This window comes from Leopardus geoffroyi, chromosome A3, assembly GCF_018350155.1.
Source record: "Leopardus geoffroyi isolate Oge1 chromosome A3, O.geoffroyi_Oge1_pat1.0, whole genome shotgun sequence".
NCBI lineage: Eukaryota > Metazoa > Chordata > Mammalia > Carnivora > Felidae > Leopardus > Leopardus geoffroyi.
Genome location: NC_059336.1, coordinates 82,120,416 through 82,191,944, shown reverse-complemented (window position 1 = coordinate 82,191,944; position 71,529 = coordinate 82,120,416). Strand labels below are relative to the sequence as shown.

Sequence of the window (71,529 nt, the reverse complement as noted above, 5' to 3'; positions counted from 1 at the left end):
GGGGCTGATTTTTTCCGCTCTTTGAGAGAAAGCAGTCTTTCAAAAAAATTTTTAAGACTTATTTTGAGAGACAGAGCACCAGCAGGAGAAGGACAGAGGGAGACACAGAATCGAAAGCAGGCTCCAGGCTCTGTGCTTTTGGCACAGAGCCCGACGCAGGGCTCAAACTTGCAAACCGTGAGATGGAGACTTGAGCTACAATTGGACGCTCAACAGACTGAGCCATCCAGGCACCCCGAGAAAGAGTTGTGTCTTAAAAGCACAACCATGATCCAATGCTTCTGATGATACTAACAAAGATACTAATGATAGTAAAGATGCTATTCTTTTCTTTTTCTCCTCCCCCCCCCCCCCCCCCCCCCGCTGCCCTTTTAGAAAATCAACACTTGTGAATCTTTGGGGAGAGGGAGCCAAAGCATTCTCCTCGTGCCAGCCTGCCAAAAAGACCCTAGCGCTTATTTGAAAAGACATCCATGCCATATAGACGCCGTTTCCTGTCTTGCCGCAAACTAGGAGTCTGGAGGTGTCGCTTAGACAGCAAGAGAGCGGACAGCTAGAAGTAGATACGAGAGAGACCAACATCCTGGAGGAGACAAGGAAAGCAAACAGGCCTCTTGTCTCCGTATTTATTGAGCTCACAAGATATTACCCACGTGGTGAACGTGAAGAAAACAAGATCTTACACACGTGAACGTGGAGAAAACACTCAGACGGTAATTATTAACTTGTGTGTGTAAGCAAAGTGTCGGGGGGGGGCAGGGGCAAGTGGAGCTTGTGATATTGGCATCAGATGGAAAGTAATTTCCTGCAGGTGATATAACAAGTTACTTGTGATCCTATTACAATATCTCGCTATTTAACCTCGGGCGCTTTTGCCCCATGGCGGCGGCTTTCTGCCCGAAGTTTTTTTTTTTAACCCATTTATGCAAGCAGAACCTATTTCCCCACACTGTCTTTCTAGTGACTTCCAATGATGACTGACAAGTAGTTTTAGCTGCTGGAGATTGATAAAAACGAGACCAAGTCCTGGTGTGATTTTTTTCACAGCTGGGCCCTTGTGTTTGTCTTGGAGCGAGCGGTAGGCAGGACCAGTGTGATCAGAGAGGAGAAAGCTGGCTGCAACATCACCCCAGAGGAGAGGAGAGGTGGATAAGGTGGGGTGCCACGTAGCCTGTGCTTGGGCCCAGGGCTCCCAGATACCCAGCAAGGCCTGGGAGAGGTAGACCACCATGAGAGGCTGTGTACTGTGTGCAGCCCTGAAAACCAGAGCAGTTAGGTCTGGGGAACCCCGGATGGTCACTTTTACTGGTCTCCCTTTTCCTCTCCTGTAATTTGGGAGGCATGGGGGGAAGATTCCCTATACACGATGGCCTCAGGCAAACTACACGTCCTTGCAAACTCACTGTTCCTATTTCTTAAGGGAAGGATAGTTGTAGGTACCTCTGAAATGTGGTTCTGAGGCTGATTGGAGGCAGACAGGGCCAAGTCTCATGAAGCCAAGCTACCAGGCAGGGCTCCTAGAGGTGGCCATGCCAGTGGTCCTCGAATTTGAGAGTTCATCAGAATCCCCTGGATGGACTGCTGGCCCCAGTCTCTGAGTTGCCTTTCAGTAAGACTGGAGTGGGGCCTCAGAATTTACATTTCTAACAAGGTCCCAGATGCTGCTGCTGGCGCTAGGCTGGGGGTGGCAAGTTGAAAAGCACTGCTCTAGACACCCCCCCGCCCCCGGCCACCCAGGGCAGGAAACCCTCTGAGATGAAGATCAACCGGGCCAGGCACAGCACACACCAGCGCCCCCCCCCCCCACTTCCCCCATCTTCCCAGGGTTTCAGCCTTGAGGACGCTTGCCTTTCCCTCCCACCTGTAGGGGGCAGCCTGGTTCTGCCTCAGCCTACAGGAAGGACCCGGATAACCTCCAAGTTAACTGTTGATAAAATACTCCTATTTCCTAAAAGTCCCAGACAGATGCTATCTATCTGGGCCCTTGGCTGGGGACCCCCTTCAGTCTGAGCGTTCTCAACGTGGGCTGGCTAGGGTTTTAGTACAGAAACAGGGCTGCTAACAAAGCACTGGCTCAGCGTCAGGGCCTAATAAATGTTCCACAAAGGAACAAATTAAGACCCTGAATATTTGTGCAAGAGCCAGTGAAAGAGAAAGGCAGAAAGGGATGGGATGAGTTTTAAACATGGTCCGTCTACCAGGGACACCAACCGCTGTTTGTGAAAGCGAGAGTGTCTTCTGTCGCTGGGTGACTCCTTCTCCCCTGCGAGGAGAGACACAGGACTTCACCAAGGCTAACGCGTTCAGGCAGAGGGCTGCAGGAGCAAAACTAGCCAGCAGGGGGAACCTCTACATTTGCTCCCTAAGCTCTTAGCCCCATGCAAGGTATCCCCCCAGTCCTTCTGTTCTTATTTGGGGAAAAAAAAAATCTATTATATTGCAAGGTGCCTCAAACCTTTATTTAAAACCAGGTGAGAATAAATAAGCAATCCACAAAGAATTCCCAAGCTGAACGACAGTATTCTGTTCATACTGCAAACAAATAGCCTATCAAATCCAGAGGTAGGCTGCTCACACAGATAACAATCCCACTCAGGAAGCTGCTGACCAGTAGACTTGCCCAGTGTGGAAACAGAAGGCATTCTGGGGACATGGAAGGAGCAATCAAGGTTCTGAGGTGGAAAGAAGGTGTTTGGGGCAAAAGAGAGAAAACTAGACTAATTTGAAAAGACTCTTCTCTCCTGTCCATCCCTCAGGCTAGGAGGTCATATTTGGGTGGAGACTCAAGGGAGGGCTTGAGAAAAATCACAACAGTCACATTATCTACCCTCCTGTACTCGTTCTTGCACTACAGGCAGATTTCTGTCCGGTCTCCAAACACTTACCTGTGGTACCACGTGGGGCCCACTCAGTAGGAGAGGATTTCTGGCTGGGTCTGTGAGGGCAGCCCTAGGCTTGTACTACCATTCCATTCCCACACTCCCTCAAAGTTCCTCTGGTGACCATAGTGATCACTCCGTGGGACACAATCAGTATGTAAGACAAGCCTGCAGTTGTAGGACAGAGTAGCTCCAGTGAGGCAGCTGGAGATCAACCCACAACAGACCACTGGAACAATGCCTGACCCTCATTAACAACATTATCTGTCTCCTATACCAGTAAGGGAGACATCATCTTGTGGCACTTTTCACTAAAGCGGTTCCTTGAGCTTTTCATCACCCCTTCTCCAAAGCTGGTCCTCCACCTGTGTGGTCAAACTGCTTTAGTGCTGTCGTCATTCACAAAGTCATCTAAACAAGAAACTGTCTAGTTCTCTCTCTCTGCTACCCACCCACATTGATCCAGCAAAGAAATCCTGATTATTCTACCTCTTAAATAATCTCTATCCTCTCCCCTCCACAGCCACCAGTAAGGACTCATGTGGATGGCTACTAGCGTTTGTCTTCTCTAATTCCATTCTCGACATGGATTCCAGATGATCTAAAAGCCATATTTGATGATGGAGTTCCCTTGTTTAAAGACCATTGTTTGCTCCCCAGTGCCTACAGAGGATGAGGTGGCATAGCTTTCAGGAACCAGGCAGGGCATGAACAAATGAATGAGTGAATGAATAGAAACAGATGGGGAAGAGGAATTGGGGGTAAGACACTTTTACTGTACTCCTGTTGTGGGACAGGAGACTACCCACTGCAATCCTGTAAGCCCTACCGTGTCCTAAAGTTAAGTTCCCATTAATGAAGGGGAATAAAAATTGTAATAAGTATCTTTTACTCCATTATTTATGGCACCCCAGCCAGACATGCTTCTCATTTCCTCCCCTACTCTCCTTAGATTCCAAAAGCACTTTTTACTACTTCTAAGATTTGCACTAGTGAGAAATAAGGTGTCACCTGGTCAAACCCACGTAGCATAAGCAGACTGTCATCCAGAGGGCCTTTCTGTATGCAGTTGGGTGGGTACTTCGAACAAAATTTCCCTCCTAGCCCTCTCCAGCCTCTAGTTGGAGAAAAGAATATGGTCTCACAAGTAGGGAAATGGGGACACCTGGGTGGCTCAGTCAGTTGAGTGCCTGACTCTTGATTTCAGCTCAGGGCGTGATCTCATGGGTTCGTGGGATCGAGCCCAGCGGGATCTGCACGCTGTCAGTGCAGAGCCTGCTTGGGATTCTCTGTCGCTCTCTCTACCTGCTCCTCCCCCATGTGCACAAGAGCACATGTATGCTCTCTCTCAAAATAAACTTAAAAAAAATAGACAAATGTTTGCTTTTTTTTTTTTTTCAACGTTTATTTATTTTTGGGACAGAGAGAGACAGAGCATGAACGGGGGAGGGGCAGAGAGAGAGGGAGACACAGAATCGGAAACAGGCTCCAGGCTCTGAGCCATCAGCCCAGAGCCCGACGCGGGGCTCGAACTCACGGACCGCGAGATCGTGACCTGGCTGAAGTCGGACGCTTAACCGACTGCGCCACCCAGGCGCCCCAAATGTTTGCTTTTTTAACACAGACCCTTGTCTTATACTCACCTTAGAAAAATATTACACACACACACACGCACATAGTATTTAGCTTTTTGATAAAAACTACTATTACTGCGTTTTTGTCCTTAATATCTGCATTTTGGGGGTAGTTAGCCTTTGTTGCTGCGCTTGACAAGAGCTGACAAGTAACCGCTTGTGGGTGTCACCGATGCTGTGACTGGAGTGTCTCAGGGATGAGGCGATGGGACGCTGGTTCTGTGTTTATGCATCCGGGCAACCGTCGTGTTTCCTCACTGTCTCTTTGGTCTGCTTCCAAACCAGCAGCACCGCACCCGTTAACACTGGGCTCCACACTGGTTACCGATGGGCTGGCCTCCTAGTTGTACGGAATTGTGACTTTTAACTTGAGCAATTGGTGGTTTCATTTGAGAAGCACTTTTACAAACACGCATCAGAGTTTCGCCTGACAAAAACCCTTCATGCCCAATGAGGCGGTGAAACCAGAAGGTGTGGCCACGAGCCAATCAGCCTGTTTGTCCCTCTTCTTGAGAGGCTCATTGTGTCTATCACTCCATTTGGATTTGTTGAGCTCCTACTGTGTGTTTGGCATCGATCTAGGCTTCAGGAACCCAAAGATAGCTAAGATATCATCTGCCAGGAGTGATACATATGTGAGCAGGGAAATGAACCTACGAAATACCATCATTGTTCCAGTTTCTGAATGCCCTAAGCTTTCCTTCTGAGACTTTCCCTTCCAGTTCTGTCTTCCTCCCTGCCTGGAGTGTCCTTTTTTTCTTCAGGCCTCTTCTTCTTTTCCCATTCTCCACGCTTTTGTAAGAGCCAGCAGGAAAGAGAGAGGAACAGGGAAGATAAATATGTTAAGAAACTAGCAATAATGAGGGCCTACTATGTGTCAAGCACTTTTCAGGCCTTTTCCATGATTGATCTGATTTAGTCATTCCCCCCAAACCCTGTTATTGTTGTTGTTAGTTCTCTTCTACAGATGAGAGAATTGAAGACTGGCGACCCGACAGGACTTACTCCAGATCACTTATGGGGGTAAGCGGCAGTGCTGGGACACGAGCAAAGCATGTTCACCCCACGCAGCATGCTGCCTCCTGGCATGCATGGAATTTTTTTTTAATGTTTATTTATTTTTGAGACAGAGAGAGACAGAGAATGAGCAGGGAAGGGGCAGAGAGAGAGGGAGGCACAGAAGCTGAAGCAGGCTCCAGGCTCTGAGCTGTCAGCACAGAGCCCAATGCGGGGCTCGAACTCACGAACAGTGAGATCATGACCCGAGCCGAAGTCGGATGCTTAACCGACTGAGCCACCCAGGCGCCCCTGCATGGAATTGTTCTTATCCAGTGACAGGTCCACTTGTTCCTGCTGATGGGGCTCGGGGCTGACTCCAACATCCGGCCTTCGCTCCGAGAGGGCTGACCAGTTTAATTGGACAGCTTTCACAGAATTACTCTGTCCTTTTCTTTCTGTGCCAACAGGTAAATTTCTAATCAGCCTTGCTGCCAGGTGAACACATTCCCCTGGGAGGGAATCCCATCTTCCCTCTCCAAGTCAAATTGTTTCTGTGTTAAATCAAAGCCTGAGCATGCCAGGGAGGGCACAGTGCCACCTGCTCCCACAGGGGCCTCTGACAGCCCTTGTTTACTGGGGACACAGGCCCACCCTGGCAGGAAAGGTGAACCAGGAATTTCAGGGCCCGGAGAGGATGTCCCAGGTCTCCACACCACGAAGTGGGAAACCTCAGCCTTGGCTTCTCCTTCCACACCAGACGGAGACAGGTGATAGAGTGGAGCGGTCCTGTTTGCAGACATAACTCTGATTCCATCACGGAGACGGCACCAGGAAGCCCCAGCAGCCGAGCAAGAGAAACCCACAACAGCAGCTAGACCATAAGCCTGGTTTCAGAGGCAGAGAAAAATAATTCCTCTGAAATGCTTTTCTATGCTGTATGAGTCATGGCTGAACTGCCAAGGGAAGCATTTTTAGAACACCACAGAGGGGGACAGTCATAGGTCTAAACCTTTAAAGGACTACATTTTTGAAAAGTCAACTGCTTTTTTCCCTGGAGGGGGTGCTCCTAATAGGGACTATAGAGACGGATAATTAATAATTGTGATGTTGGGAGAGTGACCGGGAAAAGGAAAAAATTACTTGGAACCAGCTCCTCCCACCTCCCTGCATTGCTCTGACCTAGAGATGCAGCGAAGCTCTCTCTCGGCTGGGGTTTCCAGACTGTGGCTCTCACTAACAGACTTGCAATTGTGTTGCATATCCAGTTCATAGAGCCGGGAATTACTGTTCAGCAGAGGCTGCTACCGCACAAATGCACCGAGAATTCCTTTTCCTCCATTTGTATTTTCAATATTCTGTGTTAATTGCTGTAACTGTTTCTTCATGATGAACGTGTGGTGTATTTGTTACATGCCAATATTAAGCACATACCTGGTGTGTACTCGTAGCCAAATTAAAAAAAAAAGTGGAGGAAGGAATTGGACATATGAGGTTTGAAGGCTGAACTGACTTCCCATTTCTGCCTGGGACAAGCCACTCATTTTCAATTTCTAGCCTCCCTGTTAAGGATTTCTCTGTGCCTCGTCTTCAATCCCCACGGCCCCTGAATTCAAGCTTTGTTTTCCTGCTCCTTGGGCTGTTCTGCTCCCTCCTATCAGATTCTCCAAGGCTCCCTCTCTGTTGGGACTCTGACCTGCTGAGTTCACACCCTCCCCATGCTGTAGCTGGCCCTGGAATGGATTAGCTACTTTTTTGCCTACTTCCTGCAGCTGAGGTTGTTCTGGAAGGCTCCAACGATCTCTGAGAATTGTTAATAATGAGCACCCTTCCTGAGCACTCTGTATATGCCAGGCTTGTGCTAAGCTCTTTATGTGTTTGTTCTCATTAATCCTCACAAGAAGCTTGCTCTCCTTGTCACCTGCTCTACAAATGAGGACGCTGATGGACAGAGAGGCTGAATAACACGCACAGAATTACAAACCTAGTAGGGGTCCCGGAATTTGAATTCCATGACCTTGGCTCCAGAGTTTGTGTTCTTCACCATGATGCCATTATTGGCTCGTTCCAGATCTTAGCCCATTTCCTGCAGGGTCCTCGTTATTGGCAGGCTAGGTGCAGCTACATCATGAGAGTAAGACAGGTATTCAATAAATTCTATTCAAAGATCATGTATCGGGTGCAAAGCACTAGTAAGTCGCAAACCTTCGGTGTAACTTTTGGTGTGGAGATGAACCACGCTCATCTTTCACTGAATGATTGGGAAGAGAATCCTTTTGCTTGTAAGGATAGCAGCTCTAACTTTAGGCAAAATTGTGAGGTTTCTGTGTCCCGTTGGGTGACGCTTCTTGCACCCTGTTCTGTTCTTTCTTCACCTTTAGGAAGCTTCTCCTCCGCCTCTGCCAGGATCTGCGCTCTGTGCCTCTCTACCCAGCATTGCACCCAGAAATAGGTCGTACGCACTTCAGCGCACTGTTGATGTGAGTTTTATCTCCTGATTATCCAGGAGTGCACTTCAACACATTTATTTGTTTGCTGGGCTCTGGAGAGGGCATGACAAGTCATGGTGTCCCCAGCCTCACTGAGCTTATACTTTGGTAGGTAAAGGCAGACAGGAGTCCCTATATGAAGGGTAGAGTGAAATAAGAACTCTAACCGGGACTATGTAAAGTGAGGACTAATTGTTGGCTAATAAAGAGCATTATTTCTTTTCGGGGGTGACGGAAATGTTACAATTCTCGATTGGAGTTTTGGTTGCATAGGGAATATATTTTTCAAACCTCACCAAATTGTGCACCAAAGACCTGACATTTCGCTCTGTGTAAAGTTGGCCTAAATAAAATCTTTTTCTGTCTAAAAAAATAAAAAAGGCATAGATCTAAAGAAACACTAGGAAGTAGACACAGAGTCATCCCAAGTGTCCTATGAGTAAATGTCTATCTAAGAGCCATTCATTCAACAAATATTTATTGAGCACCTAATGTGTACCGGGCTGTTCTAGGATCCATCCATGAAGGGCCCTGTGTTCATGGAGCTTACATTCTAGCAGGACCTTTTAGGGGGCGAAGGAAGGGGAGATGTCAGCAGGAGGTGGGGCAGATTTCAGGCTATTGAGATGGCCTGGATGATCCACAAAAGGGGAGATTAGTGAAAAAGCCCTAGAAAGCAGAAAGCCAAAGGTCCTTAGATACTTTGCAGACTATAGCAGCTCTTTCAGGCGGGGCCTTTAAATCTTTAAATCTTCCAGCCCCAACCCCACCCAGCTTGGGAGGGCAGGGTCCACACCACCTCCCCACCAGCAACTCCAGAGGATGAGAGGACAGTGCCTCCGCCAGAGGACCCAGCCTCCCTTCCGGCACTCCTGCAAACAAGGGAACGGGGCTTGGGCTCTGGCCAAAGCCAGCAAGCCAGGAGGTTGGAAACTTATTTTCTGAGTGCTGGGAGAGGCAGGGAGGTGTCGGTGCTTTTTGAAATCAAACCTATGTCCTTAGAAACACCGCGGAAGGGCTTGGCAGAGCCCCCGGGAGTGGGATGGTGCTGCTGTGAATCACAGGAACCCCGGGCGAGAAGAGGCCATTCGTTTGAGCAGGATGCAACTTCTTTTGAAGTCTCCAAATCTTTATTAAAAAAAGGATCCAGGAAGCCTTGATCATACAGCACAGTTTAATAACATTATATATGTATATATATACACACACACACACACACACACACACATATATATATAAAGGACAATGAAGCAACATATTGTCATTGTTAACTAAAAATGATTGCAGTGACATATAATCTCTGAGTTTACAAAGACAGCGCAATTACACAATGCATCGTATTCTACAGTTGGTCTTTTTCGAACAACAATTAGAAGATTGGTGTTGCAGTCTGTGATCTCTACCCACTTTTTGCCCTTCCTATAACCCATTTTATTTTATTTTTTAATTTTTAAAAAATGTTTATTTTTGAGAGAGAGAGAGCACAAGTTGGGGAGGGGCAGAGAGAGAGAGGGAGACACAGAATCTGAAGCAGGCTCCACGCACTGAGCTGTCAGACAGAGCCGGGTACGGGGCTCCAACTCACGGGCCATGAGACCATGACCTGAGCCAAAGTCAGATGTTCAACCGACTGAGCCACCCAGGTGCCCCTTCCTATAACCCATTTTTTGTCCTTGTGTTGATTGCACTCAGATTGTTTACTTTTTGTTCGATTAGTTGAGAATATATACAAAACTTCCAGGTGACAGGAGAACTTCTTTTGGAGGGTGCATACAAGAAAGGAATTAAATTCAGGAAGAATTTCCTTAAGTCTAAAAAACACGAAAAACTTCACCCATGTTACAAGACAGCCACAACACCCCAATGAGCCCTGAAAGCGAACAAGCATCCCAGTCCTTCTGCAGCACATTGGAGCTCTTCCCTAGAGGTGGTCCCATTCTGTGGTTTGCCCAGTGTACCGTGCTGATCCCCAAGGGGAAAGAAATAGAAGAAACGGCGCAGTTGAGAGAGATCAACACACTCTTGGAACTTGGAAAGCCGATGCATTTTTGCACATGTTGTCAAATTTTTTCTGTAAAGGTCCAGATTGCAAATAGTTTAGGCTTTGTGAGCTACCTGGTTCTGTGTCAAAACGATACAACTCTGCCATTAGAGCATGAAAGTGGCCAGAGACAGTAAGTAAACAAACAGGTATGGCCGTGTTCCAACAACACTTTATTTACAAAAACAGCCATGGATTGGATATGGTCCACAGGCCATTCATTGTTTGCCAACAGTGATGGTTAAATGACGACAGGCCAGAGACAGCTAGAAACAAAAGTGGGGGAAATAGGGCTGGAAAATGGAGTCAAGGACAGGTACGGATTCACCGAGCCCCCGTTTTGTACAGACATGTGTTAGCTTGTGTTTTTCCGGCCTCCCTCAGAGTCAGGTGGGACTGTGGGACCGAACGCTGAATAGCAAAAAATAGGCAGAGATAAGTTATGCCCCTTTCCGGCCTGGTGTTTCTGGTGTTCTCACTGGCTCTTCCCCTGCCTGCTGGCTGGTACAACAGGAACAGGTAGAGGACCCTGAGGCCCCAGAAATTGCAGGCCCGGGGTTAACGGAACGTGGGTTCCCAGATGGCAGCGTGGAGCACAGCTTCCCTGCCAAAACCATCAGACTTTGACATGAAGTAGCCATTAACTTTTTATTTTGCTAGCTGGCTGAGAACTGGGGGGTTTGTCTGTTACAGCAGCCAGGTTACTTATTGTAACCAATACAGATTCTAAGGCTCATGTTACTCTGTGCCACAGACCCCCCCCCCCCCCCCCCCCGAAAGCCCAGGAATTGGATACAACATATACTTTTGAATGTGGGGTGGGGGTGGGGTCGGAATCAGCATAATTGTTTGAATTTTCAGATTAAAAAACCAGTCAGAGGCTGAGATCCCACCTTAACTTTGCAAAGTCAGGGGATGGCCTTTCTAAAGGAGTTTTCATTTTTTAAAAAAAAATTTATGTTTATTTTTTTTTTGAGAGAGAGACACACACACACACACACACACACAGTGTTAGCAGGGGGAGGGGCAGAGAGAGAAGGAAACACAGAATCCGAAGCAGGCTCCAGGCTCTGAGCTGTCAGCATAGAGCCCAAGGTGGTTCGTGAACCTACAAACTGAGCTGAAGTCTGATGATGCTTAACTGACTGAACCACCCAGGCGCCCCTCTAAAGGAGTTTTCAAATCTTTCATATAAAATGAGTCTATTTGATTCTCACAGAAGCTTTGTGAGCAAGGTTATTGGTTAGAACCCGTCAGTTTCCAGAAACAGAGACCATTTAAGCTAGTTTCATCAAAACTGGGGGAATTTATGATCAAACTGTAGGGGCATTTCCACAGATTTGAAGATAGGCCTCAGGCCAGCCTCAGGTCAGGTCAGGTCAGGGTCCTGGAACTGGAAATCCATCAGGACCGTCTCTCCACTCTGCCTCTCAGCAAGCTGCGTGTTGTTCTGTAACCCAGCTTCCTCTGTCAAAGACGGCCAAACTCAGAAGCTGAGGTTTTTATTTCTCCCTCTCAAAAAACCAGCCCAGACTGAACCTGGGGTTCTTGGTACCCATTCTAAGATCCCAGGAAGGGAAGTCTGATTGATACTGCGTGAGGCTGGTTTCCACTCCTGGTCCAGTCAGCAGTGGCCACAGGGTACAGAAATGCTGCTGAGGCCCATCCTGGCCAGATAACACGGTATGTAGAATAAAATCCTATTTTTATAAAAATGCATGAAGGACACATTTCAAGAGGTAGTAGCGGGATTACGTGAGAATCTCATTTCTTATACTGCTCAGTACTTCCCAGTTTTTCTGCAAGAAACCGGTTTGTTCAGAGGGTCATTGTGAGCTGAGCTGACTCCCCCATAGATGTTTTCCCCCTCATTTCATGCAGGGAGTGACATAGGCGGTACAGACGTTCTTGTGCCCACTGTCCCCACAAAGTGTGGCACGGAGACGTTAATGAATTTCTGAAAGCCAGCCAGACCCTTGAGCAGGACTTCTGCCACAGCCAGCCTTGCTCCCCTGCAGCTGCTCTATTCCTTGCCACAGGTATCTGGCTGCTTCCCACGTAAATCAGTAGCTGTCTTTGGATATTTAGCAAAAGGATAGCCTTCCTTAAAAGCAGATCTGGTTTTCCCTACCACCCTTCTAAAGATTTTGCCTGATTTTGCCATGGCAAGCAGGAGTGGGGTGTGAAAGGAAGAGCCGGGAGAACCGTGGGTTTTTAGCGCTCCTAAGCTGGTTTGAAGACTAGAACTGTTTGACAGCCTTTGATATAACTTACCTCCTGGACTCTAACCTGAAAAATAACTAAATAGTATGATTACTACCATTAGTACTGTAGTTCTGAATAGTCTGATTAAAAAATAATTTAAGGGGCACCTGGGTGGCTCAGTTGGTTGAGCATCTTTCTCTTGATTTTGGCTCAGGTCATGTACCCAGGATCGTGGGATCAAGCCCTGTGTCAGGCTCCATGCTGAGTGTAGAGCCTGCTTAAGATTCTCTCTCTCCCTCTCTCCCTGCTTGGGCTCTCTCTCTCTCTAAAATAATGATAATGATAACAATAATAATAATTTTTTTTTAATTGCACAAGTAGCATTACACCAAAAAATTCTGGCGGACAGGGATCTTATCTGTGAGTTTCAACTTAGCACTGCCCTTGATACTGAGTTACTCAATAAACATTTGTTGAAAGACTGAACGAACTTGTTTCTTGCAGAAAAACTGGGAAGTACTGAGCAGCATAAGGAAGAAATGAGATTCTCACGTAATCCCAGTACTACCCCCTTGAAATGTGTCCTTCATGCATTTTTATAAAAGTAGGATTTTATTCTACATACCGTGTTATCTTCTTCCTCCCTCCCTCCCTTCCTTTTGTTTCTCTTCCTGTCACATTATGGTATTTTGGGACATTGTAGCGGCCGTGTAGGATTTCATCCTATGATCACATTTATTTACTGAAGACACTCTTTAGGTTGTTTCCAGATATTTCCCTACACGAAACAGGCTATAACGAATCCCCTGGCATCTCAGTCTTCAGGCATATCTTAGACTGTTTCCTTGGGGTAAGTTCCTAGACGTGGTATTTCTGGCTCAAAGGGCAGATGCACCTTGGATGCTTTTTGCTAAATGGCCTGCCAACAAGTCTGCTCCAGGGTGTGTTTGAAAATGCCTATTTTCAAAGGTCTGATCTTTACAAAATGTTCTCTTTTGCTTTATCAAATGTTTTTAGAAAGCCTGTTGGAGGTGCGCCTGGGTGGCTCAGTCAGTCAAACGTCCGACTTCGGCTCATGTCACGATCTCATGGTTTGTGACTTCGAGCCCCGCATGGGGCTCTGTGCTGACAGCTCAGAGCCTAGAGCCTGCTTCGGATTCTGTGTCTCTCTCTCTGTCTGTTCCTCTCCCGTTTGCTCTCCCTCTCTCAAAAATAAAAAAGATTAAAAAAATTTTTTTGAGAAAGCCTATTGGTTCTTCATGTCCAGGTGAGGCTCCTGACAGGAAAAATTGGCTTGGGCGTCTTCAGGAGGTGGTGTGCGGGCATGTACCTGGGCTGCCATCAGCAGCGGGGATTTGACCTGGAGCAGCCTCTTGGCCCATAAGCTGCTCTTTGCAGTTCAAAAAAGGAGCAGAAAAAAGAGCCTCAGTGTTCACACACTCTGAAGCTCATAAAGTGTTGAAAGACGAGGAGAGAGACTTCTTTCTACAATGCTTTCACCAGAAACTGAGCCCTTTTGAGACTAGGGGCCATAGGAAAGTCTGGCTGCCGGGAGGTGACATCTACTAAGTGCCGTGTGAGTCCGAGGACCACACAAGGCCGCTCCTGGTTCCTTCACATCTGGGAGTGGAGATGGGTCTGAGTCCTGCTTGCGCCAAAGCCCTAGATGACGAGGCTCGTTGTCAACGACCGGAGGACCATCAGTGACTTGAGAACCGAAATGTATTATCCACGATGGTAAAACCTAACATCTTAAAGCATATTCGCATGAGGATAATTTAATCATCTCGGTGACCAAAATCAAGGCTACAGAAACCGTTCATAACACATATGAATTGCTCTAGGTCACACAGCTAATAACCGGCAGTTTTAAAATTGAGAATAAATTTCCTGAACCTGTACGGTTTGGCCTTTCTACTCTCCTGTGGTGAATATTCTTATCCTGTGCATCCCGGGTTATATCATTTTCAACAGAGCCATCCTGAGGCCGGCGGTGGGGGTGGGAGGTGGGGTGGGGGGGGTGGGGAAACAGACTCTAGAATGAAAACAGGAGGCCCGTTTATTAAGTGCTTCCTGCCTGGGTGACTGGAGGCTCTGTCAGCCTGGATCTTTGAGCGAGGATGATGTGGATGCCAATGCCATCCACGGACCTGAGTTAGATACATAGCACCAGGCAAGAAATAAACCTTTGTTGTTTTCAGTCACTAAAATTCCAGGACTGTTTATGACTGCAGCACACTACCTAAAGGGAAGGGAGAGAGGGAGTCTGGTGGAGTATGAGGGAGAGAAAGTTACCCAGCAACAGAGCTGGCCACTCTTAACACCTTCTCCCTCAAGACCCACCTTACACTTGGTCACTGCCACCTGCAATTCCTGCATGAAGTTATGGGTCAGTTATTGGAAGGAGAAGTGAAAAGCTCATCTTTTGGGGAGCGTGGGTAGAGAAGAGAAGCCCAGAACCTGGAGGGTCTGGCGGTGAGGACAAACGTCTACCTCCCGGAACCACAGATAGCCCAGTGGAAGGTGTGTGGAACTGCAGAATTCAGTGCCCTCTCTGTTCTCAGCCCCAGCGACACATGCGGGTGCAGCGGGCACTGCAATTCAGCCTCCTGTCCACCAGGGGGCCATGCACTGCTCCTCAGGCACATGGACTACTCAGGACTCTTTCAGGGTTATGAGTGGGGCTTCAATACCCTTAGTAAGGTCTAGCCATCCTTCTCATTGTCCCAACCTTATGTCCTCTTGGCATTCGTAGCCCCATTTTCTGACCCAGTTGAAAATCCTCTCAGGAAAGCTTGCTCTCCCTCATTTCATAGGGGTGAATAGTCCTCCCCAAGGTGGAGAATCCCAGGACCCATGAGTGAGCCATCTCTACAAACCCAGTGCCTGTTCGGAGTGTGGGCAGTAGGCATGCCTGGCAAAGGTGGCCCTTGGCACCCGTCTTTGGATAACTATGTCATTCTTAGGTACCACAGGTGATAAATTTATCTGTGTTCTCTTTCAACAGACTTTGTGCTGGAAGTATCTCTACAGAGCTGAACCATCTACAATGCCTCCAGGAGACTACTGTACTTTCAGACAGCTTCCCAAGTTCACCGGGCAGTGCTTCATCTCAGCCCTTCTCTTTGGTAGGGCATCTCTCTAAACTGACGAGGCCCTTCTCTCTTTCTGTATCTGCTTTCCTTACCCTTGAAGCCAAATTCATTTTCTTGGAGGGCCACCTTCATCACTCCCTAAGCCGGGATAATCCTTGGAAAGCACGTGAAGTATTTGGAGTACACAACTCCTTGCCTTCCGGGGCCTCTCCGGCAGCCCTGGGTCCCCCATCTCACCTCTACTTTACACACTGCCTCCTCCTGCTCCTGACTTTGCTCCTGCAAAGACTCCTAGGCAGAAGGGATACCTGCGTTTCATCTCCACATCTACCTTTGAATTTTTTTTTAACGTTTATTCATTTTTGAGAGACAGAGAGAAAGACAGAGTGCGAGTAGGGGAGGGGCAGAGAGAGAAGGGTGATGCAGAATCCAGAGTAGGCTTCAGGCTCTGAACTGTGAGCACAGAGCCCGACATTGGGCTTGAACCCACACCCATGAGATTTAACCTGAGCCGAAGTCGGACGCTTAACTGACTGAGCCATCCAGACTCCCCTCCACATTTACCTTTGGCAAACTGTAATTTTAAGCAGTTGACTTCATCTCCCTAAGCCTCCGTTTTCTCATCTGGAAACTGGCAATATTGGATCACCTCAAGAATGAGTTCTATGCGTTCTGTCAATTCCCTCTCTCACTTTATTTATTTAATGTTTATTTTTGAGAGAGAGAGAGAGAGAGAGAGAGCATGCATGAGCAGGGGAGGAGCAGAGAGAGATGGGGACAGAGGATCCCAACTGGGCTCTGCGTTGACAGCAGAGAGCCTGACATGGGGCTCAAACTCACAAACCATGAGATGGTGATCTGAGCTGAAGTCAGATGCTTAACCAACTGAGCCACCCAGATGGCCCCCTCTCTCACTTTAGACCTAGCCTTCCAAGTCTCAGTCCTGCAGGACAACATCTGTGCTTCCAGATATTTTCTTTGAATTCTTCCCAGGTGCCTTCTAGAGGCGGGGCCTCATCTGTGGAGTGTGACTCTCTGGTGGGAACACCACAGCCTGCATCAGGTGGGTGAGTGGAATTCTGGCACATGATTTTGTGGTTTCTACCACCTGTTGCAAACAATCAGCCATGCAGAACTTGGTTGTCTAAGTGCTACTCTGGATTGCGCTCAGACACTTCATTTGCACCAAACTTTGGGCATAAGTAGGAGTTTTCTCTCTCATAGGCTGTGGGTGGGGGAGGGTGTTCCTTTTAACTATTGTAGTGTGAACACAGATTGACTTCACGGTTCACTTTCATGGTGATGCCTCACGGACAGAGTGGTTTTTTTTTTTTTTTTTTTTTTTTTTTTTTTTTTTTTTTTTCATAAAAGCCCGTGCAGGTCATGACATCCTACCCTCCTGACCTAAAAAGGGCTGGGTGCTTTGTTCATTGCTTCACCAGGGAGTTACTTTTTGGGGAAACAAGAAAATATCCTTTTCTCCTCTAGAGCCCTGGGTAGTTGTGGCAGCTTTCTAGAATGGATTAAAAAAAGAAGTATGTGCCCTTTGGGGGTGAAGATGAAAGCCATCTGGGTGACTTGAAGAGAGCTTGAGACCAGGCAAATACAAACCCAGTGTCGTGACCTCACATTTGCAAATGACTAAAAATTTGCCCAGAAAGCGTGGATGACTAATCCACGCAGGAGCCTTCCCAGTGAGGAAACTTTAAACAAGAAACAACAACAAAAAAAACCTATAACAAAAAACAAAACAAGGCCAAAAAACCCCAAACAACAACAAAAAGATGGGATAATTAGTAAGGCTCTTAGGACTCCCCAGAATTACAGCCGAGCAAGCTCGTTAAGGCCTAAGTGGTTGTTTTCCATCTGGCTATAGCTGCTGGATGCACTCGGGTGGCTTACCAGAATAAGGATGCCCTGTCACTGCTGTTTTACCAGACGCTAATTAATCCCTTCAAACTGTCTCCGGGAGGTGGGTCAGGCACATAAGCCTCCCCTGAAGAATCGACCAAGACAGCAACCGGGGCCCCAGCTCACCCCAGAATGGCCCCAGGGAGCCATTCTATCTCAGGTCACTCATCACCCTTCCTCAGCTGGTTTTCACTGTGTCTCCACAGAAAGCCCTGCCCAGGATCCCAAAAAAGCAGTGAGGCGCAAAGTCGCACCACGGACAAGTCACTTAAGCTCTCTGGACTTGTTTCTCTCCTCTGCCATACGAGAACCCAGCAAGCCCTGCTATTCAGGTAGCCTCAGTAGCCTCAGAACTGCTAAGTTGAGGTCAGTCCAGAATATAAAGTATCAGATGAGCGAGTCTGATTTCTCGTGTAGTTCTTTTTTTTTTTTTTTAATGTTGCTTATTTTTGAGAGAGACCGAGAATGAGTGGAGGAGGGGCAGAGAGAGGCAGACACAGAATCCGAAGCAGGGTCCAGGCTCTGAGTTGTCAGCACAGGACGTGGGGCTTGAACTCATGGACCGTGAGATCATGACCTGAGCCAAAGCCAGACACTTAACCAATTGAGCCACCCAGGCGCCCATCTGACATAGTTCTCACAGAAACTGTTTGTTGAGCTCTCGTTACATTCCAGGCACTATGCTAAGTGCCACAGGGATAGTCGTTTGCTTAATCCTTATAATAATCTTGCAAAGATTTTTGCAGTCCCATATTACAGAAGAAAAAACCGAGGCTCAGATTTGTCAAACCTTATACAGGGAGATCACAGAGCTGGCAAGCGGCAAGATTTGAACCCCAATCTGTCTGTCCTAATGCTCTTTTCCTTTGCACAGTATTTCTTTTTTAAAGATTGTTTGTTTGCTTCTTTATTTAGAGAGCACGAGCAGGGGAGGGGCAGAGAGAGAGGGAGACGGAGAATCTGAAGCAGGCTTCACACTGTCAGTGCAGAGCTTGATGTGGGGCTTGAACTCACGAACAGTGAGATCATGACTCGAGTCACAACCAAGAGTCGGGCACTCAACTGACTGAGCCACCAGGTGCCCCTCTTTTTTTTAATTAACTTAAAAAAAATTCCCGTAGAGTTAACATACGGTGTTATAATAGTTTCAAATGTACAACATAGTGATTCAACAATTCTATACATTTTTTAGTGCTCATCATAAATGTACTCTTAATCCCCTTTACCTATTTCACCCATCCCCCCGCCCAGCTCCCCTCTGGTAACCACCAGTCTGTTTCTTGGTCTCTCTCTCTGTTTCTCTCATTCCTTTGCTCATTGGTTTTGTTTCTTAAATTCTACACAGGAGTGAAATCATATGGTATTTGTCTTTCTCTGACTGGCTTATTTCACTCAGCATTATACTCTCTCGCTCCATCCATGTTGTTGCAAATGGCAGGATTTCATTTTTTCTAATGGCTGAGTACGATTCCATTATGTGTGTGTATGCGTGTGCGTGTGTGTGTGTGTGTGTGTGTTGATGGACACTTAGGCTGCATCCATAGTTTGACTTATTGTAAATAATGATGCAATAAACGTAGGAATGCATGTATCCCTTTGAATTAGTGTTTTTGTATTAAAAAAAATTTTTTTAATGCTTATTTATTTTTGAGACCGAGACAGAGCGTGAGTGGGGGAGCAGAGAAAGAGGGAGACAGAGAATCTGAAGCAGGCTCCAGGCTCCAAGCTATCAGCACAGAGCCCGACGCAGGGCTCGAACTCACAAACTTTGAGATCACGACCTGAGCTGAAGTCAGACGCTTAACCGCCTGAGCCACCCAGGTGCCCCTAGTGTTTTTGTATTTTGTGGGTAAATACCCAGCAGTGTGATTATTGGATCATAGGGTAGTTCCATTTTTAACTTTTTTTTAAATGTTTGTTTATTTTTGAGAGAGCGAGAGAGAGAGAGAGAGAGAGAGACAGAGTGCAAGTGGGGGAGGGGCAGAGGGAGGGAGACACAGAATCCGAAGCAGTCTCCAGGCTCTGAGCTGTCAGCACAGAACCCGATGCAGGCCTCGAACCCATGAACCATGAGATCATGACCTGAGCCAAAGTCTGTCGCTTAACCAACTGAGCCACCCAGGTGCCCCAAGAGGCAACTTCTTTACAATTATTAGGGAAGTCGAAGAGGAGACATTAAGCCTGGGTCTTGAGGACAGAAAGAACCAGGAGGTTCTGGCATTTTCCTCCCCACCTGTTTTGATGTCCTCACTCTTTGCTTCCTTGAGTTGTTTTGGAAATGAGGCAAAGTGTTAAAGAAACTAGCAAATGACATGATAGAGAATTCTAAGTTTTCATGGGGCCTGAATCTCCCCTGTGGAGAAAATTGCCTTTTAAAAGCCCCTTTTGGAGAGCTGGTACAGGCCAAATAGCTCTCTGCATAAGGCAGGCAATTGGGGAGATACAGAAACTGCCTCGGAGAACGTTGGAGAGGGCTAGAAGTTAAAGAGGGACTTGGGGAGAAAAAAATGTCTACTAAGGGTTTTTATTCCCTTGTTTTTTGAGTGGTGTGTGATAAAAGACTCGCCTTCCCACAAAATGACCCATAAAATTTCTCGTTCCCAAACGCTTTCTGGAGTAGGTTGGCTTTTTGAGGATACGAAAAAATGTTGGGTCCTCCTCCAATCGTGGCTTTAGGTCAACCCAAGACTGTTCCCAGGAGGCCAACCACTTATGGGTTAGACAAACACGTAAGCACGATGGCGTGAGTCATAAAAATAAATAAAGGCTTCTGACCACCACTGCGATTCTGAGATGGACGGCTATGCTCCTGTCGCTGTCCGGTGGCATCTGTCGTACTGCTGACAGCTGTGCAGAGGCTGCTGAAGACTCAGGCCCAGGCAGGTGCCACGGCAGCTGCCCACACGGCTGCCAGCATCTAGCACCATGCCTGGAACGCACGAGGTGCGTGGGAAACGTCGGTGGGTACACGACTGCATGTCGTCCGTGCTGCCGCTACCTCACTCTTCAGCTCTCTGAGGGGTGGGGTTCACACGGAAGCAGGGTGTTTATTGCAGCCCCTTGTTCTAGGATTCAAGTATAGCTCCACTGACTTGGGCCTGGGACAGCGTGAGGGACAACACAGAAGTGACTGCAAAGTTATCACTTTCTCCGGAAGCTTGCCTGCCTTCCTGGAACAAACTGCCTTGTGGACTCTCTCTTCCTCTGCGGTGTGTTCTTCCCCAGAGGCACCTCGGTCTGTCATATGAATATGCCTTCAGAAAGTGCCTAGACTTTCCTGAATTTGAGGGTGAGTGCGGCTTAGGTTCAAACAGGAAGTTCTGCCGCCTACAAAATTCCCTGAGGGTCTAGACCGAGCATAAGCTCAGCACGGTCCGATGTTCTAGACGTGCGCTGTCCAGTATGGTAGGCACTAGCCACATTCTAAGTGCTGAACAGCCACGTGTGGCTGGTGGCTACTGTATTGGACAATGCAGATTGCAGAATCTCTCCAACGCCCCAGAAAGTTTACTGGACATCCCTGTCTAGAACCAGAGCTCAGAAAATGGATTCTGTTATCAAGAAGCTGGCTATCATGTATAAACAAGAAAACTGTTTACTTGGGCTAAACGGTGGAAATCTGTCACATGTCGTTAGGTACAAAAGTCAGCATGGAAAGCTCAGGGACAAAATTTCCCTTGAAAAAAATCCCTTAAGAAGGGTCACTTTGGAGGCTAGTTCTCAGTAAATTCAACAATGCAGTTCTTCGTTCAGTGATGGAGAAGGTCTTTGTTCCTCTGGTGGAGCACCAGAAGGAGAATCTGGTTGGTGGTTAGGAGCGAGGCACAGGAAAGATCAATGGTATCTTTAGACGTGGGCCCAGGGACCTTAGAGGATCTTTGAGGGTTCAGCTGTGAGGCCCAGGAAGCTCAATCACGGAAGGCACATCTGAGTCACATCCCTACTCTCAGGCCCTTTGCTCTTCCAGGGGGATGACAGGTGGAGTATTTAATGGTTCCTTTCTATACAAGGTGGTTTTTTCTTTTTGCTTTGTTTTGTATTTTGGTGCCAAGTGGTGGGGCTGAAGTTGAGTACTTGAAATGCATCTATGATATGATTTCTCCATAGATATTCTAGGAAGGAGCCCTTTCTTTGCTGGAGGCTTCTGAAAGGAAGGTCTTCTCTCTACCAGAGACCCATGTGTTTTGTAATTTAAAAATAGCAAATTCCTCCTTGAACTTGCTTTGGGAGGCCAGAATTTCAACTACATCACTGAACTTTGGGAGACATAACACTGGCCCCTCAGCTCAAACCCAAAGTTGGTATGTACGGGGGGGGGGGGGTTGGTGTAGCAGGGAGGTGCAAAGGGCATTCGGGCCCTTGGAAGCCCAGCTGAAGTCTTCCGGACCCAGACGCCGCCCCTGGGTCACCCTAGCAAGCCCTGTCCCCTGGAACTCCTAGAGCATGTAATGTTCTGCCCACTCAGACTGGCTCTATTTGTTGACGTGTATCTTTATGTGTATTTTATATGTCCATGACCTGTCTTTCCAGTCAGATCATAAACTCTTCCAGGTAGACGACATATGTCCTTTGTCTCTTTTTATAACCCACGGTGTCCAACACGGAGCCTTCATATAAAAGTGCTCCGTTTAATCCCAGCTTCACTACATTAGCATCCAGTTATGAGTGATTCCCTTACGAGAGAGAAGAACTATGGGCATGGATAACTATACAGACGTGCTTTAAGAGCGTGAACTGTATAAAAGTATTTGCCCTTTCAATTGAGCAAGCTGAATTTTTAAAAAGCATTTACGTAATTTCAAAGTTATTGAGGATTGCCAGGGGGAATCCCAAGTCAGGAATTTACACTGCTTACAAAAGCAAAGAGAATGAAGGTTAGTTGCCTTCTACCCCAAACTGGGAGGTAACCCGAATATTGGATTTTAATCAGAGTCTTATGAGAACAGGTCTCTTTCCAACCTCCTCAGATAAAGACACTGGACTTCTCCATAATGTGTGGGTTTTTTGTTTATTTAAAGATTTAAAAAATGTAGGATAAGGGTGCCAGGGTGGCTCAGTTGGCTGAGCATCCAACTCTTGATTTCAGCTCAGGTCATGATTCCAGGGTCATGGGGCTCCAAGCTGAGAGCATGGAGCCTGCTTGGGATTCTCCCTCTCTCTCTTTCTCCCCCTCTGCTCCTCCTCCCCACTTGTGTGCATGTGCTCTCTCTCTCTAAAGTTAAAAAAAAATGTAGGATGGGGCACCTGGGTGGCTCAGTCGGTTGAGTGCCTGACTGCGGCTCAGGTCATGATCTCATGGTTTGTGGGTTCAAGCCCCACATCGGGCTGTGTGCTGACAGCTCAGAGCCTGGAGCCTGCTTCAGATTCTGTGTCTCCCTCTCTCTCTGCCCCTCCCCTGCTCACGCTCTGTCTCTCCCTCTCAAAAATAAATAAACATAAAAATATTTTTTTAAAAATGTAGGATAAATGAATGGTGAATTAGCATCTTAGAGTAACAGACCACACTACTCCATGAAGATTCTCATTAAAAGAACTGTTTTCAGTAGTTCCTTATCTTTTTTGTGCATGTCTTCCTTATTCACTTTTTAATGTAACATGAAAAATCATTTTATGTTGAACTAAAGATTATTTTTACTGCATTAGGAGAAACCCATGCTTCTCATATTGGAACAAATGTAATAATTCAGCATAAAAAAATCTCTAATTGTATTTTACAAACATCATTTTAAATGTTGCCGAACACACTGCTAACTTTGGCTAGATTTTAAATAAAATAGACTTCAACGAGACAATATTAAAAGCGTATTCCAAGGGATTAGACACAGCCTCAAACACTGGCGCTTTTCTTACTGTTTTACAACGTTGTGGAGAACTGCTACAGGAGTTGGTATCATGATTATTTTCACTCTGGCTTTATCAATCGTGACAAATGTTTTACTCCTGCCCCAACTGCTATTACCTCTGGCTCTCCAAACATGATGATACAATGATGATACGGTGTCATGATTTCCGTTTCTCACAGGAGGCAAAGTGAAGCAGGAAGTTTAAAGTGCCCACTTGAACTGGTGACTGATGGTTAGTGTGATATCTGGAAAGTTCTTAATGTGATGGCAACTGCGTCTAGCACTTAGTGCTGCAATGCAGATTACTCAATTTACTAATGTATTTTAACAATTAAAACATTTTTCCCCCTCTTTCAAAAAAAGTAAATAAATAAAGTGCCTACCTAAGCTTACACAAGGAATCCCTGAGGCAGGGGTGCCCCATTCTCACCTCTCACCACAGACTCACTGCTTCTCCCTCCTGTTCCCAGACCAGCTGTTTAGGTGAGCTTTGATTATTTTCATCTATCGGTTTAGAATTAATGACAGAATACTGACAGAGAGGGAGTTGCTGGGGTCATTAGCAAACATTTGCTATCATCCTTACTCATGAAACCTTGGAAGGCCCCCCAAACCTCACATTGTCCCCAAGGCTCATGGCTGGCTTGCTGCTTCCCAGGGTCTATTATTTAGGGACAGTCTGTTGCCCTTTCAAAGAACGATGTCTCCTTACTTCTGTAAGACTTTGCTCACCTGGTCACCATCTTTCCCTGGGAGATAGAAGGTGTATCAAAGCAAGAGAAAGCGTCAGTGGCTATTTCTTCCCCTTCTGTCTTGGTTGAGTATTGTTTTGGCATCTGTATACACCTATTTTAATTAATTATTTAGTGTTTGTCTTGCAAAGCAGTTCTTGGCCTTGTGCAGGAGACTTTTTTTTTTTTTTTAGGGAAGAATCATTGTGAAATTAACATGGTGGTTCGTAAGCAAGGCATGCACGCAGTGTTGCAGCGTTTTCTTGTGAAAGGAAGACTCTAAATTCATTTCCAAAATGCCAGGAACAGCTCATTTGGGCCATTACTACTTGCCCTCTGACCTCTTTACAAGTTATAAGTCACTCTGTGTTATTTGTCTCAGAGTAACGATTGGGTCCCACCCTGACAATTCTCCAATGAGTAACTGATTGAAATAGTTACCAATAAGGAAGGCAGGCTTCCCCCAGAACCTCAATCTTTCTCAGAGCATCCACTGTTTAAAACAGGTGTCAGGTCCTCCTGAGGTCCAAAGTCAATCCAAATAAGGAAGATTTCTATAAAACTTGGTTGAAAGGCACTTTCTTTTACTTCAGTGTCTTATATTTGAGGTAGGGATAGAATGAGGAGAGGAGGAGGTTAAATCAGGGATGTTGGCACACAGCTATAGAGCTGTAATGACAGTTGCATGATTTTTTGGGGGAGTGCAAGGATGTCCCTGCGTCGAAATGCAATTTTCACAGGAAGATATGCACGGAGTACCACAGCCCCATACAATCCAACAGTTTGATTAGGTGAATGTGTATGGAATTCACCAAGGCAGAGCTCCTTAATTTGGGATCCAGGATGTTTCCCAAAAATACAAACTCTTGGGACCAACTCCACATCTTTTGAAACAATCTCCTGGAATGAGGCTGGGCTTGCGCCTTTAAGCGGGCTTTCTGGGTGATTCTTAAGCACACTAAAGTTTAAACCCACCAGAGACCTTCGTCAGTTTTACTCATTGATGTATTGTCTGAGTGCCTAGAACAGCAACTGGCACAACTCAATAAATACCTGTTGCATGAGTGAAGACCTTCAGTGTTTGAGGCACTTGGAGGCTCCAATTATAGCTGTCTTCCACACCATCTAATCCACAATGCTGTCACAAAGCAAGTATAATGTCATATTTCAAAAGGGATCTTTCTAGCGAGGCTCTGGGGCACGGAAGTTCCCCCATCTCTGTCCAATAGTGTCAGCAAACTGTCCCCACCTTAACAGGTGCGCATATAGGTGCCTCCCTGCCTATACTTAACTGCAAAAGCTGTGACAGAATCATGCCTCATAACTTTGCATCTTTGAAAAATAAAAATGGAAAGAAGGGATGAATAAAAACATTTAAGGCGTAAGTAGGACCCTAGAACCAGCATGTGAGTAAATATCTCTGCTCACCTCCCGAACTGAAGCTAGGCAAACTTCTATAAGCTATAGTTTTATTTGTAGGCAGAATAGCCAAGGAATCAAGTTTCCTCCCTAATCATTCAAACCACAGGAAAGAGAAAACACGGGTATTCAGTCTTGCTTTTGTATATATACTGTGCTAAGATTATATGTAATGATTTACTAAGAACCCACTGCATCCTTAACAGGTAGATGGACAAAGAAATTGGTACATCTATACAACAGAACACTACTGAGCGATAAAAACTATTGATACACACACCACATGAATCTCAAATGCATTACACACATGGGAAAAAACCGACCTCAAAAGATTATGCACTGCATGATCTTCTTTCTAGGACACTCAGGAAAAGGCAAAACTATAGACAGGGGACAGGGAACAGTGGTTGCCTGATTAGGGGTTAGGAAAGAGGGACAAATTTAACTCTGAAAGGGTAGCACAAGGGAATTTTGGGGGGTGATGGAACAATTCTGTATCCTGGTTGAGGTGGTGGTTAACAGGAATCTATGCGTGCGTTAGAACCCGTGGAATTGTACATCAAAGTGAATTTACTGTATATAAATTATACTTAAAAAGAAAACCCATTGTACACACAACATAAACTCATTAGGTCTCCGAGGCACTTTCCTTCCCTGGATCAGTTTATCAAAGTGGGAAACATGTGAACAAGTGGTCTTGGAGCACATATTAAAGTGAGGGAACACTGTTAATACCGTTTGGTTTATACTAAGTACATCGTATCTGGTGCCAAATTTAGCATGTTACAAACCAGAAACCGCTTTGTAGAAAATTCCTTTATTATAGTGCAAATAACTTTCAGCAGTGACATAATAATGTAAGAACACATTTAGCAACATTTTACACCACGCAGTAAATAAGAAAGTGTTTCCTTGAAAATATGTCATCATAAGAACATTATTTCTACATTAATGCCGGAAAATGCCAAGGCTGTTTCTCTCAAGGCCACAGGGCTCCCTCCCTTTTTTTGGATATATATTTTTTTTAGTACAAATGAAAGGATTTGCCATTTTAACAAGTCACCATCAATTCCAAGAGTGATCTCTTAGGGGTTTTGAACTGAGGTTGGCAAGATTTGAAACGGGGTTTCAAATTTTAAAAAAATAGTATTTTTCAGACAATTCTGGGACAGCCCAAAAAGCAGAAGTCACTTCTATTAATTTTTAAGTAGATATACACATTCAATTCAATTTTGATGCAGAAATGGACAGATTGTCTAAAGCCTGCCTTTCGTTCCCCCAGAGCCTGAGTGTTATTTATATTCCTTGGTTTTGGTCATATTGCAAAATTAGGCTCTGGTCAGAAATAACTTCTTACACACCCAAATGCTCTCCTGTGAAGCTTTAAATTGCACTTTCCACCCTGAATTCCCACCTTATACCTCACATGCCAATGAGAGGCAAGAACACTGTTTCCAGTTTCCAGCTAATGATTAACACAGCCCCCCCTGCTAATTTCGTTATACCTGAATCAAACCATCACATGATTTAGATTAATTCCCACAGGCTTAACCAAGAGGTTCCCACTGGCCTCCCAGAGAAAGGAAGGGTTAACAGTGTATCTTCACACTAAGCTGCATAAGGGCTTGGCCGATAAGCAGTTAGCCGATAGGTAGAGAGAACAGTGTCATTTCCAACCAACACACCCAGCTCCTCTGGTTTCTGCTGAATTATGCAGTGCGTGGGGATGGACAGCCACTCAAAGGAAACCTCCCGTGGGGGTCTTCCACCAAAACCCCTACAAATATAGTTCAGGGTGCCCTCTAAATGCCTGTACAAACACTCCTCAAAATCTAGTGGCTTGAGAAGCCACGAGAAGTTAATCACAGGCTTGAAAATACCTGGAGCCACAGAACAGCCCTCTTGGCTGAATATGGCTGATTAAGTCAGCTGGTACATAAAGCTTTTCAATGCTCAGCCAGTCTCGTTGGATAAAGTATCTTCTATAACACAGTGGAGCTGTGCTAAACAGTTTCAAAGTTGAGAAGAACCCAAATACATCACCTATAAAAAATTCACAATTTTAGGCTGCTTTTTCTTAAGACTTTGGTACTGAAACACTGTCTACATTCTCGACACGTGAAAATGACGTGGCCACTTCCGTGTCTCTGCATGTTGTGTAAAAAAAAACTCCAAAGCAAAGCAGGGCAAGGACGTGTCATAACATGATGCAGTATGCTGTACAAACAAAACCTAAATTATATATAAATACACCCCCACCCCAGCATCCCTCAGTCCTCCCCACTACCTGACCAAAGCAATGCCAGGGGTCCTTCTCTCCAGGGCCAATGCACTTTGTGACGTCCAGTGCCCAGGACTCCGACCATCCCTTGCCGCGTGGTGACATTTACAGTAGTGCAGGCTCCTCCTGATGACGCTCTGCTGTCAGACGGATCAGTTCCACAAGTGCACGGAAACTCTTCCAGCTTAAGTGGAAGCATTCACACTATTGGCCGGGCTCAAGAGACCTGGAGTTCTGGGAGTTAACCTTCCAGATAAACTAACTGGATCATTTCCTAATCCGGGTCCCCTCTTATCCTAATGTCTCAGCACAGCCAACACAGCGGGAAGCATCCTCTCCTCTGAAGCTCCAAAGGCATTGCTTAGGGACATTGGCGAGGGTCACATGATAAAAGTAATACAATGAGCTAACAGCTTAAGTTGATATAAATTACTTCCAAGTAAGTTATTTGGGGCCACTTGCTTCTGCTTTACATCGCATTCCAGAATCATTTTCATAGTATACTTTTAAAAGTTTATATAACAGTGATTTTAAAAATTGTCTATGCAATCATCTGTTATATGTTTTCAATCAGTTTAATAACAACTTAATGAGCTGTTATCAAGACCTAGGAAAAAGTAGTCAATTAGTCTTAAGGAAGCCAATACTGTGCTAATTCACAGTAAGGAGAAAAAGTCATGTAAATAGAATTCATGTAATCGTCGATTACTTGAAAAGCAGTTTTATCGAAATGTTGCCAAGTTTTCCCAAAAGCACTTACAGCAATTTATATCAAGAGATCCTAAGTTTAGGGGTATGGAAGATACAATTCTTTCATGATTGTAATATGTAATTTTCCCCTTTTGGACCTAAGATATTTGTACATTCAAAAGTTCATAACTTGTTTTTGAGACATTAATCATTCCCTAATACATACACTGAGTATAAATAAATAACTCCGAGAAAGCTTTCAAAATCTGAATTAACAATTATGTTGTGCAAAAACAAACAAAAAAAAAAAAAAAGAAAAAACTAAAAAAACAAAACCAACCAAACCTCGAACAACCTACATTCTATGTAAATACCCTGACTAAAATGTTGGTTGTGCTACACAATCCCACTTCAGTGCAGAAATGAGTTGATTTCGGTGTACCGTCTTTGTTGGTGGTGGTGTTGTTTTAGGTCTTTAGCACTTTTGTTTCTAAGTATCACCTTGTTTTGAAAAGATGAATAACTTGCTACCAAATCACAAATTATCACAAATCCATGTCCGTTTAGTCTGAATAAAATCCAGCATAAATGTATTACTTGGTTCTGGAAATAATGGCTCGGTGTCTTTGTTCTGACGGCTTCCTAAGGGCAAACCACAGTCTGAAGTTGCCATTTTGGGTCTAAACTGCACAGAAAGAAGAGACAGGGAAGCTTGCTTTTTTGTTTTTGTTTTCTTTTTAAGTCTCCAGATCTTGCTAGGACACTTCTTCCAGACCGACAGTCAGATAGTCGTGGCACCTGATCCTATTTGAAACGGAGGTGGTTTAAACAGTGTCAGCCAAGCTTAGTGATCTGGAGGTCCCCGTTTATCTTTATGGTGTCGATTGCAGATAACGTTTGAATGCGGTGGTAAAAATCAAAAAGTTGGTGTCCATCCACAAACACTCTGAAACGTGGGTGCTCACAAAGAATTTCCACCTGGAAGAAACAAAATCATCATCTCTCTCTCTCTCTCTCTTTTTTTTTTTTTAAATCATCACCTATCTCAATTCACAATTTCACTGAACCCTGCTGGGGAAAACAAATAAATAATATTTCATTTTAGAGAAAGGCACCATCTTCAGTGGTTCTCAAGCATCGGGGTGTACTAGACTCATACAGAAGGCTTGTTACGACACAGATTGCTGGGCTCCACCCCCCAAATTATCCATTTAGTAGGTCGAGGGTAAGATCTAAGAATCTGCATTTCCATCAAGTTCCAACACGATGCGGGCATGGCTGGAATGAGGAACACACTTTGTGAACCACTGCTCTATACTATTCAATATCCTTTAAAGATTTATTCATGCTTTAATTTCTCCCTTCTCCTCGTACTCCAGAAAGGGACATAAAGTAGCATATATTTATTTATATGACACATAATGTCTCCACTGTCATCCCCTGAACAATTTTTTTCTTTTTAAAAAAAAATATTTATTTTTGAGACAGCGTGAGCAAGAGAGGGAGGGGCAGAGAGAGAGGGAGACAGAGGATCTGAAGCAGGCTCTTCGTTGACAGCAGAGAGCTCAATGAGGGGCTCAAACTCATGAAGTGTGCGATCATGACCGGAGCTGAAGTCGGATGCTTAACTGATGAAGCCACCTAGGTGCCTCCATCCCCTGCACAATTCTGTCCTACCCTCAGAGAAGACCCTAACAAAGCAGAACCGGTACCCCCTTAGTAGCATGTAATAACAGTCTAGACACTCAAACATGGTAAACACTACAGCAGAGAGGAGGTAATTACCACTGGACCAGGTGTAATTAACAAGGCTTTGTTAAGCTAAACACAAATGCTGATTCCATATAGCAAAAGCTTTTTCTTCCTCTTTTCCTCAAGTAATTCACCATATATTTTAATCATTGGTTCTGTACTATGTATTCATTAAAAGCATTGGTGGCTACCATGCAAGAAGAGACTTTATATGTGATATTAGTCACATTTAATACATATTATTACTAAAATTGTATCACCAAGAAGGGCTGATTTCATTTCAATTTGGTTGTTGGGGAGCATTATATTCTTGGCCCTCAGAAGCTCTGGTTACTCATACTCATGAGCTACACATTAAGATTAATCATTGAGAAAGTGTCACAGTCAAAAAAAAAACAAAAAAAGGAAGAAAAAAAACCTGTCACAGTCAAGAGGAGTCTAAGGGGTCATTACCATTCCACAGAAGGGGGAGGGCATGGGACGTGGACAGGGGTGCCTTCCCCAGGCTACGATGAGAACAACAATCTCGATTCTATCACTGATGTAGACGTCGTGGATTCTTATTCCTCCCACTACTTCTTTATAAGGCCCTTGTAAATTTCTAGATGAAGAGCAACAGGTTAAGGATAGCTGTGCTTTTGGGGCGCCTGGGTGGCGCAGTCGGTTAAGCGTCCGACTTCAGCCAGGTCACGATCTCGCAGTCCGTGAGTTCGAGCCCCGCGTCGGGCTCTGGGCTGATGGCTCAGAGCCTGGAGCCTGTTTCCGATTCTGTGTCTCCCTCTCTCTCTGCCCCTCCCCTGTTCATGCTCTGTCTCTCTCTGTCCCCAAAATAAATAAACGTTGAAAAAAAAATTAAAAAAAAAAAAAGGATAGCTGTGCTTTTAGTAGGCTTATATGCAACAGGGAGCTTTTAACTGAGTTGTCATTATTGTGATGTATATTAACAAGGTGTAATGCAGACAACTTCATCACCAGGACTGACAGTTCAGTAAATCCTTTCCTAACACGTTACCCACACTACTTGCATCTCTTGGCATTGGCCTTCATAGAGGAAGCTGCTACTCATATTGCTTGGTTGGATGGGAAGTTTGGGCTGTGCTTCCTGCCCATGAGATAGTGGAGAGCCAATTTATACTCATGTAGGCCCGAGAGAAGGAGTCTGTCAGCCACACAGCCTGTGGCAATAAAACACACTGAGGCTACTTAACCCAGAGGCAGAAACAGGACCAGGCCGTACAGGCAAAAGCAACAAGAAACAATGAAAAGATCATCACTATATTCTTTAAAAGGTCACAACCAATAAGGCTTACTGCTCCTTACAGGTTGAGGAAAATTCTAGCACTTATTATTATTTATTAATCAGGTGTTTCGGGGCCAGTATAGATTACATTCCCAGTACTAGGTTGAGTACTACATAGAAAAGTATTTATTCTTAGCAATCCAGACATGGGTTTATTTACTAAATGTACTAGCTAAATAGAGCCAAGAGCTAGTATGGTATTAATTCCTATCAGCAAACAGAGCTCTTTTGATCTTTTTTTCTTTTTTTCGCCGTCAGGTGACAAATTTCCTGGACATGCAAAAATTCTGGCTGCTTAAAGCCTTCTTGGCATACACTGCCGGAGAACAGCATCATCACCCTGCCAGCAGTTAGAGTTGAGGCACTCGAGGTACTCACCCTGAATGGCTGGTCTGGGATGAATGGAAAGTAAGGGATTGCTGACTGTTCTTCACCTCTTTCCCCAGATATACAAGAATTTCTGAGTAGCTGCCGGTCTGTGAACACAGCTTTGAGTTCAATTGCCACGTCGGCGGGAGGGTCTTCAGAGTCACCACAGGTCAAGCTGATGGCAAAGCTGAACAGAAAATTACCTCGTTAATCAGGGTTGGCCATGACAACACTTGTCAATGACCCAGGCCCCCATACTTGCTCCTTCTTCTCAGGGTGTGTTTACTTTTAATGGGCCACTTTTTACACAGGGAATTGGGCTACGTATGGAGAAGGAGGATTACAGTCAAGCCAGGCGTTTTGATACCTAAAGGAGGCTTTGCAAAAGGACTGATATTAGGGATGTCAGATACTTCAAACCACCCACACATCTGTACCTTAATCCATTTCAGAATTCTCAGAAGCAGCCCCAGAAATTGACCAGGGGAATAGTATCTTGTAAAGTCTGCTTGCCATTTACATTGACAGATCTTGCTCTAAGCACCATGTTTAAAAACCCTTAGAAAAAAATCCTTTGGCCTCCCTAAGGGTCAAAGAGAAAATGATGTGGGCCTATATTTATAATCTCGGATATAAATAGCTGTCTGGACAAATGATGGCTAGGATTCATACACATTCTTTTCATGGGAACATGGTACTTTCTTGGCGCTTCTAACTAGCAACACTGGCCACAGGGAGAGGAGGAGGGGCAATAAACCACAACAAGAGTGGGCGCCGCCTTGTAACTCCCTGATAAGCCTTCCCGTGACAAGGACTCTCTGTCTTACCTCTCTGGGTTGAGGTCTACGATGCCCATCACCAACACCTTCTTGCCTGGTCTCATGCCACCTTTAATGTGCCCACAAAATGGAACTATCTGCAAAGGATGACAGGAGAAGCAGGAAGTTTACAGCCTGTAGGGGAAGAGCCAAGCCCTCAGATCCTGGGGACCTGACTCATTAGAAAATGCAGTTAGAAAGAAAATGGGTACATGCGGAGACACAGAGCACAGAACTAAATCACTTACCAGTCGTGGGAAGTACACGTCGGCTTGAACTGGAGAGCCCAAAGAGTTGTTTAAATGCCCATCATCTAGTTTCTAAAAATAGAAGCACACAGATTGGCTTTCCAAAGGCTCTAGTTTTGGGGGTGGGGGCGGGAGAGGGGAAGGGGAAGGGGTGGGGAAGAACCTACAGGGATCTGGCTGAATCCAGCAGCCTTGGCAGGACACAGGCAGCGTCTGCAGATGCTGCCACCTCACAGCCCACTGAATAGCCGCAGAAAGCCCCGGAACAAAACCCGTCCTTTCCACCTGGTAGCTAAGCTTCTGAAGATCCCCAGACCTTCAGATGTGGATCAAAATCCAGGTCGAGGCACACCGGGGAGCCAGAGCCCCGCGTCGGTGGAGGACAGGCCCCTCTTTAAATGCAAACGCCTCTGGACCCGCTGTCGCCCAGGCCTGTCCCGAAGGACGTGGCTGGAGTGCAGGGCCGCGCTCAACTTCTCTCAGGAGCCCCCGGGCCAGACCCATTTCCAAGGGGGAATCCCCGGGACGTCGGAGGCGGCGGCGGGGCGCGCGCCCCAGACACACTCACACACGCGCACACTCACACGTGCAACGTGCACACACCTGGCCGCCGGCTGCACGGCATCGAGGGGGCTGTCTGTCACCCCCATGCCGCCGTCCGCCCCCACGCACGCTCCCTCGGCTGCACCCGGGGCGCCCCGCCTGCCCCCCAGGCCTGCCTCTCACAGCCGGCGCTCGCTAACAGGTACCCGGCGCCTTCCCACGCGGGGGGCGCCGGGCTGGGCCTCAGCCACCTCTCCGCCGCAGCCAGGCTGAGCAGGCGGCGGCGTGCGGGGCCGCGGGAAGGGGGCGCCTCGCGTGCACCCCTCCGCACTCACCACCGCGGCATCGCTGTCGGCCACGGATCCCGCCATCTTCTTGCACTGCGCGCCGGGGTGCAGGGCTGGCGGCCCGGCGGCGGCGGGGGACGTGGGACGCGGCGCGCGGGCGGGGATCCCGGGGCGGTCCTGCGCCGGGCGGGGGCGCGGGTCCGAGGCTGGCTCGGGCGCGCGCACACAGGCGGGCACGCGTGCGCGCACGCCTGGGGCCAGGCGCCGACCAGGCAGGCTGGGCCGGGGAGGAGGGGGAGGGGAGCGGGAGGCGGCTCGGGCCGGGAGGTCGGAGGTGGCCGCTGCTGCCGGACCGCCGCTACGCGGTCGGAGCTGCTTTCTTCCTCGGGGTGCTGCTGTCGCCGCCCGAGGAAGAAGGGTGGCGAAGGCCGCGTCGCGCTGGCCCTGGGTGGCATTTAAAGGTCGCAGGGGCCCGGCTCGGGAACCGGGAACAGGGCGGGGACCCAGCTGGGCTGCCGCGGCTTGCTCAGCTTGCCCTGCCCCTTGGCCATTGGGAGGTGGCGGGAGGCTGGGGCGGGAGGGACGGGCTAGTCGCAGTCGGGGCGTGCGGGAGGGAGGGCGGAGGTTCTGGGGGCTGGGGAGGTGGGGACCAGGGCCAGCCAGGTGACAGGTGCTTGTGACACTTTCGCCCCTCCCTTCCAGCCAACCTCCTTCCTTCTGTCACGTCCTGGGGCAGGTGGAACGACGGAGGCAGAGGTCAAGGGAAGACTGGAGGGTGGGAGCGGTATCCCAGAGCTCGAGATTTTTTTCAGAGAGTAAGTTCTTTCAGAAAATTCCTACAGAGTGGAAGGGGAGATTCATTCGGCCCTCTAGGGTAGAAAGATAATGAAGTCTCTAGACTTGAATAAATAAATATTTGACCCAAAAGCAAGAGGCAGAAAGGACTCAAAGTAAGGACTTTTATATCCCAGGAGGCTAGATAACAGAATAGGCCTCTTTCTCCCCTGTGGGAGGGGGCCGGTCTGGGGGACACTGGAGGCTGTCTAGGGCAGGGGTCTGGTTAAGTCTTAACCAAGTGGAACTGCCCACAGTGAATCCTTAGCCCCCATTGCGACCTGTTTTTTACAAGTCACCTGCTCTGTCTAGGGTAATAAGTTTCTCACTGGAAAACTCCTTATATCCTTTGTGGAGTCAGTCATTCCCAGGGGTACATCTCTCTTTTATTCCAAGGCACAAATTCCTTTTTGGCATTTCCACATTGGGATGATTATGTAACTTCTCAGATAAAGCTATATCAACATACCCTCTATTAGGTGACATCTTGGCTTAAGCATTCCACTGTGTGAGTCACCAGGGTGTTTTACACTAATAAGCAGGGAGCACGTGTGGCCTGCTGCAGTCCCAGAGGGGCCCTCAATGGCTCCCTTCCAGCCACTGTTCCTGGCTGTGTGTCCTGGAACATCACTGCAGCTTTTATGTCTTAGCTTTCCCTTTATGGACCAGAGCTAATAATGGTAATCCCAGTCCAGTGTGGAGAGTTGCCTGCACACATGTGTATGTCACAGTCCTATGGTTTGTGTGCTCTGAATTAGACACCCAAGTGCATCAGAACTGTGGCTCACATGTTTGCTCCTGTTTATGAGTCTTAGGGATTGTTTAAAATATTAGGCAGTTATAGGAAACTGCTGACATTTTGAAAGCACGCTGGAATGTATCCCAATTTCTGAGAGTATGGTGTGGAGAAAAAAACACTGAAGTCATTTTCGTCATTAGTTAAGCGTGACACAAATACATCTCAGTGGTTAAAGAGCCTGTGCTCTGGGTTCAAATTCTGGATTTACCGTTTACTAGCTGAGTGATCTTGGACAAGTTTCTAAGCTTCTCTGTGCCTTAGTTTCTTCATCCGTGAACCAGAGATGACAGTGATGACAATAGTTGGTTCTTGTTGGGAAGGCTGAGTGAATTGGTCCTTGTACCTTCCTTAGAATAGTACCTGGCACATCGTAGCACTTAGACTTCAAAAATACTGAGTGTCTAGGGGCGCCTGGGTGGCTCAGTCGGTTGAGCGTCTGACTTTGGCTCAGGTCATGATCTCACGGTTCGTGTGTTCATGCCCCGCGTCGGGCTCTGTGCTGACAGCTCGGAGCCTGGAGCCTGCTTCGGATTCTGTGTCTCTCCATCTCTCCGTCCCTCCCCTGCTCATGCTCTGTGTCTCTCTGTCTCTCAGTAATAAATAAACATTAAGAAAATTTTTTATAAAAAAAATACTGTCTGGGGATCCAGCAGGGATTTTTTTTTTTTTTTTGATCTTCTAGTGGGGAAAGGCAGTCAATGAATAAATAAATATGTAATGTGTCAGGTAGTAAAAGTGTTAGAAAAAATAGGAAAGAAAGCAAGGTGGGAGAGAGGGAGAGAGAGGGAGAGAGAGAAAGAGAGAGAGAGGAGGTGGAATGGTGTTATTTACATAGAGGTGGTCAGAGAAGCCACCTCTGGTAAAGTGATGTTTGAGAAAACCCCAGAAGAAAGGAAAGGAGGGAGGGAATCATTTGGCAGTCTAGAAGAAGGGGTTTCTGGTGGATGGAACTGTAAGGGTGAAGATCCAGTGAAGAAAGTGTTGGGTGCTTTGATAGAAGAGACAAATAATGACAAATAGATTAGGCTGCGTAGGCCACGTGAGGATTAGCTTTCACCTAAGGGAGGTGGGAAGACATCGAAAGTTTCTGAGCAAAGGAGTGACCTAGTTTTCCCTCTGTTGTAGATACGTCCCTGTGGCTGCTGTGTGGAGTGATCTTTGTGGGGAGGGGAGGGCACAGGAGGGAGGGTAGAAGTAGGACTTCTGTACCAGGCCCGCTATGGTATAATGACGGCTTAGACACGGTGGAAGTGATAAAGATGTGAGAAGCTGTGGGCCTTTGATAGAAGTCCTAGCTGTTATCATTATGTAGCTGAGAGAGTTCATGTTGCCTTCTGAGCCTGTTTCTTCACCTGCAAAATTAGGGGGTTGGGCTCCTTTGTCATTCCTTCGTAGCTCTTAGGAAGTTCTTCTGATTCCTGAAAAGATGTGTAAACATCATCTGAATTTGAATGGCTTTGAGAGTAAGTGGTGCTGAATGAAAGCAATCTTGGGTTGAATCTTCACCTTTGTAAGGTGAAGAATAGTCCTTTGATTTGTTTTGTAAGTGGAGTTGAAGATATTTGGATTGCTTGGGATGAGTTTCTTACATCTCTGGAATGGGAACAATAGGAAGGTACTGAAGCTTCCCAGAATACTTTAACATGGAAAATTGCCTTGTATTCCAAAATTGCCTTTTATTCCCAAACTACTTTTTATCCCCAAAATGCTTGATTCCTTCTCAGTCTATAGAGTGACTCATTTTGAATATGAAGAGGAAGGAGAAAGCCTAAATCAAATTTTTGTTACAATTAAAGCTGAGCAGAGTCAAACTGCTTTTTACAGGGAAAAGTCATTAGCAAATTAACAAATTATAGAGCCTAATTAATTTTTATTTTTAGTTGTGTAGTGAAGGATAGGCAAACTGCCCTGTGCTTTGATCTCAGGCATTTACGTCTAAAATAACATTAACCAAGATTGTGACCCTTTTACGAGATGCAGCAGTGAAATTTCAAGATGAACCACATTACTACTGGAAACTGCTAAAAAGGCTCAAGAAAGGGGGAAGGCAGTCAGGCAGATGGTTAGCATCAAAAAAGAAGTATAAACAAGTCTTTGAAGGTAGAGTTTGCTGAAGGATTTTTCCAGATGAAAATAGATCACTTCCTTTTTCTCTTCCTATGTAACGTGTTTTATTCACACGTGTGCATGCAGCGTTTCTAATATTGGGGGGACACTACAACATTGATGTAAATTCAACAACCATTTCATGGGGATTGCTTTGTTCTATGATCCCATGGACCACAAGGAAATATTTGAAAAGGCACGAGTTTTGTCTTCGAGGAGCTTACAGCTCACTCTGAGGACCAATGGCAGAAGGTAGTGGTTGGTAAGGTAATAAGGACCTCGGACCTAAAGCCTGAGCACTGAGGGGGGCGGCTCTCTCCCATTTGGAGGATTAAGGCGGTTTTCTGGAGGAGGCAGCACATTTCTGATCAGATGCGTACAGCGACTTTCACAGTCCCACAAAAGCACATCTTCAAACACCACATTGCCGTTCCATCTATGGCCTGAAGTCTAAATCTCCCTGGTCTGGCAACTAGCTGAACCCCTGTCCCCCGCGGCTGCGTTTTGTCTCTTGCCTGGTGCAGATAGACATGTGTCTCCTTGCCTTGCACTGTGACTGCCTTCATAGGCCTTCTGAGGGCCCTGATCCCCAAGGCCTGACTTTGACCTTCAGGCCACTAGTTTTCTGTCTGTGTGTATGTATACACTTTGGCTAGAGCAGGGTTTCCTGACCTCAGCACCGTTGACATTTTGGGCTGGGAAACTCTTTGTTGTGGGGGGCTGTCCTGTGCGTTAGAGGACATTGAACACTAGATGCCAGTAGTAATGCTCCCCTACTCCAAGTTGTGATAACCAAAGATGTCCTCAGACATTGACAGCTGTGCCTGACAGGGTGGCAGTGGGGAGTGCAAAATTACCCCCAACTCAAGACCGGTTGTCTGCAATGTGCTTTAAGATTCCTATCATTCATATTTTTATACAAGAAATGAGATTTCTCCAATCTAATCTCGAGTAGAAACTTTGTACACCAGGGGCGCCTGGGTGGCTCAGTTGGTTAAGCGTCCGACTTCGGCTCAGGTCACAATCTCGCGGTCCGTGAGTTCGAGCCCCGCGTCGGGCTCTGGGCTGATGGCTCAGAGCCTGGAGCCTGCTTGCGATTCTGTGTCTCCCTCTCTCTCTCTGCCCCTCCCCGTTCATGCTCTGTCTCTCTCTGTCTCAAAAATAAATAAACGTTAAAAAAAAGAATTAAAAAAAAAAGAAACTTTGCACACCAGAAACACCTGGCTTTGTATTCTGCCAGTCGTTTCTTCCTGACACTGCAAAAGCACTTCACAAAGGGTCCCATGAAGAATGCCTGACATGAAGGAGGGCCTGTGAAGCCCCGTGTACATACAGCCCCCAGCTCAGAATGCCTTTGTGCTATTGAGAATTTTACACTCTGCTTTATAATATTGCCATGTTTATTTTTGATAAACCCAATGTGCTCTCTCTCCCCTTAAATACAGTGAAATTGAAGCATCCCAACGTTTACCTTATTTTATACTGTGCCTCGATGCCCTCCCCACCCCAGACCCCCCCCAAATTGGTTGCAGCCCATTTTGAGAAGGAAAACACTGCTCGGTTTTATAGGCCTTTCAGCCTTTCAACTCCCCATAATTGTTTTTGTCAGGCCAGTCTCTGCTCAAGAGAAATATTCATGTAAGCAGCAAAAGATACAAAGTCAGCGTTCTTTTGTTTACCTAGTTAGGTAGGAGGGCAAACATTTATCAAGCTATTTTTCTATATTTCAATACATGATTACAGTTCTTAATTATTTTAGGAACTATGGTCACCGTTATCAAATAATTATTTCAGACACGCACGAATCTGTGATGTACGAAAGTAATTAGGGGACAGACATAAAGCTTGGCAGTCAATGCCAGTTCCTAAGCTTTCATTATTTTCGGTTTATTTATGAGGAAACTAGAGTCAGCCTCCTGCCTGTGTTTTAATTACTTTAGCACAAGAAGGATTGATTTCAGAAACCGTCCACGCTGAAGAAGATAATAATGAACCCATTCCCCGGAGGAGTTCGGGGCTTCAGAAGTCCTTGCTGTTTCCTACCCTGGGGATGTCACCGTGGGCCCTTTAGCGTGTCTGAGAGTTGCTGGGGTGTACCCTGTCCCGAGAGAGAGCTCACTCCTGGGAGGGGTAAAGAGAGCTGACGGAGCAGTGAACGTATTCTGCCGGGGAAAACATAAAGAACACTGCTCTCGGCGTTTGGAACCAGCAGCATGAATGAAAGATATTTTAAGATTCTTTCCAGCATGGCATTGGGCGTATCCTGAGAGCTGAGGATGCGCTTCTGCACCTTCTCCCCAGCCTCACCTTTCGGTAATCCCAAGAGGTGGATGTGGTCTTCGGCCAGCCTTTTTCCAACAAGGAGTGTGACAGGCCTGTGTGACGGCGCCCCAGGCCTAATTTCACCCCTCTCATTATGCTGGATGTTTCTGTTTTCATTTGCTGGTTTATTGTCCTCCTTTTTATTGCCTCTGTGATTTTACTTTCTTGTTGTCGAGTGGCATAAAGGGTGTCTTAGTTTTGTAGTTTCATGGAAACTTGCATGGCTTGGCCAGCTGGGAGGAGACCAACATTCAGATGTAGCGGTCATTTGGAAATCCCAGCTAGTGGGCAGGGAAACTGGCCGCATGCTGCCAGGGAGTCTTTTGGTTTGTAGAGAAATGTGTTTGGGTGACACAGACTTCTGGGTTTCTTAAAGGGCGAACTACGCCGAGTAGGGATGAACACAGCGCAGCTTCTGAACGCGGACTGCCAGCCAGGACAGACCCGGAAATTTAAACTCGGCATCCAGATTTGACCAACCAAAGAGATGCAGAGAAAACAGACTTCATGTATTTATTCATTCATTTATTATTTATTTATTTATTCTTTATGGAGCCGGGCTCCGTCTTTGTTGTCAGTATGGTCATTTTTTACTTTCTTAAAAAAAAAAATAAATAAAAGCAACCATACACATGCTTGCGCTTAAAATCCTTGCCCTTCTCTTCATATGAGTTTCTTGGGGTATCTCTAGTCTCCTCAGATTGCAGATGCCTCCCCTGCACCCTGTCTCTTCCATCTGAGAAGGTTCAGAATGGGTCTAAGAGCTCCTTGCCAATATGGCAGCATAGGCCAGAAAATAAAAATGAAATGCTTTGGATCCAGAGGCTGGTTACGTTCCACTTCCAATCAGATAACACATTTTCTATCTAAATTTAGATGATCTGCTTAGGCCTGAATTGTTCAAATGATTAATTTATCCCACAGAAATGAAGAGTTGAAGAAATGCTTTAAATTGCAGAAGAAGTTCAAGTTGGCAGTCTAAGCTGATGAAACTCACATTTCCTTCATTCACAACCTTGGCCGGCGTTGGCTCAGTGTTGCTCCAATACATAAGAACTAGTCGGAACTCTCTGAATTCAGGAGGGCTTGGGCTGGGCACGGATTTTCAAGATGCCTGGCGAGCCTGCGCGTGTGTGTCAAGGCTGGGTTGAATGGGGGCGGAAGGAAGATCTTCGGCTTTTCTGAAAAGCCAATCCTCATTTTTATTACCAAGAATAAACACAAGTTACTTGGAGAGAGAAAACAAAGTAGCTGCCCGTGCTTGTTTTTGATCCCATCCATTTAATGCCAGGGAAAACTCCATCAGGAGAAGAGAGGAAACGCATGCTTTCAAAAATTGTGTGTGTGTGTGTGTGTGTGTGTGTGTGTGTGTGTGTGTGTGTTTTAATGAGTGAGGCAGAGACACAAGTATTAAATTTATATCCTCTGAAGCTTTCTCTGGTAACAGATGTTCCCCTTAACACTGATCTGGAATCTGCCCTCCCACAACTGGATTCCTGGCCAGTTCTGCCCACCTCACACATGGGTTGCATGGGCACTTGATGATGCAAAGTAGCTCATTTCCCTGGTAATCCCAGCTTCTCCCCTGGGCAGGTTGGTCTACTTCCTTCCTGGCCTTGCAGACCCCTCCCTACTCCTTCTGTTAGCCCTGGGCTCTCCTGGGCCAGTTCTTCCTCCACCTGGCTTGAATAAGTAGCTTCTTAGTCTGAAAGAAAGTCAAGGACAAACCAACACATCCTGTTTGCATTCAGTTCTTTGGAAGGCAGAAGTCCCTGTCTTTCAGGAGGCCAATGCTCCTCCTTTTCTCTTTTAGTCACCATTGACAAACTGATGCCATAGCTAGGACAGGCCAAAAAAATGATTATCATCCCATTTCAAGCCAAGGTGATATAGCTAACAATTATCCTAGAGACGTTACAACCAAGGGTTGGCTCTAGATGATTTATACAGACGAGCCAATGCCAGGTGATATGCTACATATAGAAATAAGAAGGAATGGGCTTGGTGAGAACACAGGATGGATGCCATTTCTGAGTGTGGGCAGGAGGAGTGTTTTTTCAGGTCTGGTGATGGTTTTAACCTACAGTATTGTTCATTCTCAGTGCCTTCACAGTGGCACATAAAATAGCCTCAGGTTCACCTAAAAGCCCTTTGAAATAATGACACAGTGCTAAAATAGAGCATCACCCAGGAACCTGGGAGAAGCCATATCTTTTAGTAAATTGTAACTCAGCTTCCTTCTTCACTGCTGAGCTTGTGTTTAGTCGGCATGGTCTTTTAGAAAATAAGTTGTGTGGGGCGCCTGGGTGGCGCAGTCGGTTAAGCGTCCGACTTCAGCCAGGTCACGATCTTGCGGTCCGTGAGTTCGAGCCCCGCGTCGGGCTCTGGGCTGATGGCTCAGAGCCTGGAGCCTGTTTCCGATTCTGTGTCTCCCTCTCACTGCCCCTCCCCCATTCATGCTCTGTCTCTCTCTGTCCCAAAAATAAATAAACGTTGAAAAAAAAATTTTATAAAAAAAAAAAAAAAAAAAAAAAAAGAAAATAAGTTGTGTGACGTCAACACTCCTTAAGATCACTTGCTGGGGTCTCATCGTATTTAGAATGAACCCCTAATTCCTTTCTGTGACTTTTAAGGCCTATAGGATCAAGCCCCATGTTCCCAACTTCACCTGGAGGCCACATTCTCCCTCAGCTGCTCTTCAGCCCAAACTGGCCTCCCTAGTGTTATCCCCCCGACAGCCAAGTACACTTATTCCTCAGGGTCTTTTCATTTGCTGTTCCTCTTCCGGGAATGTGCTTCCCTAGACACTTTTCTGGCTTCTCATCCTGAAATTCTTAAATGTCACCTTCCACGAGAGGCCCTTCCTAATTTAGGCCCTTACCAGGGCTCCTTACGGTCTCCTCATCTTCTCCACGGTATTTACCTCCGTCTTTGGTTGTCCTGTTTATTACTCGGTGTGGCCTTTCCACGCCAGAGGGTAAGGGCCTTGAGAGCAGGGTCCTTTCTTTCTTCTTCACGAAGTGAAGTGAATCTGGGTACAGCCACAATTCGCAGATGAAATACAACCTCAGAGCTGTTGAGGACTCCAGGGCCCCCAGGCCAGAGTCCACTCATTTCCCTCCTGTTACACAGCCTGAGAACGATCTGCCCTGGGTTGTAAAGACGGCACTGAGCCTTCCTCCCACCGCTGAGAAATCTTGATTCTAGAAGCCATATAGGGGCTATATGTAAAGTCATGTTAGACATTGGGAAACGTTACTGAACCTAACTTTAAAACGTCACAAAATACCCTTGTAAGCAATAACAAGTTGAGTTGGTAAGATGAAGCACAGAAAAGATAGTAGTGAAAAAAATATCCTGAAGCATAAACATAGCAATACTATAGTTATACTAGCATCATTGTTTCCTCATCCCGATTAGGGAGATTCTGAGGCTCTTTAAAATAACCTGATCCTGAACATTAATTATAACATCTTCTCTAAGAGGGAGGAGCAGTGAAGGTACTGCCTTTCCAGATTCCTTATTTAGTTTTATTGAACAAGCACTTACAGAGTGTTCACTGTGCTCCAGGTACCTGTGTAAACCCTTGGCAAATGCTGTCTCGGGTTGAGGTCTTTAGAAGCAATCGCTGGAACCGAGTTTGGGATGTGAGATGCTTATTAGGAATGGACACCTTTGAAGAGAAGGGGAGAACGCAGGAAGATGTCAAATTGCAATGCAGGCTCAACAAAGCCTCAGCTGGCCGACCTGGCAGGGAGCCTGAGGCAAGCGTTGCCTGTCAGTGTCCTGTGCCGGACTAGAATGGACGGCCTTTATATCCACCCCCTTCCCCCCTGCCCCTCACATGTGGGCTCCCCTGGGAAGGGCATGGCCTCTGGCATGTCTGCCAGCTCAGACGCACTGAAGTCATTGAGAGCTGGATTCTTCTTACCATCCTTTCTGTACCTGAACAGCAGGTCCTCCCTTGAAGGGGGATCTGGGCAGTGAGTGCACTTCTGTGTCTGTTCAAAGATGAACTCATTTCACCCACAGGACAACCCTATGGGGTAGGTCTTTTCATTATTCCCATTTAGCAGATGAGAATACTGAGGCATGGAGAGATGAGCTAACTTGCCAAATTAGGTCAGGTAGCGGAGCTGAGATTTGACCCAGGGGGTGTGGCTCTAGAATCAGAGCTCTTAACTACTCAGCTATGCTGTTTTAGCTACTCAGGGAGGGTGGAAGAGAGCCTAAAAATAGTAACAGCAGCAATATTGTTTGTTATTGGTTCTCTCTAAGGTCCCGGGTGCCTGCTCGTGCGTGTGTCTGTGTGTGTGTGCGTGCGCATAAGTGCATGCCTGGTGCTGGTGAATTTATTAAAAACCACATCAAAAGAATGATAATTTTGTAGTGCCTGCTACATTTGAATATTAAATCCTGCTTGTGAAAATCTAAGAATCAGGACTAGATGCTGAGAGGCAATGACTGGGCTTGAATTCCAGAACAAGACGACACGGGCTAGGCTTCTTACGTTGGCCTGGAAGAAGGAAGGGCTCCTTTGGAGTTTAGGGCAAGAGAGTGAGTAGGTGGAAGAAAGGCTATAAAATGCAGGGCGAGGCCAGTCCTGTGCTTTGCCGGTCACGGGAGCGAGGTGTTAGCTTAAAGCGCCCGAAGAAAAGGCAGGTGGCACCACGGGAAGAGGGTAAAGGAAGGAGAGTGAGGTTCAGCAGCTGTGAGTGAGTGGGCCCTGGGCCCTTCGGAGGGTGTGTAAGGTAGTAGGACACTGTCAAGGACCAGGAGGGCACCCAGAGGAGGTAAGAGCTGGGGGCCTGGGCTGCTCCGCAGAGGGGAAGTGTGTGGACTTAACCAGAAGAGGAGAGAAAAGAGGAAATTCAGCAGAACATCTTTTCCATTACCATTTTTTGGCATTATACATATACATACCCTTTTAAAGATATTTTTAATTTTTTCATGTTTATTTATTTTGAGAGAGAGAAAAAGAGAGAGAGAGAGAGAGAGGGCACAAGCAGGGGAGCAGCAGAGGGAAAGAATCCCAAGCAGGCTCCACGCTGTCAGTGCAGAGCCCAATGTGGGGCTCACTCCCATGAACCGTGAGATCATGCCCTGAGCTGAAATCAAGGGCCGGGCACTCAACCGACTGTCCTCTCTTTTAAAGATACTTTTAAATCATTTCCAATATTATGGAATTAGACTTCTTACTTCTAAAGACCAGGCTTAGGCAAGGGAGATATCCAAAGATGATAAGTTTTATTTTGGATGAGGCAGAATACACATTTCCCCCCCTCAACGTGCAATTCTATTTCTGTCATTATCCTTAAGACTTTGGCTCCAGAAGATTCACTGGCTTCACATTCTTTTTACAGGAATTTGGTAAAATCCCCTCTTTGAGACTAATAGTGAAATGCTGTTTGAAACCCTCTCTACCTTTATTTGCATGGGCGAGTGTGAGTTTACTGCGTATTAAATGACTTGAATGTCAGAACCTGACCATGAAATCCTGGTCCAAAAGGCTGGAACAAAATTTGGTAGTAAGTGCTCGTCGCATAACTAGTCAGCAGGAATAACATTCAACAATATGCCGTGTAAACTTCCCAGCAAACCAAATGTGTCCTCTGAGCCAGAGGGATTAAAGGATTCTACTTGGGATCTGAATAAAGATCATTCTTGCTACTGAACTGTGTCACCATCATTGACCCTTATGTTAATGTGTTCTTTTCCTTCACACCTGCTCTGTCACCTTCTCTTATGGATATTTCAACAAGATTTACCCATTTCACAGCACATGAAGCTATCTTGGAAACTTACCCTGTAGCTCACAGCATAACAATACTCTAAAGAATTCACACACTTGTGAATAAGGCAGGAATAAGTCTGGAGGGCCATCATCTAGGAGGAGGGGTTGAGTGATGGTGGAAGGGAGAGGAACCATTTGGGAATTTTTCATGCCCTCCATTTCTCTTGGATGATTCTGAACTGCCTTTCTGCAGTCACTTCTAGCTGGGTATAGTACATGGGACCCCGTGAAAATAAGCCCTCAACCAGGTAGTGCTCAAAAGGCGAGCTGTTTCAGGATTTGAGATGCCTATATTTTAATCCTTAGACGCTGCACTTGCAAGCTGCTTCTGCTTCTAGAACATTTGTCTCTTCCAAGAGCTGGATTTAGTATCAAAAAGTGAACTGTTTCATAGAATGCGACTCTTACAAGCAAAATTGGGATACGTTCTTACGAAAAATCTAAGCATTGGCTCACGTAGAGCTGAAATGGCTGGATCGTAGGGTGTGCACATCTAACAGTTTTGTGGTTTCTGCTGGGTTTCTGTCCAACAATGGTTGCACCAACTGCATACATTTTCGACTCCCCTGTGTGATGCATCCCCATGCAGCTTCACCACCCTTAGGACAAATTCATTTCCCCTTCTGAAAAGCAAAGACAAACGCAACATCCAGGTCACCAAAATTCAGTCTCCCAAAGATCTTGGCTAACAGATTTAAAAATGAATTTGATGGAATCCGATACGGACCCTCGGCCCTGTGCTCCTCCCCGAGATGCAGGCCCCACGCATACTCTTCAGCCTGGTGTTATCCTAGAGTTAACTGTACACTTCTTTCATGAGATGACATTCCAGCTGCAAAAAGACAGCAAGGTCAGCGAGGTCTGGAAGGGAAAGTGAGTGTGGCTCATAAACCTGAGAGGCACTTAAGATTTAACAAGATTAACAAGGACCTACTCGCCTGCGTCACGGTGGGGGTGGTGGGGGGGGGGGGAGGATGCCAGCTCAATTCTCTTGGCTTTGCTGTCACACGAGCGGAAAGCTCCTGAAAGCCTTCGTGAAACAGCCGTAAAGCTCTTGGGAAAATGTCTGTGTTTTTAATGGTATTTCTCTTGGACTTTTACGGAAGGAATGAGTCGTTCTTTTTCACTGTCCCAGTTATCTGCTGTTAACACTCTGTTGTCTGCCTTGCTGGGATGGTTGTGTCCGAAGTTTGCTCAGGTTCTGAACATTCAAGTCATTTAATACACAGTAAACTCACACTGGACTCTTCGGGAACAATTTCTAAAAAAAAAAAAAAAAAAAAAAAAAAAAAAAAAAAAAAAGCCTACAGTGGATTCAGCAACAGCAAAAGCTATAGAAGACAATCTATCCCTTTTTCAGGCTGTGTGTAAATACATGGATTAGTGGAATTCACTAAAAAAACTTGTCACTCAAATAAATGCCTACCAACCTTTTTTGTCACTGGGCAAAAGCAGTTTTTAGCTTTGATGACAATTGCAATTTTTCAGGACACATCATGGCTTCTGTTTTCTATTTTGAACGCCTTTTAGGCACTTAAATTTCAGGTTGTGTCCATACAGAATCTACAGTGCTCTCTGCCTGACGGTGCAGGCGGCCTGGTGCCTCCACTGAGTCAGACACTTCTGGCTGATTGCTTAATTTCCGATCACCTCTTCTTCTTTGCAAGCAGAACCCATTTGGAGGTGGCTGGCTCTTTGTCAGCTAAAAAGCTCAATTTCCCAGACTTCCTTGCTGTTTATGGTAGTCGTGTAATATAGTTCTGGCCAATGGGATTTAAATAAAAGCCTGATTGATGGGGCTTTCATAAATGCCCCTGTTTCCCCCCGTAAAGAGCTGGTCTGTGTCTTTTGTTCTTTCTTCTTCATCCTTTCTTACTGGAACACGGACGTAACGAAGGTAGGAGCTACGTGCTAATGATGGCAGAGCAGGAAGGTAGGAGAAATCAGTCCTTGATGGTGTCAAAACCTTTGGATGGCTAACCTTGGAGTGCTGCCTCCACAATTCTTATCCTAGGGAAATAAGCCATTTGCCTTAGCCACCGCAGTCAGGTTTCTGTTTCATGCATCTGAAGCACTGATACATGTTGCCTCATTTCCTTAGAGCAGGGTACTTACCTAAGGAGACCTGGCACTGAACAAGAGTGGCTCAAAGGGTCCCAGGACGTCCGTACATTTAGGGTTTAAGAAAGATCCGTTTTCAAACATCCTGAGGATTTGATCTGACAAAGAAAAAGAAAGAAAACTCTGAAATTCCGCTCCTAATGCTTGAGTTGTTTTCAGGGGTTGCTGTGACCCGAAAGGCAAGGAGATATTTGTCTGATGGTTTCAACTTTGCAGAGATTTAGTGGAAGAAGATAACTTCATGGAACCTGTCTGTGCAGCCCTGGTCATGCTTTCGTTTTAGGTTCTCCCTCCCAATAATGCAACAAGCTTCTCTAGTAAAGAAGAACAGCAAGAACAAAAGTTGGTTTCATACCCCGCAGCACCAAATTATCAAAACTTCCTTGGTGGGGGTGCCTGGGTGGCTCAGTTGGTTAAGAGGCCGACTCTTGATTTCAGCTCGGGTCATGATCTCAGAGTCGTGAGCTCAAGCCCCACATTGGGCTCTGTGCTGTCTGTTTCAGATCCTCTCTCTCTCTCTACCCCTCCCCCACTCACACACACACACACACACACACACACACACACACACTCTCTCTCTCTCTCTCTCTCTCTCTCTCTCTCTCCTCTCTAGAAAAATAAATAAATACGGGCGCCTGGGTGGCTCAGTTGGTTAAGCGTCTGACTTCAGCTCAGGTCATGATCTTGTGGGCCATGAGTTCAAGTCCTGCTTCAGGCTCTGTGTTGACAGCCCAGAGCCTGGAGATTGCTTTGGATTCTGTGTCTCCCTCCCCCGCTTGTGCTCTGTCTCTCTGTCTCTCAGAAATAAATACATGTTAAAAAAAAAATTTAAATACATAAATAACGTTAAAAAAAAAACCTTCCTTGGTGTGCGTGCATCTGTGAATGTGCACGTGGACCCGTGAGCATGCGCATCATTGATACCATTCTTTAGCATCGATGAGGAACCTAGACTTCTTTTTCCTTCGGCTGAAGATCTAGTTTACGTTGTGTAAACGTACACTTTAGTTTGGTAAATCGAAATGAGCCCGTGGATTGACAGGACAAGAATCAGAGTGGTTGACTCCTGTTTGACTCTCAGAATAAAGCCCTTTCCACCTCAAGAGAGAAAGTACAAGAAGTGTTGGTCGAGTGGTGACTCGTTTGGTCTGAGTGGGTATTTCAGGCCGGTGTGTGACAAGGCTGGAAAGGCAGACCCGAGATCTGACTCTGGGCTGCCTTGGGGCCAGGTTCTGGAGTTTGGAATTATGTAGGCTGGCCTTTCCCAGAGGCTTCCTTAGAACGCTAGAAAAATGAGATGTTTCATCAAAGGAGGATTCCACGGTCAGATAAATTTGGAAACTACACATTACATCACTCTCTCTTGAAAATTCACACTCTATAGCTGCATATTAAATGCTGAGAAGCTTTGCATTTAAGGAGCTGGTTAAAAATCAATCCTGGGTTCCTCTCTCCCCTCCTCCCCTCATAAATACTTGTTAGCAGGTGTCCACACTGGAAGGTGCTGCAGGGTGGGGGAGCCAATGGAAGTCTTTGAAAAGAGTAATGTAAGTAGCTGCTTTCGAAAGATTTCTGAAAGCAATGTACAGCCTGGATTAAAATTTGGAGAAGAGGGTGCTTGAAGAAAACACGAGAGGCAAGGAATCATTAGGTCAGGGGCTCCTCAACTTGGAATTATTTGGGGATTTAAAAAATTCTCAGACTCCATTGCACTTCTAGAGGTTCTGATCCGTAGGTGTGGGTTTTGGCATGGGTGTGTGCGTGTGTGTGTGTGTGAGCGTGAGTGTGTGTGATTCGGAAGCAAAAACTAGTATTGGAATTTATGAGTCCATATTAATTGTGAGGATTATGATAGTCCAGTTGAAAGTTAATGAGACTAGTATGTGGATAGAGGAAGGTGCAAAGGACACAACAAACAAAGTAAGGCAAGAATCTACATGTTTTGGCAAGTGATTGAATGTGCGAATGGTATACAACAGGATGGAAGTCAAAGATTTTCAGCCTGGATTATTGGGAAAGGTGATGCTATCACTAACAGCAGATAAAGGTTAGGGGGCCAGGTGGTATTCTGAGAAAAGAGGATGCTTGGACATGTTTAGGTTGAGATGCCTGACACATAGGAAGGTCTACCAGGCAGCTGGAAATGCAGCTTTCACATACAAGGGAATGAAGGGGTCTAGATCCGCAGACAGATCGTAGTTACCACTCTGGGGACAGCTCAGTGTTCCAAGGGATGAAGTGTAAAGAGGGGGAAAGTCAAGAATAGAGCCATGGGAATGCCTCCATTCCAGGCTTCTGCTCTCAGGATTCAGTAGGGATGGCTGGAGGAGCTGAACCAGGAGCTGCATTAGAGATGTCAGAGAGGGGAAGCCTCTAGAAGGGTGCCTTGGTTCAGGGTCCTCTCCGTCCAGCCAGATCTTCTAGCAGACAGTGGTAGGCTATGGTGGTGGCTCCCAGCTCTACTTCTTATTTGCATCGTGTTCTTGAGCAAGTGTCCATAACCTCTCAGCCTCCTGCTTCCTTGTGTGTAAAATGGAGACCATATTACTTTCATGTTTTGTGTTAAGTGCCTACTGTAGTACCACGTGGTATGGCATAAATGGTATACGATGCAGTGTATTACTGTATTCATACTCTATTATATATTATTATTTTAGCGAAATATCCTTTGATGCCATTAAAAAATTAGTTGTATAGACAAAGTAAGCGAAAAAGAGCAATAACCAAACAGAATTCTAGATCATCTTAAAAATAAATTCTTTTTAGGGGCACCTGGGTGGCTCGGTCAGTTAAGCGCCTGACGTCGGCTCAGGTCATGATCTCGCGGTCCGTGAGTTCGAGCCCCGCGTCGGGCTCTGTGCTGACAGCTCAGAGCCTAGAGCCTGCTTCCGATTCTGTGTCTCCTCTGTCTGTGCCTCTCCCCTGCTCGTGCTCGGTATCTCTCTGTCTCAAAAATAAATAAACGTTAAAAAAAAAAAATTCTTTTTAATTGTTGTATTTTAGTCTTCGACCACATGCATAGGTAATTTTTACATAGCTACAATTTTGAACCATACTTTTGAACTTAGCATTACACCCTGGGATTTCCTCTCATGGTTACTTAATTTTTTTAATTATCATTTTATTTACTCAATAATTTTCCAATCAGTAGAATTTGAGTTATTTCTAATGTTTCTTTAAAATTTAAGCATTGATCTAATTAACCTAAGCATTAATATAGCCCTCTCATTTTCATAAATTATTTCCTTTTGGATGAACTATCAGCAGAAAAATTACTGCATCAAAGGGTTTGAACATTTTTTTCGAAACATATTGCTGAACGGCATTCCAAGAGTTGTATTAATTAACACGGTTTCCAAAAGTTATACCTGTTAACAAAGGCTCACCATATCCTTGCCAGAACCGGTAATATCATTATTTTTTATGTTTTTGCCAGCATAGGGGGAACTGACCGGCAGGAAACAAAGTTCACTGTTGCTTAATTTGTGTTTTGATAATAGTTGAGGCTAAATATTGGATATTTCCCCTTATGCTTATTTATTTTACTAATTTTATCTCCTGTGGCTGAGGAGTCCAGTTGATGCCAGTACAAAGGTAAACTTGTTGGTGACACATTTACTCACTTGTAAAAATGAAAGTCTTATGGAAGTCGCCCTGGGAGTTTTGAAAGAAAAGAAAGAATTGGGTAGGACATTTCTGTCAGTCAAGGTCTTAGCCTTGAATGCGGTGAGGAGTGTTTAATAAAGAGGATATTTACGAAGGTGTGGTAATGTTAAGGGAAGCTAACAAGGGTAGTCCAGTGCCCAGGGCTAGCAATAGTGGTACCATTTCTAAGCCCAAAGTGGTGAAGGGAGGGCCCAGGTAATGGATCCCAGAGAGACAGTTGTAGGAAAGGGCTGCCTGATAGAAGCTGGACTTTAGAGAGACACAGTCAATCCCTGGTGACCCAGCAGGGAGGGTACAGATAACGAATATCCTGACCTAGATGATTTCTACTTACCCTCTGATCTCCTGGGGTGCCTCTCATTGACCCAGCCCAAATGCCAGAGGGTGGTTAATGCAACCCATAAAGGTCAGTCTCCTGAAGCCCTAAGCAGGATGGAAAAGAGAGTTGAGTGGGCTTAGAAGGACAAATGGAAAATATTCAGCACAGATATTCTGGCATTAAGATATTTTAGGGGCGCCTGGATGGCTTAGTCAGTTATGCATCCAACTTCGGCTCAGGTCATGTTTGTGGGTTCAAGCCCTGCATTGGGCTCTGTGCTTGATAGCTCAGAGCCTGGAGCCCCCTTTGGATTCTGTGTCTCCCTCTCGCTCTGCCCCTCCCCACTCATGCTGTCTATCTCTTATAAATAAATAAACTTAAAAAAAATTAAAACAAGATATTTTAGAACGGCTGGTAATATGAGCCTTCACAAATAAACGCAAGACTATGGATCTGAGGTCTCACTTAATTCAACTTGTAAATGTTGTTAAAAGCTACTTAATTTCCATAATTTAGCTGTTAAATAAAAGAAACATAATGTTAATGCCATTACTGCATCTTTTTAAAAAAATATGGATAAGAGCATTTTTTTCCTTGCTTGAAGGAAGTCTTACTATGCCAGAATTTTAGAAGCAGGCAAGAAGGAAGAATTCCAAATCTCAAAGTCAGTAAGAAAGCAAAAAACAAGCAAAGGGGAAACTGTCTAGGAATGTTAAGAATGAAAGGGATAATAGTGAGTCTATCGCAAACTTTCTGATCCAGAAGGTTGGCTGGGTCCTGGGCATTTGTATTTGTAACAAGGGCTCCGAATCATTCTGATATGGCCAGTGGCCTGTCACTTGGTACAACCCGACAACACAAGTTTTAGAAAGAGGGTTCAAAATCTACCACCTCACAGACATTACTGGAATCAGTTGGAATGCAAATGGCAGGCTTGAAAATGACAAAGACAAGTCACTGGGAACAGGGACCCCCTTGCCTTAAAAGCCAGTGTTTGGAGCCATGGTTGCACATGACAGCCAATAACAATGGTGGTTCTAACATGAAGCACTTCCTACAGGCCAAGCCCGTGACAAGTGTTTAACACTCCTCGTCTCACTGAATCCTCTCAACAACCTCATGAGGTACTTCTAGTTTCTGCATTTTATAGATGGGGAAATTGAAGTTTATGAAAATTAACCATAAACCAGGACACTCACCACTGTCACTCCTTAGGCCCTGAGGTTCCTGACCTGTCCACCTTCTTCTCTCTACCTTTCAGAGTTTCAGTGTTTGTCTTATATTTAATAGCCAGAGTTTTTAGAAGCACCAGTGGGAGGAATAGAGACAAGTATGTCTACTCCATCATCCTAGAGGCAAAAGTACTTTAAAATATATATTTTTAAATCAAAGTTTCATCGTATTTTACTCAAGCACAATGACTATTCTCATGCCTCTTTGGTCATATACAAAAATATTTGTATGAAGTTATAATCACAGTTCATAGCATTATGATGGAGCGGTTGAGGACTTGGGCTTTGGAGGCCAACATACTGGGGCCTGAGTGTCAATTCCACAACTTACTAACTATGGGTTCTTGGATGAAGACCACACGGGGAGCCTGGACTTCTGCCTCCACCCAGCAGTAATGAGGAACCCATTGTCCTCCTTGCTGGGATGGTGTCACAGGAGGCCTAGTGAGGAGTCGGGACTTTTACCACCACACAGGAGTAATGAAGCCACCCACCAGTGTCAACAATGACCGTGTGAGGAGCTGGAACTCCCGCCCCCGCCCAGCAGTAATAAGGAATCCCCCCTCCACCTTCCTTGGCTGAGTGGGGCAACCTGGGCTTCTATCCCCACCTAGGAATAATGAGGTAGCATTTCTCTTTTTCACCTGCCGGAGCTGTGTCAGAAAAAGTCAGCTAAAACAGGTATAAAAAAGATCCAGAGTCTCATAACATAATTCAAACGTGTCTAAAGTTCAACGAAGAAAAAACCCTCATCATACCAAGAACCCGGAAGATTTCAAACGGAATGAAAAACGGCAGTCGATGGATGCCAACACTGAGAGGACAGTGATGCTAGAATTATCTGACAAAGATTTCAAGTAGGCCTGATGAAATCTTCAGGATCTTGGTCTACGTAGAAAGGTTTTAAACTTGTCACCAAAAGCACAGTTCATGAGAGGAAACATTAATAAATGGGATTTCATCAAAGTTAAACATTTTTGTTCTGCAAAAGACGATGGTAAAGGATGAAAGGACAAATTACAGAGAGGGAGAAAATATTTGTAAACCACATTATCTGAGAAAGGAGTAGTGTCTAGAATATAGAAAGGACTCTTGAAACTCAACCATGAAAAACAGAGAATCCAATTAGAAAATGGGTAAAAGATGTGAACATAGGGGCACCTGGGTAGCTCAGTCGGTTAAGCGTCCAACTTCAGCTCAGGCCATAATCTCATGATTTGTGGGTTCAAGCCCCGTGTCAGGCTCTGTGCTGATAGCACAGCGCCTGGTGCCTGTCTCAGATTCTGTGTCTCCCTCTCTCTCTTCCCCTCCCTCATTCTCTCTCTCTCTCTCAAAAATAAATAAAACATTAAAAAAAAAGACATGAAGATATATTTCACTGAAGAAGATATACAGACAGAAAATAAACACCTGAAAATCTGTTCAACATCACTAGCCATTAGGGAAAGGCAAATTACAACCACAGTGAGAAATCACAACATACCTATCAGAATGGCTAAAATAAAAAAAATAGTGATACCACCAATGGCTGGCAAAGATGGGAACAGACTGGATCTTTCACACATTGTCAGTGGGAATGTCAAGGGGCACAGCCACTCTGGAGAACGACGTGATGGTTTTTTTTTAAAAATAAAACATGAAACTATCATACAACCCAGCAACTGTACTCTTGGGCATTTATCCCAGAGAAGTCAAGCCTTATGTTCACACAAAAACCTGTGCACGAATGTATAAAGCAGCTACATTTTATGTAAATGCATCTTTAAGTCTCCTGAACTAATTGTTAAAAATCCAATTTATACCTTCTAGATAGAAATTCTGGAGTCACTACGTCTGCCTTTGTAGACTGAAAGAGAAAAAAATATATAGAAAACAAAACCAAGTGCTTGATTTGAAAACTCGATACTAAGCCTTCCAGGAAAAGGATTGTTGCTCTTACAGTCATTGACCGGAACCTGGACACTACTGGACATAATTCAGAGTCCTGAAAAAATAAAATGTTTTAAAAATTTAATGAATATTTATTGAGCATGTACTATATGTGAAGCATGAGATTTCTGCATTAAAATAACCTGTGTACCTAATAATTATCCACATGTCACACATGAGCAAATGGAAGTGCGGAGAGGTTGAGATTAGATTCTACTAGAGATTCAGTTGTTATCTGATTTAATTCTTCCTGTTGGTCTTGGTAGAACTTTGCTTCAGACTGTGAGTTCGAGCCCCGCATCAGGCTCTGTGCTGACAGCTCAGGGCCTGGAGCCTGCTTCGGATTCTATGTCTCGCTCTCTCTCGGCCCTTCCCCTGCTCATGTTCTGTCTCTCTCTGTCTCAAAAATAAATAAAAACCATTAAAAAAATGTGCAAAGAAAGGAGGTCTTGAAACCTCAATCTTGGCGCTCTTCCTTCTCCCCCTGCATTCTGGGTCCTTTCTTTAATGGGCTTGTTATAGCCAGAATGCAAAGAGAATACCAATATTGAGGTTATCGTAAGCTTCCAAAATCAGGTTCTTGCAAATTAAAAGACAAGGCTCTGAGGGCCCTGGGGCACAGAGTTTGTGCCATGGCAAAGACAGGAAAGAGGTGAGAGAGGAAAAGCCAGCTACACTGCAGGGAGCCTACTCAGGGGTCTCCTGTACTAGATGGGGAGAGAGCTGGGGGAACTTGCCGGAGGGCCCTCCTGCACAATTTGAGAATATCACTTGTCTGCTAGGCAGCGGAGCCATGTGGCAGCTTATCTCTTGCTATTATAGGCTGAATTGTGTCCTCCTCCATTCACGGGCTGAAGCCCAGGACCTCAGAATGTGACTGTTTCTGGAGATAGGGCCTTTAGAGGTGATCAAGTGGGTGGGCCTGGATCCAATCTGACTGGTGTCCTTATAAGAAGAGGAAGTTTGGAGACACAAAAAGAGACACCAGGGATATGTGCACACAGAGGAAGGACCACGTGAGGACAGTGGGAAGGCAGCCACGTGCAGCCCAGGTGAGAGGCCCCAGGAGAAACCATACCTGCTGGTTACCTTTATCTTGGGCTCCTAGCCTCCAGAACTGTGAGACAATAAATTTCTGTTGCTTAAGCCATCAAGTCTGTGGTATTTTGTCAGGCCAGCCCTAGCAGACTGAGGCACTTGCCATCTGGGGAGAATCTCCCATCAGCTATGGGAAAGACACTGTCCCACACACAGTAACTTTGCTGAGCTCCATTCATGCCACCTTGGCAGGCTCGCTCGACAGCATCCCAGGGGACTGGGAAGCCCCTTCACAACGGAGGGTCCTTGGCCTAGCAGGGGTTGAGGATGGTGTGGGACAGAAGACCCAGCCCAGGATCTTGGGTGAAGCTGGACTGTGGGGAAAACGCTCCTGGCACCAAGCGCAGAAGTTCCTCATGGTGTATCCCTGTAGATAACGATTAACCTGATTATGTAGCAGCCAGAGGCCCTGGGAGACAAGGGTGAGGGGAAATCGGTTTCTTTCTTTTATGGGGCCCAGGATCCAAAAGTTCTCTCAGTTGACTCGGTGAGGACGTGTCTTGTCTTCAGCAGAATCAGGGTGGCCTAGAGGGCCCGTTATGAAATGGTCAGTGTCCAGCATGGCTCCTGGACAGCAGCCATCCGCAGTGTGACCCGTGGAGTCGCATTCCTGAGGAGTCCCAGAAAGTCTTGGGTAGAGGATCCAGTGGAAGGCTGGCCTCCTGGGGTCATTGGTTCAGGGGCTCAGGTGGTGTCTGTGGGGCACCGAAGGGAAGGGTGAATTCTGAGTGTGGGGAAGTGAGGGACATCTGGGTGACAAGAGGCTCTACTTGTGGCCTGCATTTTCTCACTTTGCTCTGAGCCTCTGCTACCACAGCAATTTTATCCTTGCAGTTTTCCGATCTGGGTTTGGTGCACAAACTGAAAAACAAATGATGAGATTATAGATGTTGGAAAGAAAGGAAGCCCAGGGTTTCATGCATGGGTAACAAAAGGAAGCAACAAATTCCTTTTTTTTTTTTTTCCTTTTAAGCTTAAGTCAAAACAACAGTTGCACAGACGAGGGTATGTGTGTGTGTGTGTGTGTGTGTGTGTGGGTGTGGGTGTGTGTACGTGTGCACGCACGCACACGCGGCTGGGGCCGAAGCCTTCACCACCATGGATATTTTTAGCACTTGAGAAGAGGCACAGCGAGGGCCTCCCTAGCAAGATCTGACAGAAAGCTCCAGCCTGGGAATGAGAAGGGACACTCCTACTTTCAGCTACACCCCAGCTTCTTTGCCTCACAAGTGGTGACATTGGATTAAATGATTACAAAATATTGTAATGCTAGGATTTGTAATTTTACACATTTAGATTCGTGCAAGTATTTGAGTCAAACCCTCCCTATCGCCAGGTCCCTCTTCCTGAAGATTAGATGGCTGTATGTGTGTGTGTGCACGTGTGTTATGCGTGCGGTGTGTGGGTGCCATGTGCATTGTTGTGTGTGGTGTGTGTGTTGCATGTATAGTCTGCGTGGGTTTGGTGTGTCACGCACGATTTGCTCTCGCCGCCCAGAACAGCCCCCCACATTGCCCCCTTCATGCTGGATGTCTGGATCCTTCAGAAACCCCCTGTCCCACACCAGCCAAGCAAGCAAGAACACATGTGAGAAGCCCTTCGCACTGCAGTGCCTCTTGAGATAACAGCCAAACGGCTGGAATGACATGCTCTGTAGAGAACCGGGGACGTGGCAGGGCGATGGGGATTCACTCTGTATTTGGAAGCCAGATTCCTGATCCCAGACCTGAGAGGGCAAGACAGGATGGAGGCTGGACTATGTGTATGACTTGCTGGCAGCTTGGTGCGTGTGTGTGTGTGTGTGTGTGTGTGTGTGTGTGTAGGACGTATCTTTTATAAAAATCTGTCTTCTCCAGCATTCCCCCATTTACATGTGCATTTGCAATTCGGACCCCGATTTTGAAAGCCGCCTCTTTCCTCTGCGTCTCTTCCTCTAGTTCTGTCTCTCATTCATTTCTCCCGCCCGCTCGCTTTCTCTTTTGCCCTCAGAACAGTGTGTCAAGCTCTTTGTGGATAGTAGTTCAGACTTCTTAATCGGCTGCGCGGAGGGGGCCCCAGATGAAAGCGGGGAAGGTAAGAAGCTCCACAGCAGCCAGGCTGCAGGGCCTCGGAGTCTTTGACCCTTTTGGCTTCCTGGTAACGGGAGGGCTTCCTCTTGATTCTGGGGGTGCCCAGAGCTGCCAGGGTCCAGCTTGCCTTCGTTCCAGTCACCTATCGCTGCTTAACAAATCACCCCAAATTAAGTGGCTTTCAACAACAGTCATTTGTTTCACTGAGGAATCTGTGATTTGGGCAGGGCCCCACTGCTCCCACATGGCACTTGCTGGGGTGGCTCAAAGGTGAAGGGTGACTCTGCAGTGGGGGGTTGGAGTCATCCGAAGCTCACTCACTCACACGTCTGGTGTTTCTTGCTGGCTGTTGGCTGGGACCTTAGGCAGACCGTCTACTGGAACACCTATATGTGGCTTTCCTATGTGACTGGGGTTCTCAGCATGGTGGCTGGGTTCCAAGAGTCAATGTCTGAGGCGACAAGGCTGAGGTGCCTATTAGTTTTATGACTTAGTCTCAGAAGTCATTTAGCATCATTTCTGCCATAGTCTATTGACCGAGACTGTTACAAAGTCCAAGTCCAAGAGGGGGTGACATAGACCCCACTACTCAATGGAAGGAGGTTTCAATGTCCATTGTAAGAGCAGCGTGGGTACTGTGTATGTGTGTTCGTGTGTGTATAGTGGACTCAGCACTATATTGTAGTAATGTTGTGTACATGTATTAAGTGTAATGAACACACACTGTATCAGGGAAGCTGTGCTTGGAAATACAACCTGCCACATCTCTTTTCCACATTCACTATCCCTTTCATTGCCTCATACAGTCGTATTGGTTTAAATTCGTGGACAGAGGGGCACCTAGGTGACTCGGTCAGCACCTAGGTGACTGAAGCATCTGACTTCAGCTCAGGTCATGATCTCACGGTTCGTGGGTTCGAGCTCCGCGTCGAGCTCTGTGCTGACAGCCCAGAGCCCGGGGCCTGCTTCGGATTCTGTGTCTCCCTCTCTCTCTGCCCCTCCCCTATTTGCACTCTGTCTTTCTTTCTCTCGAAAACAAACAGACATTAAACTTTTTATAAAAAAATAAAATAATGTTTAAATTTGTGGGCGGAAATAGAATTTGCATTGAGAAGTGTGTTACGGTTGCTAAAGCTTACACTTTTGCTTGAATTGTGTGGGAGGCAGAGTGTCCTCAAAATAGACCCCAGGGTTTCTGCTCCCTGGTGTACATGCTCTGAATAATCCCCTTGAGTGTGGGGGCCTGTGAATATGATGGGATTTTACTGGGTTGACTAGGTTACGTGAGATGGCGAAGAGGAGGGGATTTTTCAGAGGCTATTAAGGTCCCTCAATTAAGCAAAGGGGAGATTACCCTGGATGGGCCTGGCACAATCAGGTGAATCCTTTAAAGGAAGATTTAAGCCTTCCCTAAAGAGATTCTCCTGCTGGCTTTGAAGAAGCAAGCTGCCATGTTGTGAGAAGGCTGCGTAGCTCCAATATGAGAGTGGCCGTTAGGAGCTAAAAGCAACCCTCAAACGACAGTCAGCAAGAAAACAGAGACCTCGATCCTACAACTGCAAGAAAGTTCTGCCAACAACCTGAATGAACTTGGAAGAACTCCGGATGAAAACATGGCCCAGCTGATTTCAGCTTTGTGAGACCCTGAGCAGAGAACCTCACTACTCTGCACCCGGGTTCCTGACCAACAGAAACTGTGAGGTGATAAATGTGCGTTGTTGTAAGTTATCCAATTTGTGGAAATGGGTTATACAGCAATAGAAAATGAACACAAGTCATAACCAGGAGCTCCACTGGCAAGAAAACTTTGTTGAGTGGGTAACTGGAGAAATGCACGGCAGATCCTGTAGCGAGACTATGCCCATGTTTAAGGCCCAGCTCAAATGTCACCTCCTTTAAGACCTTCATGGATTTCCTTCAGCCAGAAGTAATCTCTTGCATCTGAAATTCTATAGCTTTGTTTGTATCTCTTTTGTGGTTCTTCTCATATTCTACTTGTATTTACCAGCGTGTATGTTTTGTCTCCCTGACTGGATTGTGAGGTCCTCTCTGGAAATGATGTCCTAGTTATTTTTGTGGCACCAAGGTACTTGGCATAATTCTATGCAACTAATGTTTATTGAGAATTTATTAGGTAATTTACTCAACGATAGAACTTCAACTTTTATTTGTTGAGACGGTTTGAGACTATATTTTGATATAAGGAAAATCAGGAGATGGTCTTTGCTATGATTTTATGGGCGTTAGTTTCAAATATCAAAACTAGCCAAGCATTCTCGTCCTCATTTGCAGTCAGTGGGAATGGGTCCGTCATTTGAGATTCTGAAATTAAGCCTATGAATGTTCATCCAATAGATTCTGGATTTCAGACTTGGAAACTGTCTGCCAAGACAGAATCACAGATCTACCCAAGTAATCTTTATTTTGATCCTACCAATGGAGAAAAGAATTTCCTGAGCCAGTAGGACAAGCTGCTGTTTAGCTTTCTACCTCTAGAATCAGGACTATTATGTTTATGAAGGCAGGGATGAAATGTCTTCTTGGAGCACTAAATATACATCTACTTAGAGAAACAAGTAGCCTACTCTTTTGAATTTAGTTTTGGGACACGGGACACGGAGGAAGCAGGAAGGCCAAAGAACATAAAATAGTCATAAAATGCTTTTAGGATGGCACAAGTAGCCAGCAGCTCCAGCGGCTGGTTGGTCTGAACCCCAGGAGGCCCCTTGTGTCTCAGGGAACCCCACACAGGTTGTGCTTGAGGACCTGCACACTAGAGGAAATTGTTTTTGGCAAGCTTAATTATTAATAACAAAAAGAATTGCCATTAATAATCTTCCTTGTAGCTTTTATAAAAATAGAACTGTGGTGCCATGAGGGATTCTTCTGGGGCCAAGTTGTTAGTCAGGTCTGTGCTTATGATGTGCTTTAGGGGGTGCCGACTGATTAATCTGGGCTCAATAGCATCTTTCTAGGACTTCCAGATCTGGGCTTGTGATAACTGTGAGTAGAAACACTACATTTATATTTCTCCCGAGAATTTGCAGAGTTTCATATGCATTACCTCACTATACCTGGGAATAGGCAAAAGTTGTCCTCTTGTAATTTGGGCTCCTAGGAGCAGGTGAAGTTCAGGGACCATGATTGTTAAGGCCTCAGATGGCATCCACTTTGGAAATGAACAGTGTGTGTCCTGTTCTGGCTGCTAATTTCATGAGGCCCCAGACATCTGGAGCCAACAGATCAGATCACTGCTAGTTAGCATCAAAGTGGTGTTGAAGGCCTGAGTCAGAAATTAATCACACTAGCTATTCTCTGGTTCACCCTGTGGTTATTCCCATGGTCAGTAATGAAACTGGATATGACAGCTCCAGATTTTACAGTTCATGTGGAGGAGGAATAAGCATTATTTTCCAAAAATCCTGGTATGGGATCTGGGATCTTTTTGCTGTTTGGATAATCTTTGGAGCTCACTGGGTATTTATCCTTGAAAATGGCTTGCAAGCCAAATGTGTTAGGGAAAAGGGCTGTAGTAGTGTGAGTGTGTGTGTGTGTGTGTGTGTGTGTGTGTGTGTGTGTGTATCTACCACTTCCTTCTCCACTGTATTGGGAGAGGGAGTGGCTAAGAGGAAGGAGACAGTGTAGGGTTTGAGGAGTAAGGAGGTTGGGATAAGTAAGCTACGTCCATCCATCTCTGCCTTAGCTTCTCTTGGAGTGGTTTTTAAAACTCAGATTTCTAGGGGCGCCTGGGTGGTTCGGTCCGTTAAGTGTCTGCCTTCAGCTCAGGTCGTGATCTCACAGTTCATGAGTTACAGCTCTACGTCGGGCTCTGTGCTGACGGCTCAGAGCCTGGAGCCTGCTTCAGATTCTGTGTCTCCCTCTCTCTCTCTGGACCCTCCGCCTCTCATGTTCTGTCTCTCTGTCTCTCAAAAGTAAAATAAACATTTAAAAAATGTTTAAGGGGTGCCTGGGTGGCTCAGTTGGTTAAGCGTCCGACTTCGGCTCAGGTCATGATCTCGCAGTTTGTGAGTTCCAGCCCAGCATCGGTCTCTGTGCTGACAGCTCAGAGCCTGGAGCCTGCTTCAGATTCTGTGTCTCCCTCTTTCACTGCCCCTCCTCCACTGATGCTCTGTCTCTCTGTCTCTGTCTCTTTCTCTCTCTCAAAAATAAACATTGAAAAAAATAAATAAAAATAAAAAAATTGTTTTAAAAAAACCTCAGATTTCTAGATCCAGCTTTAATGAATCACAATCACTGAGGCCCAGAAATCTGCATTTCAACCAACCAGGTAATTTGGATGCCCTGGGTAGTTTGCAAACTGCTGGGTTAACAAATAACAGACTGGCAAGCAGCACGGTCAAAAGCGCTGGACTGGAATCAGGGTCCTGAGTTTCCGTTCCACCTCTAGCTTACTGTGTGACCTGTAACAGTTGCTTTGTCTCTCTGGGTTCATTTCCTCATCTGTAAAATGGGTGGTAGGCCCAAGTGCTAACATTGCGTCCACATTATAATTCAAAGACTGTCCATGACCCGATGTCTGGAGCCACTGGGGGATTCTGTGAAGATCTCTATGCAGGTGCGGGGAGGAAAGGCAGTGAGAGAGAGAGAGGCAGAGGTGTGAGAGGCAATTAGGGAGAGTTTCAGGCAGGTGGGCTCTTCAGGGCGGAGCCCGGTTTTGTGATACTTATATGATGATGTGAAGTGTCCTCTTTAAGAAAAAGGATAAAATTACAATAAAAATTTAAGTATGGGGGTGCCTGGCTGGCTCCGTTGGTGGAGCATGTGACTCTTGATCTCAGGATTGTAGGTTCCAGCCCGATGTTGGGTGTGGAGATTACTTAAAAGATAAAATCTTAAAAAAAAATTAAGTATAAAAGTGAATTTTTATTCAGGGTAATAAAAGAAATCACTGTAAACTGCATATTTTATGAAAAAATACCATAAACATAGAATCCAGAAAAATAACAATACTTTTATTAGTTTGTGGCCTAATATACCCTTATCATATTTTTTTCCCTATAGCTCTGGTCTGCATACACTTTGCTATTCTCTTCATGTGACAAAAAAAATTTTTGTATTCTCACTTTCTCTGGAGAGAATAGAAAGACAATTTGGCCTTATCTCTAACGTGTTTGAAATTTGTTTTTCTCAGCTATTGAAGGCTTAGTAAAGTTTCTTCCAGTTTCACAACTCATTGGTAACATTGTGTGCGTTTTTTAGGACAGTCCCAAGTCTGGGAAAACCTTAACTGAGTTTCTTTCATTTCAGAACTTTAAGGATTATAAGAATTTTTCCATATACTAGCTTGGGCTTATACATTTTAATCGTTGTGTTTTTTCTTCCATTGCCTGATGAGTTCTGGTGCTGGGTGTCACAGGTCCCATTCATGGCACAGCATCCCCCTGTATAATAGATCCATCTCTGCTCTGATGCTAAGACAGTGACCAGAGTTGATCATGGGAATCACAGGGCTGAGGTTCTTCCCCTGAGGGTTCTGAGTATTTCGAAAGGCTTGGGCACATACCTCTAGGGTGCAGTGCTGTGACCACGGCAGTGGTGAGGGTGGGGGGTTCATCTGTGTTTCTTCCCTCTCCTCTCAACTCCCACCTGGGAGTCAGGGAGGTTAGAGTCATAACCATCCAGGTAGCTCAGCTGCTTTTCCCCAATTAGTTATCTTTACTGCTCCTGCCCCATGAAAATGGAAGGGTTAATCTTCAAGAGAAGTGGGGAGGGAAATTCTAAGATAAATAAGTATCTTGAAGAAAGGCTGAGAAACAGCAGCACTTCCTTGGCACCCACTTGGAGAGCACAGGCAAAACTAGACTATCAGCAGAAGACCCAGCAGAAAATAAGGCTGACATGTCATGTTAGGGGCAGAGCAGGCAGAAGACTCCAGCAAAGAAGTGAGAGGAAACTCTGCTTGATATCAGGGGGTGGGGTGGGATTGGGCAGTGAAGGTACCTGTCTAGGTGATTGACTTCAAGAGGCAGAAGGCAACTGGAAACCTTCCAGAATCCCCAAATATGTGAATAGTCGAGTATGGACTATACCCAGTGGAATGTGGACGAAAAGACAGCAGAGAACAGTAAATTCCCCTTGTGAATGTGGTTACTGCACAGCTGGCCAAGTTTGCTCGCACTAGCTAAGTGATATTCTGGAGCATCAAACTTCTAGAGGGAAATAGTCACAAGTGAGCCTCATCCAGAGGACACCTGCATCATAGGCATTCTGGGTCATGAGGACTAGTCAAATACTCATCGTTAAATTAATACCATGGGACTACTTTAAAATTATTAGTTCTTCCCAGAATTTTGCAAATGGCTTCATTTTGTAACTGGAAAAGGAGCTTGTGTGTCGCAGGGAAGTTCCCATCAGCCAAGGGAAGGCTGAAGGAAGGTACTAGAATCCAAATTCTGGGAACTTCCACACACTCTCTGCTGGAGATTCAACTGGATGCAAGACTGGTAAAGAGATGGACAAGGGATCCTCCTTCAGAATTCCCTCTTTCCCTTGGTTTTCTTCTTCTTATTTTCTAGAATTTTCAAATCAAGAACATGACATATACAGTATAGTGTTTAAAGCACATTTGTCTGATGCATACAGCTGAATGAATTTTTGCATATATATACATCCAGGTAGCCAGAACAATACACAGAACATTTTCAGCATTCTAGAAAGTAACCCTTGCTCCTTCCTAGTTCATAATCCCTCCTTCACTCTAGAGGTAACCACTATTATGACTTCTATCACCATTGATTAATTTTTCTTATTGTTGAACTTGGAATCATTCAATATATTTTCTGTGTTACTTTTCCATTGTGGCATGACAAATTACAATAAACTTATGGTTTAAAACAACACACGTTTATCATCTCACATTATCTATGGTCAGGGGTCAGGGCACAGCTTAGCTGGATCCTCCACTCAGGATCTGACAAGGCTGCAGTCAAGGTGTTGGCTGGGCTATGTTCTCATCTGGTGGCTTTGCTGGGGAAGGATCTGTTTGCAGGTTCATCCAGGTTGTTGCCAGAATTCCCTTCTTTGTGATTGTATGACTGTTGGCAAAAAGCCACTCTCAGCTTTTAGAGAATATCTGTAGTTCCTTGCCCCATGGTCCTCTCACAGGTTCTCTCACAACATGACAGCTTACTTCATGAGAGTAAGGAGGAATATCTCTCTCTACAAAGACAGAGTCTCATGTAAAGTAACAAACCTATTGAAAAAAATTAAAGTAACAAACCATGGGAGTGATGTCTCATTACTGTGACATACACCATAACCTAACCAAGGAAACAACTTCCCATCACTTTTGGCATATTCTTTTTGTTGCAAACAAGTCCCAGTCTCTGTTTGCAATCAAAAGGAGGGGATTATATAAGGGTGTGACTTGTTGGGGGTTACTGTAGAGTATGTCTGCCATATTCTATTTTGTGCCTGACTTCTTTGGTTCAACCTGATACCTATGAAATTCATCCATGTTGATGAGTGTATCCATTGTTCATTCTTTTTCATTTTGTGTAGTATTCCTTTACGTAAATAGACCAGAATTTACTTACCTGGTCCTACTGATAGATATTTGGGATGTTTCTACTTTTAGGTTATTATGAATAATACTGTCTTAAATATTCTTGTACATGTTTCTAGGTGAACATAGACATTTGTTTCTCTGGAGTATATAATTAAGCACACTTAGGGTTTTTTTCCTGTAGTTTAATTCATTCAACATGTATTTACATGAAGCCCTCTTGCTGCAATTTTAAAGGTCATGACTTGGGCCTGAGCTGGACGATAAAAGACAGGTTGACTCTCATTGTGACAATTATATTCACCTCCTCTCCCCACTTTGTCAGGGTGGTGGTGATTGGATCCCTATTTTATGAATGCTTTCCTGATGATTCCTCTCCCCTCCACCTTTTCTTTCAGCAACCAATAAAACATAAAACAGCAACCACCCACCCTAAACTTAAGAGACTGCCTTGTGATTGCTAATCTGGTTTCAGTAGGATACAGGTTTCCACTTCTCAGGAACACCACTTTCTCAGTGCACGGTTTCAATATGCACCTCTCTGAGAGTCCTGGATAACCAGAGAAGCACGTGGAACTCTCCAGGGCACTGGAGCCTGAATCTGTAACCTTGGGAGGACTGCCAGAGGACCCTTTCCCCTTAAAGTGCAAAAGAAATGGAAAGATCCGGTCACATATGAAAGGCAAAGCCACATGATAAATAAAACTTAGAAGGACACAAAAAGAAAAACACTCCAGCTTTTCCTTATCGCTTCAGATTTCTTCCTCCCACTGGCCAGGAACAAGTAAACTCCATTTTACAGGTATCCAGAGCTAAAAATTGAGCAGTATGCATCTGAATTCAAAATGATTCAAGGACTTATTCTACACAGCAGCTTTTGCATGGAAGTGTTTGCATGGCATGACTGCACATCTAATCGTCCGGCTAGGAATTTCAAGTTCCGTTCAATTAATGTTGCTTCATCTCTCACACTCAATCCAAATAATTACAGATTTTATCAGGGCAATCCCACAATCATGTGTTGAATTTATCTCTTGTTCTTTGCCTCCGTGACTCTGCTCCAAAGTCCTGCATCATTGCTTCCTGGATCCATAACAATGACTACCGATCAGTAACATTCATGATGTGTGGGGCTTTATTATGTCATTTATTTCATTTAACTTTATCTATTACATTATTTAACTTCAGAACATTCCTGAGAAGTAGGTACTTTTCTCTCTAGTCCACCTATAAGGACAGGGAGGCTCAGGGAATTACACCTTGCCAGACCATGCAGCTTATAACAGCAGAGACAAGATTCAAACTGTTTGGAAATGTCAATGCCAAAGTCTGTGCCACTGTAATGGCTCTGGACAATTAAAGGGGTGTGCTCTGCTCCACTGATGAGATGGTTTAATGGAGGAGACCTGGAAGCAGTTTCAACAGGAAATTGCTCCTGCTTTTCCACCACTGCCAGAAAGGAAGGCTCAAGAACAATTATTCTAAAAACACAGCAGTCATTTTGGCAGAAGCCTTTGAAATTTAATGAACGCGTACCCAACAATATTGTGCAACAGATCAAATCATTCAGTTCCTTATGGGTCCATTTTCCACATAATTTATTCTGGCATGATCACCATTCAGTTAGTGTTTACAGAGTACCTAGAATATGCCAGGCTCTCTTCCAGGTGCTAGAGAGAAAGCCATGAAAAGAAGACAAAGTCCCTGCCCTCACGAATCTTACATTCTAGTAGAAGAAATAAAAAACAGGCAATAAGTAGATAACCTGGCAAAGGGGTGATGGTTATACGTGAGTGCCGTGAAGGGCGTTTATAGGTTGCTGTTGGCAAGAATAGTGGGAGGGAGGGACATTTAACCCGAGACACGAAGTATACGGAGGGGACAGACATGCTGCACGTAGCAGGAAGGAACTTTCAGGCAAGCACGTCGGGTGTAGAAAGCTTCTGAGCTGTGACAAGGCTTGGATTGCCCCAGAAACAGAAAGAAGCTGGGTGTGATGGCAGTGTGGTGGCTGATGGGGAGAGGGACAGGAGACTGACGCGGTAGACTGGAGCCAGATCACGCAAGGCCAGGAGTTTGGGTTTTGTTCTAAGTGCAGTTGGAAGGCACTAAAGAGTTTGAGACAGAGGAGTCAAATGGTAAGATGTATGTTTTTAAAAATCCACTTAGGATTCTGTGTGGAAAACGAATTGGAGGGGGGCAAAGAGGGAAGTGGGGAGAGCAGTTATAAGACATCTGCATCTGCCCTTAGTCTTATAGTGGTCCAAGTGTTATGGGCTGAATTCTGTTCCCCTGAAATTCATATGCTGAAGTCCGAGTGCCCAGTACTTCAGAATGGGCCTGTGTTTGGAGACCGAGCCTTGAGAGAGGCAATTAAGGCTAAACGAGGTCATTAAGGTGAGTCCTAATCCAGTTTGACTGGTCTCCTTACAAGAAGAGGTTAGGACACAGACAAGCACACAGGAAAAGACCACGTGAAGACACAGGGAGAAGGTGGAATCTCCATGTCCAGTAGAGAGGCCTTTGAAGACACCAACCCTACTGACACGTTGATCTCAGACTTTTAACCCCCAGAACTGCGAGAACATCAATTTCTGTAAAGCGCTCAGGCCGTGGTCCTTTGTTACCGCAGCCCTAGCAAACGAACTCGTGAAATGAGAGCCGATGGGGCTCGGACCGGGAGGGGACAGTGGAGATGAATAGGTGCAGTTGGGCTTACCATATGCTTCTGAGGAAGAGCTGACGCATGAGTTAAACAGGAAGAGTGAGAAGGAGGGAGGAATTAAGGGTAACCCCTATATCCCTGACTTACTGTAAGTCACCTCAAAAATTTTTTTGATGGTATGTAGAATATGTACGACTTTCCCTTCCTCACCACTCCTTTCCCCCTCCTGTGTGGGGTGTCGGGGACTATACTTCTGGGGTACTTTGGAGTGAGGGGAGCAAGGGCTGTCCAAGAGTCTCAGCTCAGCCTGTTTGGATTGAGCTCAGCAATGTCAGGACCCAGGCACGCCCCCCTCTGCAGTGTGACTGCCAGAAGCCCTCAGCAACTGTTGATGGATAACTTGGCCCCACAGAGATGTCCACAGTTTCTGCCCGGGTGTGGAGATCTTCTCATGGGAAAGAGAAGGAAGGGGCCACAGGGGTAGGCATCATTTCTGCACAGCCTTCTAGTCGTCAAATCCAAGGGGCTGACAGCCTCTCACTGGACCCCCTCATCCCCAGCGTCTCCAGCCATCCTCTGTGCCATCCCTCACCCCAGGGGTGGGGGAGGAGGACGTCTCCTTGGGAGAGGTGTCACAAGCCCACCCCTCTCTCCTGTTCCCTTCTGAAGTACCCTCCCTATAGCCTTGCCTACTGATGTTCAAAAGCATCATTTGGAAGAAAGGGGAAAAAGAATCTCGGCTGAATATTAACTGTGTTTTTCTCCTTATATTTCTACTAAGAAAACTGGAATTCTCCTGGGCAACGTTTGAGTTTCTGACTGGCTAGGAGAGAGGGAATAGAAGAAGAAAAGCACAGTAACTGATTTACCTAGGTTTATATGGGTGAAATATAAATACACATATGTGTTTAAAGCGTGTACTTATTTAGATTATTTAGATAATTTCTTTTTTTAATGTTTATTTATTTTGAGAGAGAGAAAGAGAGCAAGAAAGTGCATAGGGGAGGGGCAGAGAGAGAGAGAAAGAGAGAGAATCCCAAGCGGGCTTCGCACTGTTGATGCAAAACATCACGAGGGGCTCAATCTCACAAACCGGGAGATCATGGCCTGAGCCAAAATCAAGAGTTGGGTGCTTAACCGACTGAACCACCCAGGCGCCTCTAGATTATTTAGGTATTTTAACTGATTTCACTGTATACGCATCTATATGTTTTAACAATATGTATGTGTGTATATATAAATATATGTGTGGATATACGTGTGTGAGTATATCTCTCAGATCTGATCATGTCATGCCCAGCTTTTAAAAACTTTCCATAGTTTCCTCTTGCTTAATTATGGGACAAAGTCCAAACTCTCTTTGGCACAGCCTCCATACCCTCTGGCCTCTCCACTCTCGGCCCCAGGCTCCCCTCCAATAGGCCACCTCCCTGCCCTCACACTCAGGCTTGACCCTGGGGACGTGCATTGGCCTTGCCGTGAACCTTGCTCTTTCCTGCCTCTCAACCTTGGCACACAGGCAGTTACTCTGACCACATTACTCCTGGCCCATCAGGTGCCTGCCTTGAAATCTTCTATTCATTCATCTCCAGGGAGTTCCCCGTCCCTTCTGAGCTGAGGCCTTTGAGATCCCAGTGCCAAGCACAGTGCATTGGATACTGAATGAGCTCTGGAGATCACGCCATGGTACAGGAGTGCCTTTACCGAGCACCCAGCTCAGTGGTCCCCGCAGGAAAGCATTTCTCAGGTGTGTGTTCCTCTCCCATCACAACCCTCAGAATGGGATGCCTGCCTTGTACATTTTCAGTGCCTTGCATGGGGCCTGGCAGACGGTTGCCAGCCCGTGTATTTTTGATGAATGAATGAAGGTGTATTTATAGGCCACTATTCGTGTGACGGATAAGCTGGAAGCAGAGAAACTGAAAGCAAAATGTTGGAGGCAATGCTCAAGAAACAGTAATCAGAAACAGTGATAAAGCCTCCCCACACAGATGACTAGTTCACTGTGGAACATGGAATTTGATCTGGAGACACATGGACACTACCATAGCTCTTGAGGAAGGCAGTGGTTGCATCTTTTTGGGTCCTCCCCTTCTGTCATCATGGGTGACCGGGGGGTATGATGGTGTCACAGCTCCTACAACAACCAGCACCAGGAAAGGAAGTCCGAGCCCTTCCCCCAGCCTGAGGTAGACCCTCTGACTGCCAGCTGCTCCCCAGACGTGAGCAGAGACATCTGCTGCTGCTGGGTCCAGCCCCCTCCCTGAAGCTTCAGATGGCCCACCTCCTTCCACACTTGTGTTGGGGAAAATCCAAAGCCACGTTTCCAGTTTCCCACTCCCATTAGCTGTTATGCTCCTGGCTGGGTTTCTGGCCTTCCTGATTGCCAGATCTGGGCTTCAGGCCCGGTGAGCCCTGCATGCAACAGGGTCAGAGGATAGTGTCGTTCTTTGGCACTCAGCAGCCTTCTAATTACTCCTTTTATTGTCATATTTCCAATGACTTCCTATTCCTTCCTTTGCATTAAATTCCTAACGTGCATCAGTACATAAGATCCGCAGGGGCACAGTACTGTGAACAGTAGCTGGTATGTAGCCGATACCTTGTTGAATAGCGAATGAATGAATCAAAGTATGAATGAACACCTTCTGCTCAAAGAGTAGTGTCCAAACTAAGTCCCTGCAAGCTGTAGACACTCCTTTGGTTGTTTTTTCAACCGGCCATCTCCCTGTAATCTGCGCTGGTTTAAGTCTGGACTCAATTGAGAGACTGGGGCGAGATGAGCCTGTCTAATTCTCCTGGCCTCAGGATTCCTGGTCACAGAGGCAGGGGGAAGGTAATGAGAGGGGCTGAGGGAAGACGTGGCTGGAAGGCATTTGGGAGCCTCATTGCCCAGTCAAGTTTCCTCTGGCAGCTTCCCCCCACTGGCCTGGAGCCTGCGCCCGCCGGCGCTGCAGAAGGAGGTTGGCTTCGGTTACACTGCAGACTACAAAGCCAAGAATGGTGAATGGAGGGGGCTTGCTCCATGGGGGCCAGTGTGTGGGGGGCAGACAGGGGAAGGGCAAGGAGCCCAGGCTCCATGTGGCATCCGGTTTGAAACAACTCTGCTTAGAAACTGAAGAGAACCTCTCCGGAAAATGGGAGGGCTCTGGCCAGCCTCCCGGGGCAGAGGAACAGCGAGTTCCTGTCAGCTTGGGACGGAAGTAGGAGATTTGTGGGAAGGGAGGAGGGACGAGGGCACTGAGGGAGTGGACACAACCCTGTGGCGTTTTTCCTGGTAAAAATCCTGCTCTCAAGTAAACACATTTCTGAAAATCAGGAGAGTTTTTATTCTTCCAGCCCGATGTGCACACAGCTGGCCTACTTCCCAAGTGCAGTTATTCCCAGGTGTGTGTGTGTGTGTGTGTGTGTGTGTGTGTGTGTGTGTGTGTTTTAAAGAAAGAACATTATATGCTATTCATGGTTCCTGCCTGGAAATGAATTAGAATAACAGAATGCGAAAATCAGCTCTACCTCTTG

At 45.8% G+C, this 71,529-nt stretch overlaps 1 protein-coding gene and 1 long non-coding RNA gene across 2 annotated transcripts; one reads left to right on the top strand and one right to left on the bottom strand.

Annotated features, from left to right (window-relative positions):
* Positions 1–26,044: 26,044 nt before the first annotated feature.
* Positions 26,045–34,054, bottom strand: LGALSL (galectin like). Its single transcript, XM_045446234.1, has 5 exons — positions 33,580–34,054; positions 32,702–32,773; positions 32,463–32,551; positions 31,645–31,822; positions 26,045–29,192 (listed from the first exon to the last, which is right to left on the bottom strand). Exons 1-5 carry the CDS (start codon positions 33,613–33,615, stop codon positions 29,049–29,051), a joined length of 519 nt encoding a protein of 172 aa, XP_045302190.1. The 5' UTR covers positions 33,616–34,054; the 3' UTR covers positions 26,045–29,048.
* Positions 33,173–40,221, top strand: LOC123580861. Its single transcript, XR_006703501.1, has 2 exons — positions 33,173–33,446; positions 39,969–40,221. It is a non-coding gene; the product is annotated as an uncharacterized LOC123580861 (long non-coding RNA).
* The last annotated feature ends 31,308 nt before the right edge of the window (positions 40,222–71,529 follow it).

What these genes read in the sequence shown, in the direction of transcription:
- LGALSL (XM_045446234.1), bottom strand. Translation starts at nt 33,615, where the DNA reads ATGGCGGGATCCGTGGCCGACAGCGATGCCGCGGTG. An exon ending in CCGACAGCGATGCCGCGGTG is followed by an intron (nt 32,774 to 33,579) that starts GTGAGTGCGGAG and finishes TTCTATTTTTAG; the next exon opens with AAACTAGATGATGGGCATTT. An exon ending in GTAGACCTCAACCCAGAGAG is followed by an intron (nt 31,823 to 32,462) that starts GTAAGACAGAGA and finishes TTTTCTGTTCAG; the next exon opens with CTTTGCCATCAGCTTGACCT.